General features: G+C 52.9%; 2 protein-coding genes and 2 long non-coding RNA genes across 5 annotated transcripts in view; all 4 read left to right on the forward strand.

Moving 5' to 3' along the window:
• Positions 1 to 27836: 27836 nt before the first annotated feature.
• Positions 27837 to 33639, forward strand: LRRC15 (leucine rich repeat containing 15). Its single transcript, XM_028843558.2, has one exon. The coding sequence runs from the start codon at positions 27989 to 27991 to the stop codon at positions 29732 to 29734; it is 1746 nt and encodes a 581-aa protein (XP_028699391.1). The 5' UTR covers positions 27837 to 27988; the 3' UTR covers positions 29735 to 33639.
• A 4847-nt stretch (positions 33640 to 38486) lies between these two features.
• CPN2 (carboxypeptidase N subunit 2) lies at positions 38487 to 49039 on the forward strand. 2 transcript variants are annotated; one of them, XM_015132528.3, is made up of 2 exons: positions 38487 to 38686; positions 46918 to 49039. In XM_015132528.3, the coding sequence occupies exon 2, from the start codon at positions 46918 to 46920 to the stop codon at positions 48553 to 48555; it is 1638 nt and encodes a 545-aa protein (XP_014988014.3). In that variant the 5' UTR covers positions 38487 to 38686; the 3' UTR covers positions 48556 to 49039. The 2 variants fall into 2 exon arrangements, with proteins under 2 accessions (XP_014988014.3, XP_014988013.3); XM_015132527.3 differs by having other exon boundaries at positions 38530 to 38686; positions 46915 to 49039.
• A 4672-nt stretch (positions 49040 to 53711) lies between these two features.
• On the forward strand, positions 53712 to 58445 carry LOC144338970 (uncharacterized). Its single transcript, XR_013413481.1, has 2 exons — positions 53712 to 56024; positions 57017 to 58445. It is a non-coding gene; the product is annotated as an uncharacterized LOC144338970 (long non-coding RNA).
• Positions 58446 to 61736: 3291 nt separating this feature from the next.
• LOC144338971 (uncharacterized) overlaps positions 61737 to 70176 on the forward strand; it is a 14496-nt gene continuing 6056 nt past the window's right edge. Inside the window, exon 1 of the long non-coding RNA XR_013413482.1 lies at positions 61737 to 61860. This is a non-coding gene — a long non-coding RNA (uncharacterized LOC144338971). The remainder of the gene's footprint in view (positions 61861 to 70176) is intronic.

The following is a 70176-nucleotide window of genomic DNA, read 5'->3' on the forward strand; positions in this document are numbered from 1 at the left end:
TGAAACCTTTGTTTTTATTAGATTATTTTTTTATTTTTTTGAGATGGAGTCTCACTCTGTCACCAGGCTGGAGTGCAGTGGCGAGATCTCCCCTCACTGCAACCTCCACCTCCTGGGTTCAAGCGATTCTCCTGCCTCAGCCTCTGGAGTAGCTGGAACTATAGGCGCCCACCACCATACCTGGCTAATTTTTGTGTTTTTAGTGGAGACGGGGTTTCGCCATGATGGCCAAGATGGTCTCAATCTCTTGACCTTGTGATCTGCCCGCCTCGGCCTCCCAAAGTGCTGGGATTACAGGTGTGAACCACCACACCCAACCTATTTTTACTTTTATTATTTTATTTTATTTTATTTTATTTTATTTTATTTTATTTTAGACAGGGTCCCACTCTGTTGCCCAGGCTGGAGTGCAGTGACGCCATCTTGGCTCACTGCAACCTCCGCCTCTTGGCTTCAGGTGGTTCTTATACCTCAACCTCCCCAGTAGCTGGGACTACAGCTATGTGCCACCACGCCCGGCTAATTTTTGTATTTTTAGTAGAGATGGAATTTTGCTATGTTGGCCAGGCTGGTCTCGAACTCCCGGCCTCAAGTGATCTGCCCGGCTCGGCCTCTCAAAGTGCTGGGATTATAGGTGTGAGCCACTAGAGCCAGCTGTTTTTATTTTTCGAGACAAGGCTCTACTACCCAGGCTGGAGTGCAGTGGCGTGATCACATCTCACTACAGACTCAACCTCCTAGGCTCAAGCACTTTCCTACCTGAGGCTCCGGAGTAGCTAGGAATACAGGCGTGTACCACTACATGCAGCTATATTTTTATTTTTTGTAGAAATGGGGTCTCCCCATGTTGCCCAGGCTGGTCTCAAACTTCTGGGCTCAAGAAATCTGCCCACCTTGGCCTCCCAAAGTGCCAGGATTACAGGTGTGAGCCACCACACCCAGCCGTGAACCTTTGTTAAACATCTAATACATACCTGGCATCACGAAGTCAGTTTTCTTAACCCTTCCAACCCCCGGGGGAGTTGGCATTATTATTTCACTTTACAGATGACAACACTGAGGTCCATGAAGGGGCAGTGACACATCTGAGGTTATGACTGGCAGAGCTGTCACATGAGCTCGTCTTCTGCCTTCTGGCCTAGAGCTCCTCACCCCTGCCCTCACTGCCCACTGTTTCTCCTGGCATGGACTGGATCAGCTGCCCAACCCAGGTCCTGCTGGTCAGGGTGATGCGAGTGCCAGGAGGACACTCATGTTCATGGTCATAGACCATCACGACCTCACAGGGGTTCTAGTCCTTTAAGCCTAGCAAGGGCTCCTTGAGAGTTAAGCATTATTTTTGGAGGTCTTGGATGACGAGACGGAGAAAAGCAGTGAGAATAGAAAGGAATATGGGAGAAAAATGGGTGGAGAGAGACATAGATGGGACAGAAGGAAGTGAGAGAAAGGAGATAGAAATGCAGGTGCAAGCCATGACTCTCAGTCACTGCAGGCCCAGCCCGGACCCAACAGGGACCATCCAGGGCCCACAGGAGGCATCCTTGTATGCTGGGAACTGCAGAATTGGTCTCAGCTCTGCCACTGACTCAGTTTCCCCATTCACACCAGGGTGTTCTGAGGGCCAAAGAAGGCAATAAATGTAAAAGTTCATTGTAAACTGGAGGTGCGTCCGAGCAGGGAGGCTTTCCTGGCACTGGTCCACCAGGAAGGCAGGGGTCTGCCCCATTGCTACACCCCAGAGCAGAACCTAGAACACTCCTGCCCAGCACAAAGGACACCCCGGAATGAGGAGGCTAACAGAGATGCAGAGAGGTAGCAGGGGTGCGGGAGGCCTTCCAGGCGAGCTCCCCTCACAGGCCCCACAGCCCACCTGACCTTCACTGCAGGGCCCATCTGAGGCGGGCCAGCACCCCAGCTTGCTCTCAGCAAGAAGGCAGAGGGTTGGGCCTTCTCCTCAGCTCTAAGCCCCTAGCAGTTTATGTTCCCAGTGACATCAAAAGAGAAATGGAAACTGTCAGTGTTTCTAAGGTTTTTGTCGCTTCAAGCTCATGTTCAAATTCATTCGCAGTTCAAATTAGTTTTAGTTGATTTGTAGCGAAGGAGTAGAGGAGATGGCGTCAGTGAAATTCCGCAGACCACCCAGCTTTGAGAAGGGTATTGCTCTGCTAAGTCATTGGCCTGGCCACCTGCCCAGGTGCCTTTAAGAAGAACACAGTCTATCCAAGGATGAGCCTCTGAGAACCTCTTGGATACAGCAGACCCCCTGCACACCATGATCCTCCCACTGCACGGTGCTTTACTGTGTCCACCTAAAGTCGCTCCTGGGCACTGTGAGGTTTACCAACATTTCCACTGATTATGAAAACATCAGGGCTCCATTTAAGGAAGATCCTCAGTTCAGAGCTGTCAACAGGACTGAATAGAGAAGATGGGTTTCGAGAAAAGTCGTGAGCCTCTCAGCACTAGAGGCAATCAGGGAGATGCCGGCTCTTTGTGGAAAAGTAAACAAAGAAAAGCAAACAATCAACAAACAAACAAACAAAGAAACCGCAAGCCCTGTTTTCTTGTATTGATGCTTTGGGCAAGTGTATTCTTCTTTATAAATCTCCTTTTCCTTTTTGTTTCTGCAGAAACCTCGGGCAAAGCCTTTAAAGGATCCTTTCAAATGACCACAGGCAGAGTTAGCTGTTCCCTGGGTGAGCAGAATAATGGCCCCCAAAATGTCCCCTTTCGAATCTCAGAGAACCTGTGAATATGTTACCTCAGATGGCAAAAGAGGCTTTGTTAGGAGTGATTAGGTTAAGGATCTTGAGACAGAAGCTGATCCTAGATGATCCCTCAGGTCCTCGTAAGGGACAGAAGGAGGCAGGAGGGTAGAGTCGGATTTGAAGATGGGACGCTGCTGGCTGTGAGGAAAGAGAAAGAGGCCTGTAAGCTAAGGAGTGTGCAGATTCCAGAAGCTGGAAAAGGCAAGGAAAGTGTTCACCCTGAGAGGTGCCGGCAGGAATGCAGCCCTGCTGACACCTGGACGTTAGCCCGGTGACGTCTGTTTCGGGTTTGTGATCCCTCATTTCGGCCACAATAGGAAATGAACCTTTGAGATTTTGGTGTCTCCATCACCGCCTCTAGCACATTCCACTGTAATTCTCTATGCGCTGATTTCCTAACTGGGTTCCCTGGGGTAAGAGCTGTGTATTAATTAGTCTTTCTCCCGTGGTGCTGGCACAGAACTGGGCATGGAGGAGGTGCTCGGGGTGAACGCTCTCCCAACGGGGCCAACATGTCACGCAGGAGCCGGCACCCAGACAACAACCCGGCCCACGGCCGCTTCAACACCTGCTGTGGTACTGCGGAGCGTCCCCTTTGGACCCCGCTACTCTTCAGAGAGCTCAGTATTCATCTTTCTTATTATAAAGGTTTTCGAAAATCAGGATTTGTCTCACATATTTAATTATTATGAGCCATAGGTGTTCATAATTTTTTGTCTCTGAGCAAGCGTGGCTTTCCTGTCTGGGTCCTTGAAGCTTGGGCCAGGGAGTCAAGACACGGGCTACAAGACACGGGCTAACAGGAAGGAGAAGGGGCATGGAGAGAAGCCACCTTCTTAGGTCCCTAGAGCTGGGAAGATTTAAAACACTGCCTTGACCAGGTGCAGTGGCTCACGCCTGTAATCCCAGCACTTTGGGAAGCCGAGGTGGGTGGATCATCTGAGGTCAGGAGTTTGAGACCAGCCTGGCCAACATGGTGAAACCTTGTCTCTACTAAAAATACAAAAATTAGCCAGGTGTGGTGGCGCACGCCTGTGGTTCCAGCTACTCGGGAGGATGAGGCAGGAGAATCGCTTGAACGCAGGAGGCGGGGGTTACAGTGAGCCGAGATCATGCCACTACACTCCAGCCTGAGCAACATAGTGAGACTCCATCTCAAAAAAAAATAACGATAATAAAATAAAATACTGCCTTCAACTCAAATGTTCTGTTCAATCCTGGGAGCCACCATTAAGCAAGCGGAGAGAGTTTAGTAGAAAATAACTAGGGTAGAGGGCAGAAAGAGAGGTGCTGGGGCGAAGAACTAGAACCCAGCCACATGGAAACTGGATAAAATACCCAGGGGTGTCCAGCCTGAAAAAGAGAGGATTCAGGGTTGCTGGTTACAGTGTTGAACCAGTTAAAGGGGTGATGCAAGGACGAGGGAGGAGACTTTGTCCTATGTGGTTTCAAAGGACAAAATGAGGACAAATTGGTAGGAAATACAGGGGATTAGATTTTGTCTGTGTCCAAGGAAGACCTTGGTCAGCACCCTCCAGGGTCGGAGTGGCCACCACGTGAGCCATGTGCTCCCACCCGGGGAGGAGCTCAGGCCGAGACCGAGCAACCACAGCCAGAAGGAGTTCCAGCTTTTGATGGAGACAGGCATGAGGCTGGAATATGCTCCTTCTACCTCACACGGTCTGCGGTCGGTCACCCCTGCCCTGGATTGCGCTGGGTGGGTGTGGGTGTAACCTGCTGCCCAGGCATTGGTCACATTGGCCGTGGCCTTGTGGAGCTGAGCTGCACTGGGAGGAAGAACCATCTGCAGGCATTGAGTTGGGTGGGTGCTGAATGCCCTGGGGTCAGTCCGAGTCCTCAAACAAACGTGTAATACCAGTCACCCTGGCAGCAGACTTCTTGCAGCTTGTTCCTCCAGGGGAGGAGCCTCTCCCTGGCCCACAGGTGCTTCTTCGGGTTTTATTTTCCCAGCTGTCTTTGGAAAAGCTCAGTTATAGTTTCACTAATAGTCCTTACAGGAGGGCTGGTCCCGGCCCACCTGACGGGTCCCAAGTGTGTGTCCGGTCCACCCCTTCCTTCCTCTTCCTCTGGACACCCACACCTCCCCCTTCCCAGGGCATCCCCTCCAGGCCTTCTGGCCTCTCCCTCCTTCCTGCCCTTCCTTTATTGCAACTTGATGGCTCCGGCGCCCGTTCCTTCCCTGAGAGGTGGCCCATTGGAGGGCCCTGCGAGGTGACTCTCCTCTGAGAGGTTGATAATGCTGTGCCGGGTCACCTGGTCCTCCACAGTGGAGAAGGAGGGACCTCACAGGTCACACTGGCCATATTCAGGCTTCAGATACAGGATTAGGGAAGATGGAAAAGTGGGAAGGCATTTCAAGATGAAAATCCTGTCATGTTTGAAAGTGGGGTTCAGATCATCCCTCTGCTACTGACCAGCCGTGTGACTTTGAGGGAGTCCTTTCCCCTCTTGGGCCTTAGTGTCCCCATCTAAAATGAGGGTCTGGACCAGAGGACCCTTCCGACTCTGACACTCCGATACCCAGAGTTGCGTCTCTCCCTACTCCTCACTTTCCTTCCCCATCCAGTCCGCCTCCATCCTTTCAAAGACACACCTTATTTGTCACCTGTCCCTTTGCCCTCCCCCAGGCTGCATCTGAATGGCTGGCCCTGCTAATCCCACTCCTAACACTCAAGCAGCTGTGGAAAGGGCCCTTTCCCGGAGCGGTGGAAGAGGGTGCAAGGGTCTGCCCCGGCATCCCTGTCTCCATGAGCGTCCCCACTGCCCTCACCACATTTTGCAGAAACGCACCTTGGCTGGTTGCTCTCATGGCTCCGTTGGAGGAGCTCTGACCTCAGGTACAATAGCACCTGCTGACCTCATGTGTAACCCTAAATGCTACAGGGAGAGACCATGTCCTGGGATAGCCTGCCTCGCGGTGCCTTATGGGTGCCCAGCGGGCCTTCGTCACGCAGAGCTTTACAAGTCACAAAGCACTTTCTCACTCTGGTTGTTCCGAGAGCGCCTAATCCCGGCCATCCACAGGGGCAAGAGTAGGGTTGCAATAACCCAGGGACCTCCCATTGTTGGGCTAGGAAAAGTGAGATTCTGTGAGGAGGTGCCAGAGAATGTGCCTTCCCAGTGTGGGCAAGAACGTGGCGCCCACAAAGCTGGGGAGACAGGATGAATGAGGACCCCCCAGTTGCTTCTCACAGCCTGACCCCGGCCAAGTTCTCTCTAAAGTCAGTTCCCTCAACTGCAAAGAAAAAAGGTTCATTTCCAGGCCGTTGACATCCATGTGTCCCCTACTACCACTCTGTGAACTCAAGAACCTTCTCTGCTTCCCTGGGGCCCTTGGACCACTCAGCTCTTGGGTTGTCCTGAGGCTGTGGCCGCAGGGAGACCAGAGCCCCCTGGGCAGCTCAGAGACTGGGTGTGAGGGCCAGTGAAGGAACAGATGCCCCTGCCTCGATGGCTCCCCGGACCTCCCTTAACAAGGAGGCCTGTGGGAGAAGTGGGGCTCATCACAGGAAACCAGGCCACACAGCGTCCCAAGGGTGTCCTCCTCCTCAACACAGCCCAGCACTCTGGACTCAGTTTATAGATTGCGTCATAAGAAGTCACTTAAATACCCAGCTGGAACCCGTCTGTCTCTGTCTCTTCCTTTCTTCCTGAGGAATTCCTGATTTTGCTCAGATTAACCAAGTGTTTCCTTTGTCGGGCATTTAAAGACTCTCTTTTTAGGCGGCGTGATTTCGTGAGAGGAGGTCAGCTGCAGTGTGCTGAGTCTGTATGTTCTGGAGAGGGGAAGCCCTGCCCCTCAACGCTTGGCTAAAAGGGCAGGGTCGGACTCAAATGGTCACCTGATGTTTAAAAGCTCAGGTGAGACGAATACTATTCAGGGAGAGATCCTGGAAAGAGACACGCAGCTCATCCACTCCTCCTGATGGCCTAAAATACGTCCTCAACCAAGCTGGACGTGGGGGCTGGGGTCACATGCTGGATAAAATCTGAGGCGACCCCGTGGAGCTCACGGCTCGGTTGTTAGGATGCCTGTCGCTGGGGACGTTTGGACCAAGTGACAAAGCGTCCACTGTGCAAGGACCCTGAGGAGAAATGCTCCTCCGGCCCCATCCCAGGGTTACCCCACCCCTCTCCCGCCCCTCGCCCCTGCATCTGGCCATGTAAATGTTTGGTATCTCCTTTTCCCCACTGCCTGCTGGAAAGCTTAGAGGCCAAGGTGTGGCCCACTTTGGGGAGTTGCCCTCCCCATGCCTCCATCTCTGGCTGTCTCACCTCGGTTTCTCCTGCAGGCTCAACCTCTTCTCCCAGCCTTTAAACACTGAGAGCCCGAAACCTCTGCCCCACCCTCCTTCTGAATCTCTGCTAGTCTGGGCAGTTTCCCGCTGGCCATTGCTTCAGTTGCCTTCTGGATCAGCATCCTGATTGGCTGCGAGGAACAGACTTGCCGCAGACGCTGGCCTAGCCTAGTTGGGGATGGCTGTGCTCATGTACCTGCCCACGAGCGAGTGTAGAGGCAGACCGTCCAGGGCGGTGTAGCGCCTCCACGGCGTCTACCATCTGTGGCCTGTGGCATTTGTCCCCACGGCTGCAGCTCCTCCCACCTCTGCATTCCAGGCAGGGAGAAGAGTCGGACAAAACTGCATGCTAGCCAACTCTATCCCTTTAAAAAAATAATAAGTGGATATTTTTATTGCCTAGCATCCATATAGACAAGTGCATAAATCACGTGTGCTGCTGGCTGCAGGATCACAAAATGAATTTTGAGCTGTTCGCTTTTAGCCTCTTCCCTGACTCCCTTTTAGTCTCTCACTATTGCCTTTCTTCCTTCTTTGCTTCCTACTTTTATATTTTATTTGTTTATTTATCTATTTTTGAGACAGAGTCTCATTGTGTCGCCCGGGCTGGAGCGCAGTGGCGGATCTGGAGTGCAGTGGCGCGATCTTGGCTCACTGCAACTTTCACCTCCCGGGTTCAAGCGATTCTCCTGCCTCAGCCTCTGGAGTAGCTGGAACTACAGGCGTGTGCCACTGTATCAAGCTAATTTTGGTATTTTCAGTAGAGATGGGGTTTCACCATGTTGGTCAGGCCGGTCTCAAACTCCTGACCTCAAGTGATCCACCCGGGTCAGCCTCCCAAAGTGTTGGGATTACAGACATGAGCCACTGCGCCCGGCCGCTTCCTACTTTTAATTTATTCTATCTTGTTATTATTATTTTTTAAATTGCCTTAAATCCTTTCTGCAGTCGGGAGGGGTAAGAATAAATTCACAAATAGGTAAACGAGTGGATGGGTGAATCCATTGTCCTCTGACATGACCAGGAAGCTGATTCGGACAGTCCCCAGTCCTGAGGACCACAGCTCCGTTCCAGACAGGAGGAAAGGCCTCCGAGGAGAGATGGGATGGGCTGGTCAGAGCAGGGTAAGCCTGGGGGATCGTCCACATCAGCCTGGACACCAGCTCGCACCTCCTCATCATCTGTCATCGGGTCTGCATCCACACTGCCAGCCACTTGTTCATTCCATGTGCTCGGTTTTAAGAAGCACAGCCATAATACTCCTGTCTTCAGAGTCCTCTGCTGTGAGGAGCAAGCTCATCTTGCCCTTAATTTGCCAGGAAGGAAATGGCTTGTGCTGGGGAGAACAAGGTCTGTCATTCCAAGGACTCAGGTGGCGGCTCCGACAGCGGAACCTAGGCTCGTTAGCATTGGTTGGGCGGCTGTCGGGGCTGGGCACATCAGTGCTATATTGACATACGTGTGGTGGGCAGTGCAACAAGAGGGTCGGAAATGAGCCAAGGAGGACGCAAGCATGAACTGGGAACAAGTGTTGCCTGGCCGTCTCCGTTCCTCACGTCCTCTCTTCTCTCCTTCCTTCTTTCCCTTCTTTCCTCCCTCCCTCCTTCCTTCTTGTCCTTCTTTACCAGATGAGATGGGGTAAAAGATATATTTTTTTCATAGACTGATAGCTGTTGTAAGTGGTTATCTCATGTGATGTCCCCGCTGTATGGACAGGACGCCGATTCCCAAAGGCAGAAGTGACTTTCTCACGTGATGTCCCCGCTGTATGGACGGGACGCCGATTCCCAAAGGCAGAAGTGACTTGCTAAGGTCCATGTTCTGGGTCTCTAGCCTTCCATGTCTTTCTTGAACCTGTTCATCGGGCTATTGGCACTTCTCTGTTCCTTCTTGGATTGCTCCCTGAGAGGAATCTGGGATGGGGGAGGTGACGAGGAAAGCAAGTTACTCAATGAGGCGGAGGAATGGGGCTCCCTGGATTGAGTCCACGTGCCCCTGTGTTTCTGTGTAACCTTCAGTCATGCAGGGCATTCAAAACAGAGCTGTTCCTTCATGTAATAATCAAGGAAAACACAATTGCTCTTACAGCTCCCGACCTTTAATTACACGTGGTGACGCGCTGGCAGCTGCTCCAGCCATGAGGACTGTGAGGTTGTTTGTTTTATCATTTCAAAGGCTACTCTGCTTTATTGTGGCATAAAATTTGGAAGTCTCTTATTAAAATGTACAATTAAATGCGACTTGAATAAATTGCTTTAGGCCAAAGAGAACTTTTCCCTTCTGCTTCCCGCACCCAGCCCTGTCCCCCTGCCACCCCCACCTGTTAGCTGCCTGCTTTCAAGCTCTCTGAACCTCTCTGAAAAGGAGGAATGAGGGGGTTCTTTGAAAAACAACCTTAGAAAGACAGGTGGCAAGCTTATGGGTTGGGCTCAGGCTGCCCTCAAGGCTGGACTGAGCCCGCGCACCCCTGTGTTTCTGTGTAACCTTCAGTCACGCAGAGCATTCAAATCAGAGCTTTGAATGAGAAGCACTGGCGGCTTCTCAGATCTGTGAGGCCAGGCGGGCTGGTCTCTTTTTTCTTTTTTGAGACGGGGTCTTGGTCTTTCGCCCAGGATGGAGTGCAGTGGTGTGATCCTGGCTCAGTGCAACCTCTGACTCCCAGGTTCAAGAGATTCTCCTGCCTCAGCCTCCCAAATAGCTGGGACTATTGGTGTGTGCCACCACACCCGGCCGATTTTTGTATTTTTAGAAGAGAAGATGTTTCAGCATGTTGACCAGGCTGGTCTCGAACTCCTGACCTCAGGTGATCCACCCACCGTGGCCTCCCAAAATGCAGGGGTTACAGGGGTGAGCCACAGCCCCTGGCCCTGGTCTCTTGATAAAATAAACGAAACCCTCGCACTCACTCCCCTTGCTGATTCCCAGTCAGCCGTTGAAAGAAGTCCACGTGGCTCACCCAGCACTCGAGGGCCTGGTGATCAGCTCCCTGCGAGAGCTCAGTGTCCCGCCACAGCCTCCCTTCCTGCCTCCAGGCCTTTGCTGAGCCCTGCTCTGCAGCTGGACGGCCCACCCACCCCTTCGGCCCTTTCAGAATCCCATTCACCCTCGAAAGCTCTGCACCTACACCCTGCGCCTCTGCTTAGTCAGTCCTGGCGGGCAAATCTTTCCCTCCTCTGGAGCTTCAGGACACGTTGCTTAACTCTATGTTTAATTTTGTGAGGACGGGCTTTACTTTGGGGTGCTTTATGCTCCTTGTGTGTCTTAGTACCCCATGACTGGGCTCTGGGGGAGGAGGCTGAAGCTGGTTCCTGTTATCTCTGCAGACCTCGCGTGGAGTGCCCACCTGGAGCCCAGCCAATGGCCAGCAAGATCTGCTGGGACTTTGCTCCCTCTAGACTGTGAGTCTAGCCCCTCCCTGGAGTCCTACCAGTATGGCTGACCCCATGGCTGAAAAGGGCACATCGCTAGGGGGCTAATTCCAGGCAGTGGAGGCTCCTCTTGGGAGACACTGCAGGGGCTGGCATGGAGGATGAGCTCTTTAACATAGAATTCGGCCGGGTGCGGTGGCTCACACCTGTAATCCCAGCACTTTGGGAGGCCGAGGTAGGCAGATCATTTGAGGTCAGGAGTTCGAGACCAGCCTGGCCAACACGGTGAAACGCTGTCTCTACTAAAAATAACAAAAATTGGCCGGGCGCGGTGGCTCAAGCCTGTAATCCCAGCACTTTGGGAGGCCGAGGTAGGCAGATCATTTGAGGACAGGAGTTCAAGACCAGCCTGGCCAACACGGTGAAATGCTGTCTCTACTAAAAATAACAAAAATTGGCCGGGCATGGTGGTGGGTGCCTGTAATATCAGCTGTCTGGGAGGCTGAGGCAGGAGAATTGCTTGAACCTGGGAGATGGAGGTTGCAGTGAACTGAGATCATGCCACTGCACTCCAGCCTGGGCAACAAGAGCGAAACTCTGTCTCAAAAATAAAATAAAATAAAACAAAATAAAATAAAATAGAGAGAATCCAAGGAATGTTTTTTCCATTATAAAACTTGTCAGCTGCAGAAAAATGTGAAAAAAAGAAAAAATTATAGAGGACGGAAGGAAAGATGGCTCATATTCCTGTCCCCTCAGCACATGCCTGCAGGGTGAGGAGGGCTGAGTTCATCCCAGAGCAGCGAGGTGAGCTACGTGACCTGTTCTGTCCACACTGAACCAGGGACCAGCTTGCTTAGATTGGGTTTCTGTAGTCTTTTTAAAAAATATACAATGTTTTCAGAAAGGACTAATTTTTAATGTCATAGAATATTTCACCAGCAAAATGGTGGTCCTCAACTTTCTCCAGCATGATTTCATTTGATGCTTGATTTGTGTGTGTGTGGTAAAATCTACAAAACATAAAATGAATCAATTTTTCCAAATTTTTATTGTGGTAAAATACACATCAAATTACCTTTTTTTTTTTCTTTTCTTTTTAGACAGAGTCTTGCTCTATCGGCCAGGCTGGAGTGCAGTGGCATGATCTCGGCTCACTGCAACCTCCGCCTCCCGGGCTCAAGCAATTCTCCTGCCTCAGCCTCCTGAGTAGCTGGGATTATAGGCACGTGCCACCAGTCCTGCCTAATTTTTGTAGTTTTAGTAGAGACGGGGTTTCACCATGTTGCCAGGCTGGTCTCGAACTCCTGACCTCAGGTAATATGCCTGCCTCGGCCTCCCAAAGTGCTGGGATTACAGGTATAAGCCACCGCGCCCAGTCAAATTTACTATTTTAATCATTTTCAGTGCACAGTTCCATGGCATTAGTAAGTCATATTTTGTGCAACCATCACCATCCGTCTTCAAAACTTTTTTATCTTTCCAAACTGAAACTCTGTCCCTAATTAAATACTAACTCCCCATCCCCCACTCCTCTCCCAGCTCCTGGAAACCACCATTCTAGTTTCTGTCTCACTATTTTATGTACTTCTTATCAAAGGAATCATAAAGTGTTGTCCTTTTGTGGCTCTCTTATTTAACTTAGCACAATGTCTAAGGAAGAATTTTCTTCCTTTTTATTTTTATTTTTTTAAAGACAGGGTCTCACTCTGTCACCAGGCTGGAGTGCAGTGGTGTGATCTCGGCTCACTGCAACCTCTGCCTCCCGGGTTCAAGCGATTCTCGTGCCTCAGCCTCCCAAGTAGCTGGGATTACAGGCTCCTGCCACCACACTTGGCTCATATTTTTGTATTTTTAGTAGAGACGGGGTTTCACCATCTTGACCAGGCTGGTCTCGATCTCCTGACCTCAGGTGATCCACCCACTTTGGCCTCCCAAAGTGCTGGGATCGCAGGCGTGAGCCACCGCGCCCGGCCTTTCCTTCTTTGTTGAAGTTGAATAATATTCTGTTGTATGGCTGAACCGCATTGTGCTTATCCGTATGCCTCTGCCGGTGGACACGGGGCTGCTTCTACCTTTTAGCTATTGTGGATAGTACTGCTGTGAACACAGATGTACACATATCTGTTCGAGTCCCTCCTTTCAGTTCTTTGGAGTACATGCCCAGAAGTGGAATGATGGGATCCCGTGGTCATCTATGGTTAACTTTTCAATGAACTGCCACACTGTTTTTCACAGTGGCTGTACCATTTTACACCCCCGCCCACAGCGCACAAGGGTCCCAGTGTTCCACATCCTTGACAACACATGTTATTGTCTGTTTTTTGTGCAGCAGCCCAAATGACTGTGATGTTGAGCATCTTTGCATGCGCTCATTGGCCATTTGTATATCTTCTCTGGAGAAATGTCTGTTCAGATCCTTGGCCCAGTTTTAAAAGCGGCTGTTGGTCAGAGGGTTGCTTCTTCATGTGTGAACTCCTCTCTCCCCCACCCACTGCTCCCAGGCTCGACACTGTGACCAAACAGCCTCCTCGGGATACTCATGACTCCGAACACATCATTGTCTTGAGGAAGGGATGCTGGGGGCCAAGTGCCGTCTTACGAAACTTGCCTTTGGAGAAACACCACTAATTACCGGGTTTGGCAGGACGTGAGTCTGGGAGTTGTCACTGGGGATTTTAAGAAGGTGACTGTTTGCTTCTTTGTCCCATGATTATTATTCTATATATTTTTAGTGTTTCTGGCTTCATTCTTCCTGTATGAGGATGGTGTGTAGTACTTTATAGACACCAAATGTTACCCCTTTGGGATAAGTAGGAATAAGTCATTTCCTCAAAGACTGCTTTTTTCCTGCTTACAAAGCGGCAACAACCCTGTAAACAGGGAAAGATGGGAGTGGGAGGGGCATTCCCACTTACAGGGCATCCGTGATCAAGCCCTGAGCTGGGCATTTCACACACGATTCTCCTTCTAATCCTTTCATCAGTCAAGTGGGGCAGGTTGTTATCTGAGCTCACACATGGGGACAAGGAGGCTCAGAGTGGCAGGTCAGGGATGGACAGGGCTGGGATTTGGAAACCATCAGGGAACCTGAGCTCCTTCTGTGACAGGAAAAGCCCTTTTGCTCCTGCTGAGTGCTAGGCAGGCGTTAGGGGCCTGTTTCAAGAAGAAATAGCCTCCCCTCCCCCTCCCCTCCCCCTCCCCTCCCCCTCCCCTCCCCCTCCCCTTCCCTCCTCTCTTCTCTCCTTTCCTCTCCTTTTCTTTCCCTCCTTCTCCACTTGACATTGACTCCACTAGACATGTCGCTCAGTCTATAAACATGTTTCATTCTTTACCATTAAAAAATTCTGTGTGGTGTACATCCTCCGTATGATATATAATGGTGGATACATGTCATTACACACTTGCCAAAGCTCATCGAATGACAGCACCAATCCCACATGGGCCTTACGCTGGAGGCTGATGGTTCATGTGTTTGAGCCCCTCAGAGTGGGTTCACTTCTGTACACCAGCAGCTGGCTCAGGGCCTGCCGCTTACCGGATGCTGTTATGGAGTGAATGCGGGGCTCCCCGGCAACCCATCAGGACGGTTGTGGGGAGGGCCTGTGTGGGGCAGTTCCAAGGGTGCAGCAGAGGAGAAGGCTTTGGAATGGATGGGCCTCACATGGGCAAGGGCAGGCACTGTGGGGCCCAAAGGGTGGAGGAGAGCCCAGTGTGGAGGGCCCAGGGAGGCAGGTTTCAGTTTAAGAAAAAGATGTAAAAAATAGAACCTTATCGAGACCAGCCTGGGCAACATGGCCAAACCCCGTCTCTACTAAAAATACAAAAAAGTTAGCCAGGCCTGGTGGTGTGTGCCTGTAATCCCAGCTACTCGGATGAGGCAGGATAATCGCTTGAGCCTGGGAGGCAGAGGCTGCAGTGAGCCTAGATTGCACCACTGCACTCCAGCCTGGGAGATAAAGCAAGAGTCCATCTCAAAAAAAAAAGAACCTTGTTTTTATATTTCAAATAGTTGTTCTAATTACTTACCGGATGTAATTCAGCAATGCATGTTTGTTTTAATGAAACATAAAACAACACATAGTTACAAACACCCTTGTTTATCACTGCTCCCTGCCCCCACTGCTGTGACAATTTTGTATGTGTCCTTCTAGATCTTTCTCTATGCATTTATATATAGATACAGAAAAAGACACCGTATGTGTGTGTATATATGTGTGATACAAACACACACGGACAGACACACACCATATAGCGGGGTGAAATTACTGTCACCTGCATTGTTCTTTCTTGTTCCTCTTAAGCTGTCAGGGAAAGTTTTCTATAAAACTGAAATATATCCACAGAGACTCAGGTGGCCGAATGCTCCAACACAGTCCTGTTACGAGAGGCTGTCTGCGTGCCAAAAGGGATCCCTGTGTGTCTTTGAGATGCGCTGCTCTGAGGAACAACCTAAAATTCCTCCTTCAGAGAACAGCCAGGACCCTGGGAATGAGCTGGGGACCACTGGCTGCCCCTTGGCAACTTGGGGCTCTCATGGCCTTTTCTGCTTCCTGAAGGGAGAGCAGATGGAGGGGCACCTGGGTAGGAGAGAGGTGGGAGGGAACCAGGAGGAGAAGAGAGCCCTGGATGGCCATCTGAGGCTGACTCTGAGGGCACCGAGGGCCATTCAGTGGGAAAGCTGATGTTTCGTACCATCTTCTGGCTTTTTGTGTGATCATGATTGACAAATAGAAAGACTATTCTCCTAAATCTCCCATGTGTTAAGGTATAACTGAGGAGTTGTACATTTACGTCTTTTTTTCTTAAGCCAGTAAGTGCAATTGTATTATATATATTAATCTGTGACTTGCTTTTATGCTTCATACATCTGATATGTTTTTCTTCTGCAATTAAAGATGTATCTGTCTCATCTTTTAAAACTGGCTGTTTGGTATGGATTTTCCTGATGCGCGCAGTCACTGTCCTGCAGCCAGACATCTGAGTTGTTCACGGTGATCCGTGGCTACCAGCCGTACTGCCTGGAGCATGCTTGAACGTATCGCTTTGTGCACATGCACCATCGTGTCTGCGTATGTGAGGGTTTACACATTTTGAGTTTCTTTTTCTTTTCTTTTTTGTAGAGATGGGGTCTCACTCTGCTGTCCAGCCTGGTCTCAAACTCCTGGCTTCAAGGGATCCTCTCGCCTCAGCCTCCCCAGTCACTGGGATTACAGGCGTGAGCCACCATGCCTGGCTTTTTGAATTTTGATAGCTATTGGTCTACCAGTTTATATTCCCATCAGCTGAGTGTGAGACTGCCATCATCCTTACCAGCCCGAGGCATTCTCCATCTTTTTTATTCTGCCAGGGGACGTAACGGTGTGGCCACAGCGTCCCCACCCCTGAGGGGAAGTGAGCAGGGCTCATAACGCCAGCTGTGGAGGGTGCTGCGGAGGGGTCTGCCCCACCGAGGTGAGGCTGGGTCTCATGGCCTCCAGTGCCCGATTCTGTGTTTGTTTACTACAATAGAGACACACTCGAGGGCGGGAGAGAGCAGAGTTCCCTGAAGCCCTGGGGCAACCCTGGCTCTTCTGGTTCTCTCGGGGGGCTGGAAAATGAGCCCTGAGGTTATAGGGCCTGCGGCTGGTAAATCAGGCTTTTCCTTTCAATAATAATAGATGTCCTCTCCCCTCATTAGTGGAACAGAACGGCTGTTCTGGGGGCTGAGGGGGTGCTGCCTTGCTTCCTCTGTAGGAGAAGGTGCTTCTCCGGGGAAGAGAGGGCTCCATGTGGGGAAACCCGGAGTCCTGCAGCCCGATCTCCACAGTACCCCGGCCTGGGGGACTGCGCCGTCCTGCATGGCCTGGTTACTGCGTGGAAACCCATGTGCTGTCACGAGAGCCAGAGAGCGTCCTCTGTGAAGGCTGGACGCCCCCCGCAGCACACTTCCTACAGCATGGCGCCACCTGGGCCTCTCCCTCCTCCGACACTCCTGGTGGCTCCCTACTGCCTCGAGAGGACGTTACTCTTCCGGAGTATCCCAGTCCTCGGTGAGGCCCTGCCACACAGCCTGGGCTCCAGCACATTCTCCTGCTCACTCTGACCGGATGGTTTTTCTTTACCCTCTCCCCTCACCTTCCAGAGTCTGCTCATCTTTTTTTGAGACAGACTCTCGCTGTGTCCCCAGGCTGGAGTGCAGTGGCGCGATCTTGGCTCACTGCAACCTCCGCCTCCCGGGTCTAAGCCATTCTCCTCCCTCAGCCTCCCGAGTAGCTGGGACCACAGGCACACGCCACCACGCCCGGCTAATTCTTTGTATTTTTAGTAGAGACGGGGTTTCACAGTGTTAGCCAGGACGGTCTCGATCTCCTGACCTCGTGATCCACCCGCCTCGGCCTCCCAAAGTGCTGGGATTACAGGTGTGAGGCACCATGCCCGGCTGAGCCCTGAGGAAGGGTCCGTCAGTGACCCCACTCCTCCCATCTTCTCCCAGCCCCGCTCTGCGTCAGTCTGAACTTCCATCCGTGGGGGTTATGTACCCGAGGACAGAAGCCAGTGGTGTGCAGATAGCATGGATCCCACAGGCTGGGCTTGGACTCTGGCTCTGTCACTTAGCATGTGGCTGCGGGGAAATTAGTTAACAGGCCTGGGCCTCAGTTTTTCTGTCTGTGAAATGGGGGTCATTACTGCCACTCACAGGACTATTTGGCGGATCAGTAGTTTTCAACCATGAGTGTGTGGTGCCTGTGTGTGTGTGTGTGTGTGCGTGTGTAAACTCTCCCTTCCTGGGGACATTTGGCAATATCTAGAGACATTCTGTTTGTTACTTTTGGATCGGGAGATACTGCTGGCATCTAGAGGGCAGAGGCCAGGGATGCCATTGTGCCTCCTATGACGCATAGAACAGCTCCTGCAATGAAGAATTATCTGCCTCCAAATGTCACGTGGTGAGGCTGAGATAGCTGGTGGAGGTGAAATGATGGACAGCTGCAGTGAGGTACCCAAGGGGTCTCTGGTTCCCAGCAGGTGCTTCCCAAATAGCCATCTTTAAATGTAGCCGATTCATCCCTGTGTTGTCCACCACTCCCAGCACAGTGCCTGACACAGAGAAGCTGGGTGCTAGGATTAGTGAGAACGGAAGAGGAAAAAGAGGGATATTCTTATTCGTGCAGATTTGATGGAAAGAAAGTTAAAGTGGCCAGGTGCAGTGGCTCATGTCCGTAATCCCAGGACTTTGGGAGGACGAGGCGGGCGGATCACAAGGTCAGGAGATCGAGACCATCCTGGCCAACATGGAGAAACCCTGTCTGTACTAAAAATACAAAACTAGCTGGGCCTGTACACTGGTGGTGCGCGCCTGTAATCCCAGCTACTCAGGAGGCTGAGGCAGGAGAATCACTTGAACCCGGGAGGCGAAGGCTGCAGTGAGCCAAGATCGGGCCACTGCACTCCAGCCTGGGTGACAGAGTGAGACTCTGTCTCAAAAACAAAGAAAAAGTTAAAGTACCTGATTTGGGAAGGTGGAGGGACCAGGGCTGTAAGAGGACAGGTGTTCTCCAGGTGGGAGCAAGGCTGGTGGGTGAAAGGATGGAGCCGCAAGCTGTGTGGAGCCACTCCAAGCAGTGCCTGCCCCTCCTGGGCTCCTGTTATTTAATGGACAGACACTTTTTGTTTCTGACTCTGAATCACGGTGCCACGGTGAGGAGGAATGTGGCATGATTCAGGCTGTAGGCCTTGACCATGGCAAGCCACCCAAGCAACTATTTCAGTAATAACACTATGCACTTTTATATCTTCCTTTCATCGCAGATCTCAAAGCACAGCGCAAATATTAATTAAGCCTCTTGGCACTCCATGAGGCACTGTGTGTAAATATCACTCTCCCCACTTAACTGAGAGGGTAAACTGAGCCAGGCGAGGGCAGGCCGGCTTCAGCCTGGGGCAGCGCAGGCCTTGTTGAGGCTCCGTCTCGGAGGAGAAGCTGGGGTTTGGAAGCCTCCCCACCCCTCCAACTACGACTCCTGTATCCTCTTCCCCAGGCCCTTTTGGGGATACCACAAATAGAAACAGCGTTGTCCCCACTGGGGAAGGGGGCAGACAGACGCAGCAGGGTGTGGGCTGTAATGCACAGGTGAGGGGCATAGGGAAGCTCCGCAGGCCCAGATAGGCCCCTTGACTGCCCGTCCCCAAGCCAGAGATGTGTGTGCCTGCACCTCTCAGGGCAGCAGTAGTGGCACAGACCCCAGCATCGCAAGGAAATCAGAAATGCTGTTTTTAAAGGGGACACAGTGGTCATAATTATATTTTTCCTTGGAATCTAAAATAAATGCTTCTTCCAAAATGCTAACAACAGGTGAATCATGTTAATTGTCTGTAAATTTAAAGCCAAATAAAAAGTTTAAAATAAAAAAGAAATAGAAGAATACATGAGTTTTCTAGAACCACAGGGAGAAGCACTTGCCAATACTTCCAGGAGCAAAGAAACTCCCTTGAATCCTGCCCCATGCCTCTCTCGGGGTCCTTGTCCGTGTCTCCTTGGGCGGGGCAGGGCAGCAGCGGTCCACAGTCACTTAGGGAGGGGGCTACGGGGTCGTTGTAAACTCCCCTCTCACAGCAGCCAAAGCAGTGAAACACTGGGGAAAAGAAAGAAAGAGGAAAACGTGTCCTGAGCTTTTAAACACAGCTGAAGCAAACCCCTTACATTGAGGGATGCCAGCTGTGTGTCCCCTGTAGTGCCAGCCCAGGACATCCAGGCGCTGCACCGTGGCCCACAGTCCCCCCTCCCAGGGCCGACACTGCCCTCTGCAGTGACTCACGCCCGGGATAGTTTAAATACCGGGACAGCTCAGGCAAGCCACACTCATGCTGCAGCCTTGAGCCGTCCCTCGTCCTCCTCTCAGGCTCCCTCTTGTCCACGGCCGGCGGGCGCCGAGCTGCTGGTAAGTAGGCGAGCCACCCCCTCCCTCCTCTCTGCTTAGAGGACCCGGCCAGCCCCTTCCCATTTCTGCTGGGCCTGCTCCCCTGGGAGACCCCAGAAGGGGCAGGGCTGCCATGTGCCTGGGGATGCTCTCGGGACAGGGCCAGGAGAAGCCTGCGCTTGGAGGGGTGCAAGCCTGTCTCCCTCACTGCCCGGACACCAGGACCACCAGCCGCTCTGCTGAGGCCTCAACAGTCTCTTGGCCCCTTGCCCTGAGCAGCTCATGATGTCGTCCTGGGGTGCTGAGATGTCTGAGACCAGCAAGTTGGGCTGAAAGTGGACGAAATTATCACCCGCTTGTCACTGGATTGACCTTTCTGGAATCTAGATCCACTGGGGGAAGAACTTTTCTTTTTAAGGCTCGGATTATTTGAGCCTGGGCTGTCTTTCCTGGCACTTACCCTGGTGGCCCCCAGTGGTCTGCCCCGCATTTGGGTCTGTCCAAGATTTTCCTTCATGGGGGTTTCCCAGGCAAGAGAGCTGTCTTCTTTACATAGACGCATAATTCCTGCAGGTGTGACTTCAGCAGATGTGCCGGTCCCTGGTTTGCAGTTCCAGTTTGGAATTCAGACATGGGCTCAGCGTTGTTCAGGCTCTAACCGTGTGGCTTAGGGGACACTATGCCGGCAGTTTCCCCTCTCTCCCGCTGGAAGGGCCGGCCTCTGTGGAACCTGGCGGCTTTGAGCAGGGAGTCAGAGCAGGAGATGCGTTTGTGATGAGGGGCGTGTGGATTTGAAATTGTGATGGCTGCACCTTGACCTGTGTCTCTGCTCAAATGGAGAGGCAGGACCTGGGCCAAGAAACCAACTGTGGAAAACCAGAACTTTCAAGACTCTCCCACCCCTGCCAAAGTGCGAGAAGCATTCCACCTCCCGGGCCAGGGCGTCACCTCGGTGCAGCTGCACTCTCTGGGATGACACGTGTGCTCCAGCGGCAGGTGCCGGGTGCCTGTCTGCCACGTGCCAGCTTCTCCTTTGAGGTTATCTGGGATACATCACTTTATCTCGGGCAGCTCTCAAATGTGCTGGTGCACTGGCTCCTTAATTTAGAAGTTCTCTAATGGCTGGCACTTCCTTCGTCCTGCATAGATTGAACATCTGGGGTAAATTCAGGGCCAGACAGTCCAATTTGTCTGTGGCCTTGAGTCAGCTGGGCGGGCTCAGCAGTGATGAGGCAGGCATGTGAGAGGGGTCAGGGCCAGGGGAAAGTTCTGGATAGATTCCGCAGAAAGTCAGGTCATGGAAGCTTCTTCCCAGGGCTAGGGAACACTCCCTTAGCTTGCTCAGTAAATGGAGGGGGTGGTGAGGCGAGGGAAGGAGTAGATCCAGCCATGGAGAAATAAGAAGAGCTGGGGGAGAAACTGCCCCAACTCAGTCCTGCCGGTAAGCAGACTGTGATCACACATGGCAATTTGCTGCCCTGAATCCTGACCACGAAAGAGTCACTGCTGCTTCAGATTTCATGCCTTCTCTTGGCTTCGGGACACAGAAATTAGAATCTGCTTCCGATGCCTTTTTTGGATCAGGGGCTGATCCATTTCTCTCTACTTTGGGATCCCAGGTGCCCACCTGAGAAGGGGGCTGTTTCTAGACCGTGGCTAGTCTCATAAGAGCCCTTTTGGGGCAGTTCTCCGTGTTCTGCTGGGCGATTTGTCAGTGTCTCCTGCCACCCTTGCCAGGCTAATGACAGTCCTGCTCTGGCCTCTGTAGGAAGCCAAACCTGGGAGGATCCCCAACAGAAAGGCTGAAAAGGAATTGCGCTTTTTAACCGATTTTCTTTTTTAAAACAATAAGCAACATTTTGGCTTTGAAGGGCTGTGAGAGACGAGAGATGGGGTTCCCCACTTGATCAAGGTGAGGGTGAGGGTGTGGCCAGTCTGGCTTCGGAGTTCAAGGATGCTTTCTGTTTGGGGTGGAATATTCCCAAATCAGGGGCCTGTAACCTCGGCCCCAGGTCCTGCCTTTACATTTGAGCAGAGACACAGGGAAAGGTGCAGCTGTCCCAATTTCAAATCCACACACCCCTCATCACAAATCCATCTGCAGCCCTGACTCCATCTCCAGCCTTGTTGTTGAGATTACAGGGGTCAACCCCTTCTGGTGACCCCCCGTCCCTTCCCTCCCTTCCCTACAGTCCTCCAGGAGACCCAGGTGGAATTGAACAAACACTGGCATCAGAGCAGCCTTAAAGAAGGCATCCCTGAACCCACGCAGCCTGGTGGTCGCTAGAAGCACTTGCCCTTGGCGAATCATGCTGGGCAGGGGGAAGGTGGATTGTATGAACCTCAGTTGATTTAAGCTGGGGGGTGCAAAACCACCTCCTCCCCAGTCCCGCCCTGCCAGGCATGTGGTTGACACGGTCCCGAATCCCAGTGATGAGGCTCAGGGGTTCGCCAAGCTCTGTAGTTAGGGGCCCTGATCGGGTGCCAGGCATGTGGTTGACACGGTCCCGAATCCCGGTGATGAGGCTCAGGGGTTCGCCAAGCTCTGTAGTTAGGGGCCCTGATCGGGTGCCAGGCATGTGGTTGACACGGTCCCGAATCCCGGTGATGAGGCTCAGGGGTTCGCCAAGCTCTGTAGTTAGGGGCCCTGATCGGGTGCCAGGCATGTGGTTGACACGGTCCCGAATCCCGGTGATGAGGCTCAGGGGTTCGCCAAGCTCTGTAGTTAGGGGCCCTGATCGGGTGTCAGAAGTCTCTAACGGACCGTGTGACCTTGAGCAAGTCCCCTCCTCCCTGGGGACGCCCTCAGCTTTCCCAGCTATAAAGTGAGCAGACGGTTTGACTAGGTGCACTCAGCTCTTGCACCTCTGATCCTCCAGGCTGTAAGTACCATTTCTGGAAGCAGCTTCTATTGCCAGGTTCAACTCAGCACAAACCACGTTCCCGATGGGGATGCAGAAGGGGCTGCTGAGAGAAGTATTGGTAGAGGCTGGGGCCAGGCCTGTGGCAGGACCTGCGGCCTCCCCCGTGCTGGGCCCTCTTGTTCTCAGCGGTCAGCGACGAAAGGTCCAAGCCTGGGTACTCGGCTAGTCTAGACCTCACGTGGTGTTTCTGAGCATGTTCTGTGGACTCCTGCATTGGAGTCATTTGGGAAGTTTGTAAAACATGCAGCATCCTGGGCCCCACTGAGATCTAGGGATCAGGATCTCTGTGGGCGGAGTCTCTAGAGATTCTGATTTTACCCAACAACAAAAATAACGATCGCCACAAAGATTTATTGGATCCTCACTTTGTGCCAAGAACTCACCCAAGCGCTTCACATGCATTAACTCATTTAATCCTCACAGCAGCAACGCTATGAGGTCAGTTCTGTTAAACAAGCCAGGCGATTTTATGTGCTGCCCCAGGAGAGGGGACGTTTGGTGACATGGGGAGGTCTGGAGGCACCGAGGCCTGAGCTTCAGGCCAAGCGTCTCAGGCAGACCTACTGGCCTGAGCCCCCATGAGTGCGTGATTGAGGACAGCACCCGCTGTGGGCAGTGGGGACAGATCCCGGCTGCTCCAAGCCTGACATCTTCCTCGGGAGCCCTCAGGCTGGTTGGGTGACATCTCTCCGTAGACGAGGCCACGACTGGGTAGCCAGGGAGAGACAGCCGCTCTCTGGGTCTCAGTTTCCCCGGGTGCACTGGGAGAGGGCAGGACCAGAAGCTCCCGGAGGCCCCTCCCAGTCCCTGGGTTCCAGGCAACAGGTATTGGCTGCGTGCAGACATGCTGATTACTGAGTGGGATTGCCCTGGCTGGGAAACTTGGAGGCAGGTGGACCTGAAAAGATGGGCACGGGTTCCTCAGGCCTCAGCATGAAGCTGGAGCCAGGCCGGGCGGCCCTGCTGGAGGTCCAGCAGGTCCTCTGCGAAAAAGAAGCGAGGAGCATGACGGGCTTCAGGCCAAATTTCCTTCCTGCCTCACATCAGAAGATAGCAGAGCTCCAAGGGCCCTTGGAAGTCTTTACTGACGGGGAAATTGAGGCCTGGCGAATTGCCCGAGGCTCACACTTCAACTTAGTGTCAACCAGAGTAGAATGTTGGTGTTCCAGGCTCCCTCCAAAAGTTATGCTCTGTGGCATTAAAATAAGAAGGAGTCTCCTTCCAGGGAACCTCGTGTTCAGGGAATGTGAACGATGGTATTAAACTAAAAACGTCCCAACCCACCAACCAACCAAGCCCAGGGCTTCGAGGCTAATTATGTGTTTGCTCATGAGTCACGGTGCTTCTGCTGAGACCCGAAGCCGGAGCGCCCTGGTTCGCGCGCTTCTGCTCACGGGGAGGGACTGCATCAGAGCGCCCAGGTGAGCTGTCAGGTTGTCCTTCGGTTTGTCTGCTCGGCTTGCTGACTTCATGGGCCACTGATAGACGCCAGGCTATTCCCCTTTCCCGGGAGCTGGACAGGGGCTGGACTGAGTCACTGAAGTGATTGAGGACGCTCTCGGCTGCCTGGAGAAGTTATAATTAGGGCAGCTTTGTGGCCCTTTAACCGCCATCTGTCACAGCTGCCAAGCGGCTCCAGGCAGCGTGGGCTATTAGGCCTCCATGTGCTGGGCTCCTGGAGGCTGCGGCCACCGCGCGAGCTGGCACTACGCGCTGAGAATCCAAGGGCCCAGCTGTCCGTCCCGGTTCTGTGGCCCCTCCCTCCCCTGCGGGCTTTGCAGCTGGGTTTGAGGGGAGCTCTTTGGAGGTCCTGTGGAGCCCTGGGCGCCAGCCACAGCAGTCAAAAGTGCTGGAAAACAGGAAACTGCTGCATGTGGTGCTGGGGTGGGCTTTGCAGATGTGAGGATTTATAAAGAGGAAAATCTGCAAATTCTTGCAATATTTGTCATGCTGAGTGTGGTCCATTTTAGACAGTGGTGGCCCTGTTCCCGTAGGGAATTATCTCTGCAGTCCTCCCAGGTCAAGAGGCACCTTCCCCTGGCACAAGCCCTTCCTGGACTGGCTTGATGCCCCTCCCCAGCTGGGGGGTGTAGACTCAGAGAAAGCCACATAAAGATGGGTCCTCAGAGGGTGCCTCGTCCTACACTGCCATTCATAGATGGGAAACTCAAGATTGCCCTGGGCTGGCCAGGTGACGTACACTTAATTTAGTCTCTGACACTTGGGCTGTGACACCATTTTGAAGCACGTTGGGTATATGAGTGTATATTAAATATAAGCGCCAGCTAGCTTGTCTCCAGGAGCAATTCAAGCTCCACCTTTTGTACATCAGCCCAGGCAGTAAATATCTCACATACACTTCCACCAAAGAGATGGGCAAACACCCACTGTCCACACAGACCCCTAAGAGCACAGGCACCGTTGTCTTGGTGGACAGATTGTTTTCTCATGCCCTGGAACTCAGCCTTAGAATCCTAAGATCTTAGGAATGGACAGGACACCAGTTGTCTTCCAGTCGAATACCCTACCAGGCGTGGGAATCTTCTCCACAGCTTGCTTACCAAGTGGTTGCTTTAGCCTCTGCTGGATGGCTTCCAGTGACAGAGCTTACTCCCTCTGTGAGGTTGCCCATTTTGACTCTGGATAGGCTGTCTTCCGCGGTGAACTGAAATCTGCTACTCCGTGACTTCTGCACCCGTTTGACCTCTGGAGCCACACTGAGCTGGCTGCTTTCTGTATCCCGTGGCAGCCCTTCAGGGATGCTAGAAAAGTGACTATGGCTCCTCCCAGCATCTCTTCCTCTGGTTACGGATTCATCCACAGCTCCTTCACTTTAATTTTAATTTAATTTTTTTCTCACCATGTCTTAGGGTGCTGACACAGTTCCTTCAATGGATGCTCAGATGTTCTGCTTTCTAGACCCCCTCACCATCCTCTAGAATTCTTCAGGAAGTCAGTTTGTCATTAGCCTTTTGAAGTTCAGAGTGGAACTGAGCCCAGCACTATAGGTGTGGCCGTGTCAGGGCAGTGTAGGGTGAGACCATCACCTCCTTTTTTCCACATGTAATACTTCTATTAATCCAGTCTCAGACCACACTAGCTTTTGTGCGCAGCCTCCTTCCTTTGTTATCGTTAGTAAAAAGTCCTAAGTCTTCTCCTAGGGTGAATATTGAGCCACTTTTTTTGTGTGTGCACTCTCTTTAGGCAGCTCATTTTCTGTTGTCAGCTTCTGGACCTGACATTTATCGATACAAATTAATTTTTTTAGATGTGTCCCTAGCGTAATCTGGCCCCATTCCTTTGCATCTAGATGCCATTGGACAGGTATTCTTTTTCCTTTCTTATTTCCATTGTTCTATATACTTAGTCAAGTTCTTAAAGGAAAAGTATAACAGGTCAGGGCTTGCATAGGCTGTGAACAAATAAAAAAATTAAGGTCTCAGCTGGGCACGGTGGCTCACGCCTGTAATCCCAGCACTTTGGGAGGCCGAGACGGGTGGATCATGAGGTCAGGAGATTGAGACCAGCCTGACCAACATGGTGAAACCCTGTCTTTACTAAAAATACAAAAGTTAGCCAGGTGTGGTGATAGGCGCCTGTAATCCCAGCTACTCAGGAGGCTGAGGCAGGAGAATGGCTTGAACCTGGGGGGTGGAGGTGGCAGTGAGCAGAGATTGCGCCATTGCACTCCAGTCTGGGGGACAGAGCAAGACTCTGTCTCAAAAAAAAAAAAAAAAAAAAAAATCAAGGTCTGTGTGGTTGGGGAATGGGCTTAGGTTTTTATCTCAGAGTAAACTTGTTGGGGAAGGGCAGGGAAGGGATGCGTGGGGCTGAGGCCAAATTGGGAAGCCTGAGTTACTCTGAGACGTGGGCCAGGCTCCAGACCCCATGAATTCAGAGCCACAAACAGACCAGAGAAATACCTTCTTTACCCAACCATTGACGGCTTCTATGCCATCATTTGAAATTCCTTTCTCTGACTCAAGAATTTTGCTCATGGAAAGGGAGGCATAGCACTAACACTCAAAGTGCTTCCCTAGGGGTCTGGAGACCTGGCTTTAAGCTCAGAGGCCTTTCCTTGCTTCTTGCATCCCCATAAAGTGATGGAAATGAGTGGCCGGCAGTGACTGCTGAATCTTCCGGGAGTTTGGATCTTTGAACCTTTGGTGGAAGTTGGAGATACTTTCACATGTACACAGAAATTCTTAGTCCCTTGACTACGAATGCCAAGACCAGAAGCACTTTGAGGCCCTCCTGACTTTAAGAGTCTATAGGGTCCATGCTGTGGACAAGCATGGAACAACGACACGCATTTGCACAGCACTGGCCGGGATGGCCCTGCGTCCTTTCCCCGTTCGTTCCTCATAACAGCCCCAAGAGCGGGGCAGGAGTTACCATCCCCTCTTCACACACGAGGGAGCTGAAGCTTGCAGGCCTCAAGCTTCATTCAAGGTGAAACTACTGGTGATCCTTAAATATTCATATAGGGACTAGCACCCATGTCCCATATCTCTACATTTTACACACACACACGCGCGCACATACACACAGAGTTACATATGTCATTGTCATCAGTGATTTCAAACACCAACATTTCCATGAACTTGCCTCCATTTTCAGAACATCACCACGTCTGACCTACCATCTTTTAGCTCAAATTACACCTCAGTAGGTTTTCTGGAACTTACTCAAGGACTCCCCAGTGTTTCTTGTGGAAACTGGGACTTATACCCACAAGACTGGCTTCAGGCATCAGCTAAGCCACAGCAGCCTCTCCCAGCAAGGCAAGACGTGGTACAGACATGTCATTTCTTTTTCCTGGGAGGGTGGTTTGAATTCGACCTAGACGAATCACAGGTGAAAGGGCTAACAGAGGGCTAAGTGGTGGTTGGTGGTCATGGGCTGGGCAGGGCAGGCCCAGGCGAGGGTGAGGAAGAGCTGCTTCCACTGTAGCCTTTCAGGCAGATCCTAGCTCTGTGGTCCTAACTCTGCTGCTGCACCTCCCGGCAGGCCACTGTCTTTGTGGCCTCATCATCTTCCCCCAGGTTCAGCCCTATTTATTTGTTCCCATTGTCTCCGTGTTCCTCCTGACAAGGCTGTGTTTAACCAGCACATTCAGATGATGTGAGGGATACAGAGATGAATAAGATACAGTTCCTGCCCTAAGAACCTATAGGTAAGTAGGTAAGATACAGTTCCTGCCCTAAGGAACCTGTGGGTAAGATACAGTTCCTGCCCTAAGAAACCTGTAGGGATGAAAGATGAATTCCATGTCCATGGAAAGCATATTGGCTGGGGAAGGAGACAGACAGGGACACAGTGAATGCCATCCAAGGCCACCGTGGCATGGCAATGATGGAGACTGGGAAGATAACTTCATGGAAGGGTAACTGATTGACTCACGGAATCTGGGAAGTGTCCTAAAGGTGATTGCACTGGAGCTGGACTTGGAAGCATGGGACAATTTTGTATAAGGACAAGGTGCACTCCAGGTAGGGAGAATTGCCTGGGCAAAGACATGGAAGCAGAAAGGCAGGGGCAGAGGTGCAGAGGCTTGCTGGCCGGAGCAGATGGAGCATGAATTCAGCATGTGATGATGGGGTTCAAAGCCAAGCCAGCGTTGGCACTGCAAGTTGATGTTGGCTTAAAACTTGCCAGTATTGGTTAGGGGACCCTGACTAACGTGTGCTCTCTCCCCCTGCAGAGGCTATGCCACTGAAGCATTATCTCCTTTTGCTGGTGGGCTGCCAAGCCTGGGGTGCAGGGTTGGCCTACTATGGCTGCCCTAGTGAGTGTACCTGCTCCAGGGCCTCCCAGGTGGAGTGCACCGGGGCACGCATTGTGGCCGTACCCACCCCTCTGCCCTGGAACGCCATGAGCCTGCAGATCCTCAACACACACATCACTGAACTCAGTGAGTCCCCGTTCCTCAATATCTCAGCCCTCATCGCCCTGAGGATTGAGAAGAATGAACTGTCACACATCATGCCCGGGGCCTTCCGAAACCTGGGCTCGCTGCGCTATCTCAGCCTCGCCAACAACAAGCTGCAGGTTCTGCCCATCGGCCTCTTCCAGGGCCTGGACAGCCTCGAGTCACTCCTTCTGTCCAGTAACCAGCTGGTGCAGATCCAGCCGGCCCACTTCTCCCAGTGCAGCAACCTCAAGGAGCTGCAGCTGCATGGCAACCACCTGGAATACATACCCGACGGAGCCTTCGACCACCTGGTGGGACTCACGAAGCTCAATCTGGGCAAGAATAGCCTCACCCACATCTCACCCAGGGTCTTCCAGCACCTGGGCAACCTCCAGGTCCTCCGGCTCTATGAGAACAGGCTCACGGATATCCCCATGGGCACTTTTGATGGGCTTGTCAACCTGCAGGAACTGGCTCTGCAGCAGAACCAGATCGGGCTGCTCTCCCCTGGTCTCTTCCACAACAACCACAACCTCCAGAGACTCTACCTGTCCAACAACCACATCTCCCAGCTGCCGCCCAGCATCTTCATGCAGCTGCCCCAGCTCAACCGTCTTACCCTCTTCGGGAATTCCCTGAAGGAGCTCTCTCCAGGGATCTTCGGGCCCATGCCCAACCTGCGGGAGCTTTGGCTCTATGACAACCATATCACTTCTCTACCCGACAACGTCTTCAGCAACCTCCGCCAGTTGCAGGTCCTGATTCTTAGCCGCAACCAGATCAGCTTCATCTCCCCGGGTGCCTTCAACGGGCTCACGGAGCTTCGGGAGCTGTCCCTCCACACCAACGCATTGCAGGACCTGGACGGGAACGTCTTCCGCATGTTGGCCAACCTGCAGAATATCTCCCTGCAGAACAACCGCCTCAGACAGCTCCCAGGGAATATCTTTGCCAACGTCAATGGCCTCATGACCATCCAGCTGCAGAACAACCAGCTGGAGAACTTGCCCCTCGGCATCTTCGATCACCTGGGGAAACTGTGTGAGCTGCGGCTGTACGACAATCCCTGGAGGTGTGACTCAGACATCCTTCCACTCCGCAACTGGCTCCTGCTCAACCAGCCTAGGTTAGGGACGGACACTGTACCTGTGTGTTTCAGCCCAGCCAACGTCCGAGGCCAGTCCCTCATTATCATCAATGTCAACGTTGCTGTTCCGAGTGTCCATGTCCCCGAGGTGCCTAGTTATCCAGAAACGTCATGGTACCCAGACACATCAAGTTATCCTGACACCACATCCATCTCTTCTACCACTGAGCTAACCAGCCCTGTGGAAGATTACACCGATCTGACTACCATTCAGGTCACTGACGACCGCAGCGTTTGGGGCATGACCCAGGCCCAGAGCGGGCTGGCCATTGCTGCCATTGTCATTGGCATTGTTGCCCTGGCCTGCTCCCTGGCTGCCTGCATCGGCTGTTGCTGCTGCAAGAAGAGAAGCCAAGCCGTCCTGATGCAGATGAAGGCACCCAACGAGTGTTAAAGAGGCAGGCTGGAGCAGGGCTGGGGAATGATGGGACTGGAGGACCTGAGAACTTCATCTTTCTGCCTCCACCCCTGGGTCCACGGAGCTTTCCCGTGATTATTCTTTCTGGCCCTAGAGAAAGGTGTGCCTACCTCTTCCTGACCGGCCTGATTCTCCCGTAGAGAAGCAGGTCGCGCCGGACCTTCGTACAATCAGGAAGATAGATCCAACTGGCCATGGCAAAAGCCCTGGGGATTTCTGATTCATACCCCTGGGCTTCCTTCAGGAGGGCTCCTCCTCCAAATCCTCCCCACCTGTCCTCCAAGAACAGCCTTCCCTGCGCCCAGGCCCCTTCCTGGCCTCGTAGACTCAGTTAGTCCACAGCCTGCTCACTTCGTGGGAATAGTTCTCCGCCGAGATAGCCCCTCTCGCCTAACTATTATGTAAGTTGATTTCCCTTCTTTTGTTCCTCTTGTTTGTGCTATGGCTTGACCCAGCATGTCCCCTCAAATGAAAGTTCTCCCCTTGATTTTCTGCTCCTGAAGGCAGGGTGAGTTCTCTCCTCAAAGAAGACTTCAAACCATTTAACTGGTTTCTTACGAGCCGTCAAGCAGCCTGGGTTTGGAGATGCTGTGAAAGAGAGAAGGAAAATCATGGCGCTCAGTTCCTGGAGACAGAGCCGTCATCAGCATCTCACTTGTGATTTTTATCTGGAAAAGGAAGGAAGACCCCAACACAGCAAGCTCAGCCTTTTAGAGAAGGATCTTTCCAAACTGCAAACTTCGCTTTGAAAACTTTAGCCCTTTAAGGAATGAAATCATGTAGGATTTTGGAATTCTAAAAACATTAAAATCAGCTTATTGGTACAGGATAGAGAAAGAAATCTGGTGCCTGGGGGTCCTTGTGTTCACCCCTAGAGTTCTGTTTTAAAAATTTTAATTGAAGCGTATGTGCAGAAAAGTGGGTACAGCTTGGTGGATTTCCACAAACTGAACATACCTGTGTAATCAGCATTCAGACCCAGACACAGAGCATCACCAATATCCCCCATCCTGGGCTTTTCCCAGAGGAGACCGGGGCTTCTGGAGATGGGCTTACCTAGGACCTGCTCCCCGTGAGCCAGGACGGTCCCCCCACAGCCAGCCTGTGCAAAGGCCCAGTGGCCAGGGGTGGAGGAGAGTATGTGGGTGTGGACAGGATGGGAGACTCCGGCCTGCACAGGAGATCTGATTAAATCTGGAGACCCTGAAACCTGGGGCACCCTGGCTGGCCAGGTCAGAAGCATCCTGACTGCAGAGGTCCGTGCAGCCACACCCCCTTCCCTGCCAGCAAGCTGTCTGCGGCTCGTCGGAGGCCCCTCCGCCTGGAGCCTTTTATGGGCATGACATGCCTGTATCTGTTTTTAATTTTCATTCTTCACTTAGGGGAAGTGAAATAGCTCAGAGATGAGATCCTTTAATTGAAAACCAAGTGTAACGGAATCCAGTGTCTTTCTAATATGGTAAAATTCTCCGTCAGCATCACAGTCAGCTGTCAGCTAAACTTCAGCATCTCACTTACAGCAGGCAACACGGGGGTACAACGACGGGTCACACTGGGTCTGGGGGCTCCCTGGAGCTCCTCTTGCATGTGGTCTGGTTAGGAGTTGAGTTGTTTGCTCCCGGGTTAGTCTCCTCCTCGAGTCACAGTCACACGAATGCCTGCTTTCTCTGGCCTTCCTGCTACAAACATATTCACATGGCGCTCAAGAAGTTAGGCTCATGGCAACATGTGGCTTTCTCCGGACAACTGGCCCAGTTTACAGTGAAATGGAGAATTTCGGGTCTCCATGTCTGCCCAGGAAAGAACTTCGGCTGACTCCGCGGGGACTTGGAAATCCACCACCAATCCTGACGGGCTCTGATTAGTTCCCTGCTCTGCAAGACACTGTGACATCCCCCAGGATCGGAGCACAGCGCTGGCCACGTTTCCCTTCCAGTTCCTGCACAAAAAACGTCCAGAGGGATGTTTGCAAACTCTAGTGCACTTTGTAGCTTTTCACTCTCTGTCCCAGGGAATCTAGGAGAGATGAGGCCGGTCAGAGACAAGACATGTCATCTCCCCATGGCAAATCTGGGTCCCCAGGGCATTTCCAAACTATTGGTAGTACCTGGAGGACGTGCACCAAGCCTTGCCAGGGCCAACAGGAAGTGAGCCCAGAGCATGGCACATGAGCGTCACCCGCTGATGGTGGCCTGCTGTGCCTGGTGCCAACAGGGGCAGCCCGGCCCGCACCCCTCCAGACGGGAAGCATGGGTTTGCCCACATTCCTCGTCTCCAGACCTGTTGGGGGCTCCTGTGAGTGGCCCCCACATGTCTCTGTGCATAGGCACAAGTGGGCCAGGGCTGGAGAGACGTGGGAGGCCTCCTCGCCCAGTGGGCCCTGCCAATCTTAACCCAGAACCCCTGGTATTCCTGGCAGTAGCCATGACATTGGAACACCTTCCTCTCCAGCCCAGAGGCTGACCCGAGGGCCGCTGTCCTCAGAGGACACCACCCAGGAGCACCATAGGTGAGGGGTGAGGGCCCCTTTATGTGAACCTCTTGCCTCTTCCTTTCTCCCATCAGAGTAGTTGGATGGAGCCATTGGGCCTCCTTTTCTTCAGTGGGCCCTTCACCCTCTCTGCGCCATGTTGCCTGGCTGGGGAACTACAAGAAAAGCTGAGTGGAGTCTCCTTTCCAACAGGCTGATGCATTTGCTCAATTCTCAGGGCTGGAATGAGCCGGCTGGTCCCCCAGAAAGCTGGAGTAGGGTACAGAGTTCAGTGCACTTTCCCCCTCTGTTTCCAGCTCCTTGACAGTCCCACGCCCATCTGGATTGGGAGCTGGGAGTCAGTGTTGGAGAAAAGACAACAAAAGCCAACGAGAACCACTATTTTTTAAGAGGGCTTACTGTGCACAGCTACCCTTCAAAGCACTGGGTGTGGATTCTCTCTCTAGCCCTCAGCACCCTGTGGTAGGAGTGCCACCTCTACCAGCTTGTGATGGGGCACAGAGGCACTTGCTCTTCTGCATGGTACTCAATACGCTGGGAGTTGTATTTATCTCTCCGAACTTTGTACAAGGGCTCATGGCTTGTCTTGGCTCGTCATTAAACCAAAGAAAATGGAAGCCATTCCCCTGTTGCTCTCCAAAGTCTTGGTCATCGGAACCTCACTTGGCACCATATAGATCAAAAGCTTTGTAACTACAGGAAAAAATAAACTCACCCACCCCTTAAAGAATAGAATAGCTGGCCCCTCTCATGGGAATTGGGCTGTATGTATATTGTTCTTCCTCCTTAGAATTTAGAGATACGAGAGCTCTTAGAACTTTTCATGGATACAATTTCCACAACCTTTCAGATGCCAGCGTAAAGCTGTTGGGAAAGAATTTCCAAACTCAGGAAGTTTACAGAGAACAGACAGCTAGAGATAACTCGGGAACCAGAGTTGGTCGACAGATGTTAGATGTATCCTAGCTTTTAGCTACAAACCACTCAAAAGATTCTGTCCCCAGATCCCACAGTCAGAACTGGTTCTGGGTGGTTGGGAAGGCAGTGGTGGGCTGGGAAGGAAGCCACTGCTGTGGTTCAGAGGGGCTGGGCTGGCAAGCCACTTCCGGGTAAAACTCCTTCCGCCCCAGGTTTCTTCTTCTCTTAAGGAGAGATTGTTCTCACCAACCCTCTGCCTTCATGCTGCCTTCAAAAGTAGATCATGTTTGCCTTGCTTAGAGAATTACTGCAAATCAGCCCCAGTGCTTGGCGATGCATTTAGAGATTTCTAGGCCCTCAGGGTTTTGTAGAGTGTGAGCCCTGGTGGGCAGGGTTGGGGGTCTGTCTTCTGCTGGATGCTGCTTGTAATACATTTGGTGTACAGAATCAACAATAAATAATTTACATGGGCTGTGTGTGCTCTCTATGTGTCTTGGGTAGGGGGTCTCACACCTGTGGATTCTGCTCTTGCTATGTTTGTGTGAGGTTGAGCTGGACAGATCCTCACAGAAAGCAGATTCTGGGCTGAGAATAGGCCTTTGGAAAGTGAGTGGGAGGCCAGGCACGGTGGCTCACACCTGTAATCCCAGCACGTTGGGAGGCCAAGGTGGGTGGATCACCTGAGGTCAGGAGTTCAAGACCAGCTTGGCCAACATGGCAAAACCCCATCTCTAGTAAAAATACAAAAATTAGCTGGGCATAGTGGTGTGTGCCTGTAATCCCAGCTACTCGGGAGGCTGAGGCAAGATAATGGCTTGAACCTGGGAGGCAGAGCCGAGATGGCGCCACTGCACTCCATCCTGGGAGACAGTGCGAGACTCCATCTCCAAAAAAAAAAAAAAAAAAGAAAGAAAGAAAGAAAAGAAAATGAGTAGGGACCAAAAAGAAAATAACAAATGGTATCTATAGGCCACTGTGACTGGAAAAGACCTGAAGAATAAGTTCAACCCATTTTATAGATGAGGAAAAGGAGCTCAAGACAGGAAATGAATGTCCTATAGTCACCCAGTAAGCCAGTGGCTGAGCCAGCCCTGCAACCCAGGCCTCAGGCTCCCAGGCTAGTTCTTTTATGCCACCAGGAAGGCACTGACGTTCAGTCAGCATTTGTTCAAAGCACACGCGTGTATGCACACACACACATGCACGCAGGCAGGTGGCAGGACTAGCTTGCACACCTCTGGACTCCGATAAGTACTTAGCACCAGGCTCAGGAAGTTCCAGGCTCTCAAGCGACACTGTCTGAAGGAAGGTGACTCCCTCCAAGTGTCCAGGCATCCCCAGAACTCCCTCAGGCCTCTGGGTTCCAGGGGTGCCACAGCTGCTGGTGCAGGCCCAGCAGGTAAGAGAGGGGTGATCTGCTGTCCCTGTCCCTTTATCCCACGATTATACCCAGGAAAAGGGCTTCCAATCATATTTACCTGGACTCTTCTAGCGCCTTAGATCCCTTCTGCCAGGTGGAAGCCTGTCTTAGGAGATGAAGCCCAACAGGGGTCAGTCATGTTCACCATATTACGGGGCTCGGCCCCTTCGATGAGCGGGGGGGTGGGGCTCGGTCCTTCCCTAGCCACTGAACTTTAGTACACTCGAACAGCTTTCTGGAATTTTGGATAATGGGGAAAGGAGTTAGAATCTCCATCCCTTCTCTTTCAGAAAATTCTTGGAATTGTTTTATTTGTTTGTTTGAGGCAGAGTCTCGTTCTGTTGCCAGGATGGAGGGCAGTGGCGCGATCTCGGCTCACTGCAACCTCCGCCTCCTGGGTTCAACCGATTCTCCTGCCTCAGCATCCCTAGTTGCTGGAACTACAGGCATGCACCACGACGCCCAGCTAATTTTTGTATTTTTAGTAGAGACAGGGTTTCACCACGTTGGCCAGGATGGTCTCGATCGCCTGACCTCGTGATCTGCCCGGCCTCCCAAAGTGTTGGGATTACAAGCGTGAGCCACCTCGCTTGGCCAATCCTTGGAATTTTTAATGCAAGTCCCCTTCCACAGATGTTTCACCCTACACACACACACACACATGCTCTCTCTCTCTGTCTGTCTCTCTCTCTCTCCTACCTCCCCAGGCCTTCTGCCACACCCATTCCGCAGACCAGAATGCAGAGGCTTGTAGAGATTAAATCACTTGTCTAAGGACTGACGAGTTAGTTGAAGAGTCAGAATTCAAACCCAGATCTGTCCAATGCCATATTTCTCTTGTTCACCAGGCCACGCTGACCAATGGACAAACGGTGTTGCTGGAGGTGAGTGTGGATGGCTTGAGAACCTTGAGTATAGGGCAGTGCCAGGCTCTTCCCAGACCTGCTTGTGAGTGCCCCCACGCAAGCCATTTTTCCCAGCCACTGTCCCGCCCTTGCCAGCCTGGGGGCCACCGAGGGGGAGCTGGGCACAGGGGGAGCTTTGTTCACCGCCTTTCTCCATCCGAGAGGCTCCTGCTCTCCTCTGCCAGGTGCATTTGTGGTATATTGCCACTGAAACACACTTCCTTGCCACACCCAATTAGACCTTTGCAGTTTGGCTGATGCAATCAGCTCACGTGCAAAAGAAACATTATTTTGCACTCATAAAAAGTGTGAGATAAAAATACCATGCAATGAGTGAAAAAGCCATCAGTCTACTTTAAATGGTAGACTCCTGGCACTGAAACGATGTTAGATTTGCTCGTCCAGGTCACTTCACCCTGCACACCTTCACACACACACTCCTACGCTCTCACCACACACCCACACACCCTCACTCTCACACTCAATGCACACACACACCCACTCACCACACACCCACACACCCTCACTCTCACACTCAATGTACACACACACCCACTCACCACACACCACACACATACCCTGACACATACCTCCTGCACACACACACACACCCACTCGCCACACACCACACACCCATACACACTGCACACACACCCACTCACCACACACCACACACACCCACACACCCTCACTCTCACATTCAGTGCATACTCACACCCACTCACCACACACCACACACACACCCCAACACACACACCTACTGCACACTCACACACCCACTCACCACACACACCACACACCCACACACCCTCACACTCAGTGCATACTCACACACCCACTCACCACACACCCTCACACACTCACTGCAGACTTACACACACTATGCTCTCACCACACACCCCCACATACCCTCACACTCACAGTGCACACTCACACACCCACTCACCACACACATATACCCCGATGCACTCACACTCACCTACTGCACTCACACACACACCCACTCACCACACACTCACACACCCTCACACACTCAGTGCATACTCACACACCCACTCACCACACGCACCACATACCTACACACTGCACATTCACACACCCACCACACACCCCACACACACACTGCACACTCACACACATCCACTCACCACACATCACACCCACACACACTGTGCACACTCACTCACCACACACATATACCCTGACACACTCACCTACTGCACACACACCCACTCACCACACACACCACACACCCCATACCCTCACACTCACTGCACACTCACACCCACTCCTATGCTCACTACACACCCACACACACTCAGTGCACACTCACACACCCACTCACCACACACACACCCTGACACACACCTACACACTCACACACACCCACCACACACCACACACTCACACATATATGCTGACACATTCACACCTACTGCACACACACCCACTCACCACACACCCACACTCACTGCACACTCATACCCACTCACCGCATACACCCTGACACACTCACCTACTGCATGCACACGCATTCACCACACCCCCCACACACTGCACACTAACTGCACACGCACACACACACCACACACCACACACACCACATGCACTCATACACCCAACACACTCATCCCTCACCTATCCACACTCACCATACACACACTGACTCGCACATACGGCCAAACACACACATTCACCACACAGTTACATATACAACCCCCCCACCACACACGCACACATACACCCCACACACCACACACACCATCCCCACACACTCATCACACACACCCACACACATTCATCACGCCCACACACACCACTCACAATCACACACATTCACCACACACCCACCCCCACTCATCACACATTTTCTCACACACTCTCATACTACACACACACACATACCCACTCACATTCACCACACACACCCCTATACCCATTCACACACCCACTCACACACCCACTCACACATACACCCACTTACACACACACCCCACACCTACACACATGCACTCACCACACACCCCTACACCCACACACACATACACCCCTATACCCACTCACACACACACCCACTTACCCACTTACACATCCCCCACACCCACACATGCATTCACTACACACCGCTACACTCCCACACACATACACCCCTATACCCACTCACACACACACCCACTTACACACACACCCCCACACCCACACACATGCATTCACTACACACCCCGACACCCCCACACACATACACCCCTACACCCACTCACACACACCCACTCACACACTTACACACACACCCCCCACACCCACACACATGCACTCACCATACACCCCTACACCCACACCCACACACCCCTACACCCACTCACATACACCCACTTACACACACACCCCACACCCACACACACGCTCACCACACCCCTACACCCACACACACATACACTCCTACACCCACTCACACACCTACTCACACACCCACTTCACACACACCCACACGCACGCACTCACCACACACACACTTCGCGTGTCCTGCAGCCCTGGTTCCACACCTCCAGAGACGGGAAACTCCCTCCCTTCCAAAGCCGCATCTTTCATCCTCCGACAGCCCTGAGTGTGTGAGCGCTCCTCTCCACATTGGGCCCCAATTCATCTCCCTATAGCTTTTCACCCTTCTAACTCAGGAAGGGTTTAGAGAATTCATTCATTAAACAAACACAAGACAAAGCAACAAATCCACAGCCCTCTTGGAATGCCTCCGGGCGCTGAGAGCAGAGCAGGGCCCCGAGGCTGAGGGCAGGCTCCCAGTGCTTCTGCCTCTGCCCACAGGGGTGGGTGTGAACGTGGACCCCATCCCAGGCCTCACCAACCCAGCCGCCTGCGGGTGTCTCTAGGGCTTGCTGTGTCCCTGGGGTCCTGAAGGTACCAACCCTGCGACCTCGGTGGGATTTTGGCCCCGCGAGGGCTCTGTAGGTGGGAGGAGTTCAGGGTCGTTTTGTAATCTTCAGAGGCCTTGCCAAGGCCGTCTCCCGTCCTGTGACCCTGGTGACATTCTGGGACGCTGGGGCCACGTGAGGGGAGGAACCACTGCCTGGAACTTTGATCAGCGCTGGGGTTGGATTGAGCTGACCACAGGCCACACCAGACTCCTCTCTGCTCCTCAGGAAGACAGGGCAGCCCGGCGCCACCCGCTCGGCCTCACGGTAGGCTCTTGGGCTCGCTAAAGGGCTCCTGGGTCTGCAGGGACACGGGGGCAGGAACGGGAACTTGCGGTCTCCCCGTTTCAGAGCGTTCCCCAGCTCCAGGCAGGCTGCCGTTCCAGGGGGCCCCTGCCCTGGGAGGAGAAGTCCCCTAGGTGCTCGGCCAGGGCCCTGCTGGGAAGAGGCAGGAGGCAGGTGGGGCGGGGGCGGGGGTTGTGAGATGAGAACCAGCCGGTCCCGGCCTGCAGGGAGCTAGTAGTGAGTAGAAGATAAGCAGGGTGACCAGATGTCCAGGTTGGCCTGGTTCTGCCTAGTTTATACTTGTCATCTTGGCATAACAATAATAAATAGTATTACTGATTATTTATTAATATTATATTAATACTAAATATTATTAATTAATATAATTATTGTTGTTTTTCGAGATGAGGTCTTGTTATGTTGCTCAGGCTGGTCTTGAACTCCTGGCTTCAAGCGATCCTACCACCCAGCCTGCTGAGTAGCTGGGATTACAGCGCATACCACGGCACCCAGCTCAGGCCCGAGGATGACTAGCTCCTCGTTTCCCTCCCAGAAGCCTGCTGGCTCATATGATAAAGTTTATGGTCATATAAACCTGCAGGGAGCCACCTTTTATTGAATATTCAGTATTTGCCAGGCACTGTGTTAAGGGCTTTGTATTTACTCTCTTATTTAGCCTGTCTATTATCCAGTGGAGTGCTAATTTTAACCCTGAGGGCAGAGGTGATAATTAACGGTGGAAAACCTGAGGCTTAGAGTGTTGGAGTGATTTGCCCAAGCCCACATGGCTCGTAGGTGATGGCATCAGAATCTGATCCCAGTTTGTGGCACTGGCGGAGCTGACGTGTTTTCCCCTGCCACTAAGCAGGATGAGAGTCAGGCCTGAGATGCGAAGTCACTGACAGCCACCAAACACATTCCCTTCAATTCAGCACACAGAGCCTGGCTGCCTTCTCAGTGCCCAGCCCTGAGCCGGGTGCTGGGGTGCAGAGCTGCTTGCAGAGACGCCACAGCAAGCCTGCAGTACCACGGGCTCACTCGGATGGGTGCAACTGAATAGAAAACAGCGGAAGAGCGCAACATTCAACACAGTACAAGAGGGATCTGAGGACCCAAGAAAGGGTCGGGCGCGGTGGCTCACGCCTCTAATCCCAGCACTTTGGGAGACCAAGGCGGGTGGATCACCTGAGGTCAGGAGTTTGAGACCAGCCTGGCCAACATGGGGAAACCCCATCTCTACTAAAAATACAAAAATTAGCCAGATGTGGTGGCAGGTGCCTGTAATCCCAACTACTCGGGAGGCTGAGGCTGGAGAATCGCTTGAACCTGGGAGGCGGAGGTTGCAGTGAGCCGAGATGGCATCACTGCACTCTAGCCTGGGCGACAAGAGTGAAACTCTATCTCAAAAAAAAAAAAGAAGAAGATAGTCAAGGAAGGCTTCATGGGGGAAGTGTGACGTCCACTGGCCTGAGAGGGTGGGTATAAATTGGGAGGGTCGCACAGTGTCCAGTTCACAACCGCCTCTTAGTTCAACCTGTCAGCTGTCGTCTCTTCCAGAAGCTAACACGGCTGATAGACAAGCTCCCCTGGGCCTTTGCAACATCACTTTCAGGAAGGAAAGAGTCAAGTAAGCCCCTACTATGTGTGTGGAACTCTGCTGTGCATTTTACACATTTATCTCGATATTTAGAATAAAATAGGTTTCAACCTTACCGCAAAAGTGATATGTTTCTTTCGTAAAAATGTGGAACATACATTTTTAGGCAGAAGGAAAAAATAAAAATCATCCACGATTCGCTTTTTCAGAAGTAATGACCACAATTTTTTTTCCTTTGAGACAGAGTTTCATTCTTGTTGCCCAGGCTGGAGTGCAGTGGTGCGATCTCGGCTTACTGCAACCTCTGCCTCCCGGTTTCTAGCGATTCTCCTGCCTCAGCCTCCTGAGTAGCTGGGATTACATGCGTGTGCCACCATGCCCAGTTAATTTTTGTATTTTTGGTAGAGACGGGGTTTCACCATGTTGTCCAGGCTGGTCTTGAACTCCTGATCTCAGGTGATCTGCCCGCCTTGGCCTCCCAAAATGCTGGGATCACAGGTGTGAACCACAGTGCCAGACCCCACCACAAATATTTGGTGCATAAGCTTCTATTGTGTTTTCTGTGCACAAATACACCTTAAACATGGAAAACTAGCATTCCGAGACTTCATATATTTCACTTAAGATATTGCAAACATCTTGTCAATAAATACACATCTGTAATAAATTTTCTTTTTGTTTAAAATTTTATTTTTTATTCTATTTTTTTTGAGACAAGGTCTCCCCCTGTTTCCCAGGCTGGAGTGCGGTAGAGCAATCACCACTTACTGCAGCCTCGACCTCCCGGGCTCGAGCCATCCTCCCACCTCAGCCTCTCAAGTAGCTGAGACTACAAGCATGCACCACTGTGCTTGGCTAATTTTTATAATTTTTTTGTAGAGCTGAGCTGTTACCACGTTGCCCAGGCTGATTTCAAACTCCTGGCCTCAAGCGATCCTCCTGCCTCCGCCGCCCAAAGTGCTGGGATGACAGGCAGGAGCCACTGAACCCAGCCTATAATATAGTTTTAAAGATAGCGGAGAAGGTTTCCATTATCTCCGTGTAGCATGATTCATGTAACCAATCCCTCATGTTGGACATTTAGGTTGTTTCTATTTTGTTGCTGTGGCCCGATGCCTGTTACCTCATTTAAGAGCCACAATAGCCCTAACAATGCTATGATTGAGGTATTATGATGGTTATTGTTATCGTGGTCGTTCTGGGTTTACAGACGCCGAGGCTGGGGCTCTGAGAGGTGGCTTCACTCCCTGGGACACAACTGGGCCGCAGATGGGGTGGGCTGGCCAGGGCAGGAGCAGAGGCTGGGACCCGGCGCAAGCCCGACCGCCTCAGCCATTGGACTTAGGTTGCTGGACTGAGAAGAGAGGGGACCAGGTTTGGGCAGCGGCAGGTCTCAGCCATTGGACTTATGTTGCTGGATTGAGAAGAGCGGGGACCAGGTTTGGGCAGCGGCAGGTCTCAGCCATTGGACTTATGTTGCTGGATTGAGAAGAGCGGGGACCAGGTTTGGGCAGCGGCAGGTCTCAGCCATTGGACTTATGTTGCTGGATTGAGAAGAGAGGGGACCAGGTTTGGGCAGTGGCAGGTCTTCTTAGAGGACCAGATGAGGCAGCCAGGGACTCTGGACGAGTCTCAGAAGCCCCTCTTTGTGCTTCCAGCTGAGCTGGAGCCCAAGTGGCCAAATCCAGGCCCGCTGGCGAGGCAGACATCCGTGGAGCCAGCGTCGGGTAGCAGTCCCTGGGTGTCTGGGGCCAGGGTTCTAGGCCCCATTCTAGGTCCCATCCGCCTCTGGAAGAAGTGAGGCTTAGCTCTGTGGTGGATGACAGACTGGCTGGAGGCATGCACAGAGATGTACCCTCCCAAGAGCAATCTGAGGAGAGGAAGGAGCTCGTTTGCACCCAGCCAAACCCTCCCTCTCCCCCCAAAAAAACCATTTAAAAAGCCAGACTTCTTGGCTTGCCGAAAGTGTGGAACATTTTTGTGGGCATTTGCTGGTCTTATTCCCAGACGAGGAGCAGAAAGCCTCTGGCTGCCGCCCCGCTGTGGCCCTTGGGACCAGCCTCCATGGTTCCCAGGGAGGGGCGCTTCCGTCTCCAGAGCTCCCCAGTGACCTGCTTTCTTGAGGGCAGGCTGGGGAAGCGGCCCAAGTCCAAAGCCTCCCAGCCAGAGCCCTCAGAATCTGTGCTCCCCTAAACCTTCTAGCTCTTCCCCTTGGCTGGAGGAAAGCGCTAGGAGGAGTGCTGTGGAGCGGTGTCTCACTGGCCCACAGGGGGGTGGTTGGATGGTCTCATGGGTTTCTGCCTAGCGAACCCGTGACTGCTTCAGCACAGAGCTGGGGCTGCACTGCTCGGAATATCGGGGTCACTAACGTTGCCGAGCACTTGCCGTGTGCCAGGGCCTGAGCTTGGAGCTTTTCATGCATTTTCTCATTCCATCCTCACAACATCCCCACCAGGAAAGTAGTACTGTGCTCACTGTTTTGAAGAGGAGGAAAGTGAAACACAGAGAGGTTAAGCCATGCAGTCAAAGCCACAGAGCTAAGCTGGAGGGGAGTTAGGATTGAACCCAGGCTGTCTGACTCGTCGCCACTCCAGAGTGAGGTGAGGGGGCTCGGGCGGGGCGTGGACCGTCTGCAAACTGTCAGTGTTCTGCGCCCTCACTGTGAAATCGTCCCTGCCTCCCCGCCTCCTGCCCCAGTAGACCCAGGCAAGAGGGGTCTTGCCCTGAACTTAGAGGGCCCTGTTCTGGCCCTCCTCCCCCCATGATACCACCCCCAGGGGTGCCGGCGGCACATGCCCATCTGGAGGCTGTGCCCCCATTTTAAACCACGGTCTGGGTACCCAGAACCCCAGTCTGTGTGGGCTGCCTCCCTGGGTCCGTCTTCCCTAGGTTGACCATGCCCCAGAAGTGCACAGTCTTCGGCCTGTGGGGTGCCGAGGGGCGATGTGTGTGGGGTCTCCACTCACAGTGCAGGAGAGTCGGGGGGAAGAGAAGGGAACAGACAATGGGTGGAGTTCCTGGTAGACGACGTTCTCCCTGGGACCTGCAGGTACGAGGAGCGGGCCTGCCCACCCCACCCACTCCACTGCCCTGGGACAGCCTGGTGGTGTCATGGCAAGGACCCCGCAGAGCCCGGGCTGTCGGGACTGGCCCTGGCCCCTCGCTTCTGTGTGTGTGCCCTGGGGCCAGTCGCTGTAGCTCTGGGGGCCCCAGTCTCCCTGTCCTGGGCACTTCTAGGTTTGTGCTGAGGATCAAGATGTATGTGCGGGAGCTTTGGGAACCGGCAGGCGGGAACTGACCCCTCAGCCAAGCCCCCGCATCACGGAGCTGCCTCTCCCTCTGCCTGCGTCTCCCCAGCCGTAGCTGATTTGCCTGCACTTGACTTTCTGTGCCACCAGTGCCATGGTTTTGGTTCAAGGCTTGAATCCTAGAGCTCCTTCCTTTGTTGGAAATGTGGGAAGCACATTCTTTCTAAATGACAGTGGATTAAAAGTGAGAGGCGCAGACCCAGGGAGGCCTGGGAGCACTCAGCTTGCTCAGCAGAGAGGTACACTCCCCCCAGCGGGCTTGAGCGTCCCACGGTGCAACTCCGGCTTTGGCCTGTTTTCCTGGCAGGAGTGATGAACAAAACCAGGAGATCTGGGCGCCACAAGCCAAGCCCTGCTGTGAAGAGCCCGGGGCCTTGCCTCACTCTCCCTGCGAGGAGGCCGGATGGTCTCGGGACCTGCAAGCCCCAGCATTATCTGGCCCATCGTTCCAGGGGAGTACTTTCTGGAAATAGCCTTTGAGAAACAATGACCAATGGGGCTAGCAAGGGAGGGAGACTGGCACCATGATGATATTACTGCATGTTAAAAATCAGAACTCACCAGGCACAGTGGTGTACGCCTGTAGTCCCAGCCACTCTGGAGGCTGAGGCAGGAGGATCACTTCCATCCAGGGGATTGAGGCTGCAGTGAGCTATGATCGTGCCACTGCATTCCAGCCTGGATAACAGAGTGAAGTTCTGCCTCAAAAAATAACAAAATTAAACACAATTGCTCCCCTCTTACTCTCGGGAGGAATCGAGGCGGCTCTGGCAGCCTGGCTGGGGGTCGCTCATTCTGGGGTTGCCCATCCCAGGGGAGGTGGCTCTGCCTCCCACGCTGCTCTTCCCAGCCTTGGAGAGCTCCATTCAACAAAACCTGCCTGAGCCCAGAGGAAGTCACTGCTGCTCTGGGCATAGACAGACGAGTACACGGAACAGACTGCCATGAAAACCCATCATTTTGGTGCCTATACTGAGTGTTAAAGTGGAGACACGTTCTCCAGGTCCTCCTTCCTAGGGTCCAGGGCGGCTTCTTTCAGGACCCCTAGGGGCTTTGCGTAGGTGCCTCAGGGGCAGGCCAGGTGCTAGTGGCAGCTGTGTGCCTGTGTGGTGTGTGTCGGGGGACAGTGGCTACCCCAATCCTCTTCAGCCAGGTCCACTGCTTTCTGTTTCTAGTCTCATGCTAGCTCTGTAGCTGGGGTCTAGGGACACAGAGCCAGGAGGCACACGCTTGCCTGAGGCTTGTTCCATTCCCTCACATGTCCTAAGTGGCAAGGACATTTTCCTTTTCCTGGAAGAGGTGATTGCAGAAGTCAGATTGTATTTATTTATTGATGAGATGGAGTCCAGCGCCCAGGCTGGAGTGCAGTGGCACGATCTCGGCTCACTGCAACCTCTGCCACCCGGGTTCAAGTGATTCTCCTGCCTCAGCCTCCTGAGTAGCTGGGATTACAGATGTGTGCCACCACATCTGGCTAATTTTTGTAGTTTTTAGTAGAGACGGAGTTTCACCATCTTGGCCAGGCTGGTCTGGAACTCCTGACCTCATGATCCACCTGCCTTGGACTTTCAAAGTGCTGGGACTAGAGGTGGAGCTCTCCAGCCGCTCACACCAGGCGGGTGTACGCCCAGCCGCAGGAGTCAGATTCTAATCCCAGGCCAGCGGTTATTACTGGTAGAGACTTTCCTTACCGCCTCCCCAAGCTCACTTAGCTATGCATGCCTTAGAGCAGCCTAAAGGAAGGTGTGCATTTTCTCAGGGAGAAGTTGTTCCTTCTCTACTGATGCGGCAGAACATTCCTGGAAGGACTGAGAGTCACTGAGTGACTGAGTGGGAGAGTAAAGGGGGCTCCCCTAAGCACTGGGTCCGAAGCCTATGAGTTTAATGGGAGACCTTCAGCCAGAAGCAGAATCTCCAGGTGGAGGAGGCACCAGCAGAGGGCAGCAGAGAGACAGCCAGCGAAGAGGGCTTGGTACCCAGATTCTGCAACTGGGGAACCCCTTTCGCAGACCCCTTTTACTGAGAAGAAGTTAATTAAGAAAAATTAGGAGTATGTTGTGAAAGGGCTTCTTTCTTTTTTTAATTGTTGGTACATTCAAGTGTATTCCGTCTAAAGAGCATTTTGTTTTTAATTTTTTTTTTTTGGTGTTCAAATAACGTTTTCTATAATAAGGTAGCTTGCAACCTTTAACGATAGTTAATGAGGTTGATTAATTACTCACTCTATGCCAGATCCTGATGTAAAACTGTTACCTATATGTACTCACTTAATCCCTAACAATTACCCTCATGTGGTAGGGACTATTATAATCCCCATTGTACAGATAAGGAAACTGAAGCACTGATGGATTAAGCAACAAGCCCAAGGTCACGTAGCTGGAAAGCGATGGACCTAAGATTTGAACTCATGGAATTAAGAGCACTCCAAGCCATGTGAATAAGTGCTGTGCGTGGGAACAGGGGCGGCCTGGAGGGCACACACCCTCTAACAGGGCAGGGGCCACGAAGCCCCAGCTGGTCTTGCTACGTGGAAAGGTGGACCCACTGTCCCCAGTTCACTCTGAAACCTAGACCTTTACCGTGACGTTTTCCAATTTTTACGTGTTGGCTACTGATTCGTATATGAAAAATGTCACTGAGGAATAAAGAAAATGTATTTGTGAGGTGCATCACCAATCTGTGACCTGTGAGTAGATGCTAGAAAATATACTGTTTTTTAAATTTTTTTAAAAAAACAGTAAAGAAAATCTAAAGAATTTTGGAGCATTTTAAAGAAATCTACTGTTCTGTAGAATCCCCAGGTCTGGGGTCCTTCTGTCCACATGACGTTGGAAAGCTCCTCGGGCCCCGCCGTGGAGGAGTGGGCACAGGTGGGCAGGGGGAGCGCATTTCAGCAGCAGTTCGAGGAGCCATCTCGTCTCTGTGGCTGCCCTCCCCCTCCACCAACTGTGCAAAGAGCAGGTGCCGGGATCTCCGCATCATTTGGCTCTGATGTGTGCTGAGATATGGAAACTCAGGAAGAGTTATGGTCTAGGAACTTCCAACTCAGGAATAATCTGTCCATATCCTATATATTATCTTTGAAAATGCCACAATGCCCATGGTCTCCTTTTATGCCTCTCTTCCATGCCTTTTTGTCTCTTTTCCGCTTCTTTCCCCAATCTGGAAAGAACACAGGAAGCCCCAAAGCCCTGCGTCTTTGTCCTGCTGCATGTTCGAGCTCGCGGTCCAGTGCCCTGGTCACTGTGCCATGCTGTGTGATGATCAAGTTTCCCTTCCTGTTTTCTCTCCATCCTCGAATCTAGAAGATGCTCCCTGGAGCCTGGCTGCTCTGGGCCTCCCTCCTGCTCCTGGCCAGGCCTGCCCAGCCCTGCCCCGTGGGTTGCGACTGCTTTGTCCGGGAGGTGTTCTGCTCAGACGAGGAGCTGGCCGCCATCCCGCCGGACATCCCGCCACACACCACAAACATCGTCTTTGTGGAGACCTCGTTCACTACGGTGGAAACCAGAGCCTTTGGCAGCAACCCCAACTTGACCAAGGTGGTCTTCCTCAACACTCAGCTCTGCCAGTTTAGGCCGGATGCCTTCGGGGGGCTGCCCAGGCTGGAGGACCTGGAGATCACAGGCAGCAGCTTCTTGAACCTCAGCGCCAACACCTTCTCCAACCTGACCTCGCTGGGCAAGCTCACCCTCAACTTCAATATGCTGGAGGCTCTGCTCGAGGGCCTCTTCCAGGACATGGCTGCCCTGGAGTCCCTCCACCTGCAGGGGAACCGGCTCCAGGCCCTGCCCAGGAGGCTCTTCCAGCCTCTGACCCATCTGAAGACACTCAACCTGGCTCAGAACCTCCTGGCCCAGCTCCCAGAGGAGCTGTTCCACCCACTCACCAGCCTGCAGACCCTGAAGCTGAGCAACAACGCGCTCTCTGGCCTCCCCCAGGGCGTGTTCGCCAGACTGGGCAGCCTGCAGGAGCTCTTCCTGGACAGCAACAAGATCTCGGAGCTGCCCCCTCGGGTGTTCTCCCAACTCTTCCGCCTGGAGAGGCTGTGGCTGCAGCACAATGCCATCACGCACCTGCCACTCTCCATCTTCGCCTCCCTGGGGAATCTGACCTTTCTGAGCTTGCAGGGGAACATGCTTCGGGTCCTGCCTGCCGGCCTCTTTGCCCACACCCCACACCTGGTCGGCCTGTCTCTGACCCATAACCAGCTGGAGACGCTCGCTGAGGGCGCCTTTGCCCACCTGTCCAACCTGCGTTCCCTCATGCTCTCATACAATGCCATTGCCCACCTCCCAGCTGGCATCTTCAGAGACCTGGAGGAGCTGGTCAAGCTCTACCTGAGCAGCAACAACCTGACAGCCCTGCACCCAGCCCTCTTCCAGAACCTGTCCAAGCTGGAGCTGCTCAGCCTCTCCAAGAACCAGCTGACCACACTTCCGGAGGGCATCTTCGACACCAACTACAACCTGTTCAACCTGGCCCTGCACGGCAACCCCTGGCAGTGTGACTGCCACCTGGCCTACCTCTTCAACTGGCTGCAGCAGTACACCGACCGGCTCCTGAACATCCAGACCTACTGCGCCGGCCCTGCCTACCTCAAAGGCCAGGTGGTGCCCGCCTTGAATGAGAAGCAGCTGGTGTGTCCCGTCACCCGGGACCGCCTGGGCTTCCAGGTCACGTGGCTGGACGACAACAAGGCAGGGGGCAGCTGGGATCTGGCTGTGTCGGAAAGGGCAGCCCGGAGCCAGTGCACCTACAGCAACCCCGAGGGCACCGTGGTGCTCGCCTGTGACCAGGCCCGGTGTCGCTGGCTGAACGTCCAGCTATCTCCTCGGCAGGGCTCCCTGGGACTGCTGTACAATGCTAGTCAGGAGTGGGACCTGAGGTCGAGCTGCGGTTCTCTGCGGCTCACTGTGTCTATCGAGGCTCGGGCAGCCGGGCCCTAGTAGCAGGGCATACAGGAGCTGGGGAAGGCGGCCTCTGGGGCCTGACCAGGCAACAGGTGGGGGCAGAGAGGAGCTGAGTCTCCGAAGCCTTGGCTTTTCACATGCAAGGGACAGGGTTGCACCCCCAAGATGAGGGAGTGGAGTCTGGTCTGCTCCACTAATCAGGGTCTCCTCCTCCCCCTCTTCCTTCATTGCTTCTCCCGGAGTGTGCGGCCTAACAAGGCCATCCTTATGCTTTGCAAAGCACCCTCGAAGGCTGCACCACGGCCTGGAGGATAAAATATCCTCAGCCCTGTTGCTTCCCCATTCTGTAACACCCACCCGCTCTCGCCCACACCTTGAGGTCTACTCACTGCATCCCAGAGATACAAAGTGGAGGCCACTGCCTTCTGATCTGGCTCACAAGCCCAATGTCTGTTTCAGTGTCTCTCCCTGAAATTGTGTTTTAAATTGGTATAGAGAAATAAAGGATGTGACAGACGCAGAGATGGTCAGAAAGCATAGGGGCAGGGTTCTGACTGGTGTGTGGGTGACCCTGTGGCCAGCACCCACCTCCACGCTGCGCCCAGGAGAAACTGAGATAAAACGAAGCCCCGGGAAGGGAAACGGCAGATGCTCGGCTTGTGACACAGAGCCCCCAGAGCGGAGGGTGGGTTCGCCTGCTCAGCACACAGGACGGCTGCTGCTGAGGAGGAGGAAAAGGTTTGAGGTGTAGGGGCAGCCTGGGCCGGCCGGGCGGCAGCTTCATTCTCACAGCAGCTGAGTACAAGCGGCTCACTCACTAGCGTTGTTCTCACTTGTTTTTTCATTTTTTTTCTTTTTTGAGATGGAGTTTCGCTCTTGTTGCCCAGGCTGGAGTGCAGTGGTGCGATCTTGGCTCACTGCAGCCTCCACCTCCCATGTTCAAGCAGTTCTCCTGCCTCCGCCTCCCGAGTAGCTGGGATTACAGGCACCAGCCACCACACCCGGCTAATATTTGTAGTTTCAGTAGAGACGGTGTTTCATCACCATATTGGTCAGGCTGGTCTCAAACTCCTGACCTCAGATAATCCACATGCCTCAGCCTCTCAAAGTGTTGGGATTACAGGCGTGAGCCACCGCACCCGGCCTCTTACCCAGCTCGGCCACCCCTGCAACCCTCCTGGGCCACCTCCTGCAGCTTCATCTCAGGGATCGCTGCCCTCCCATGCCCTGGGCAGCCTCCCATGCACCCCTGTGTGGATGCCTCTTCTTTGGCAATGAGCCCAGCTCTCCTCTGTGCTCGGCTCTTTTCAGGCCCAGGCTGATACCCCCTGCACAGAGCCCCATGTCCTCCTGTTGACCACAGATACGTCTAACAAGGCTCTGTCCCCTACTCCCCCTGATTCTCATCAGCGCATTGACCAGCCCAGGAGCTGGGCGTGTTCTCCACTCACTCCTCCCCTTCAGTCCTCAGAGCCAAGGAGTCCCCGAATGCTCAGGCTTCCAGCCTCTGAGCCTCCCTCTAGCTGCTCCTCCCCTTCTGCTCCCAGATGCTTTGTAGCCCTGGGCTGAGCCACTGCACAGCCTTCTGCCTGGCTTCCGGCTGTATTGTGGCTGGCCTGGGAAAAAGGCTCGGGCAGGGAGGGAGAAGGGAACCAGACGTACAGCAGGCCCCCAGGAGCTCCTGGCCACCGGGAGAAATCAGCCACATGGGATGAAAACACAAGGCAGAAAGGTCAGCACAGGCCAGTGTTGGGAAGTTCAGAGGAGGTGAAGCAGCGGGAAGCACTGGCCACGAGAAAGGCTGCATTGGATCTTGGGCCTTAAGAAGGGCTCCGGGGAGAGCTGGAAACTTGTGCAAGAAGAGCCTGAGCTAAGGGATGAGGAAGGGCAAGGACGAGGGATCAGGGCTGTGGAAGGGGGACGAGGAGGAAGACATAAGGCTGGAAGCCCAGACGGAGCTGATTCTGCAGGGCCCTGGGGTGGAGGGAGGAGTGTGCGTGTTGATGAAGGGGGCCCCAGGCAGTTACTGAAGGTCATGCAGAAGAGGGGGCAAGACTCCCAAATTCACTTGGTTTAAGAATGACCTTGCCCAGACCCTTCCAAGACTGGGGATCTTGGCCGTGGGCTCTGGCTCCCGCCTGGATGTGTTGCCACTCTCTGGGAAAGTGACTCCATGTCTAGCACGTAGCAGGAGCTTCGGAAATCCCCATCGCCCGAACTCCTGTCTGAGCAACAGACACGTACTGTCCGCTGGCAGGGATAAAGGGATAGGAAAATCCAGCAGATATTTCTCTCAATTAAATTTTCCCCTCAAAACATAACCCTGCGTTAAATTACAACATCAGAATTTTTCTCTGCCAAATGATGTTGGGGAAACAGCATGGCCAACAGCCAGCTCAGGCCGAGGAGAGATGGGCGAAGAAGCAGCTCCCGACGTGCCCTGCTCCCCAGGGCGCCTCATGCCCCGTCTCCTGGTGATGTGTCTGGTCTGGCCCAGCATTAACGTTTTCCATGGGTTCTGGACTAGAACTCAGCACACGCAGATCCCACACCGCTTTGCTTTTCTTTTTTTTTTGAGACAGAGTTTCACTCTTGTTGCCCAGGCTGGAGTGCAATGGCGTGATCTTGGCTCACCGCAACCTCCACCTCCCGGGTCCCGGGACAAGCGGTTCTCCTGCCTCAGCCTCCTGAGTAGCTGGGATTACAGGCACATGCCACCACACTCAGCTATTTTTTTTTTTTGTATTTTTAGTAGAGACAGGGTTCCCATGTTGGCCAGGATGATCTCGAACTCCTGACCTCGTGATCCGCCCGCCTCAGCCTCCCAAAGTGCTAAGATTACAGGCGTGAACCACCGCGCCCGGCACCCACACCTCTTTTCTTCACATTCTTCAGCCTTTGGCAAATTGCAGCTCCTCTCTGGGTCCCAGTTTCCTCCTCTATATAAGAAGGAGATTGGCTCTCAATGCTGGTTGAACCCTTGGGGAGGCTTTTAAAAACCGGTAATGACAAAAAGCAAAACGCCGGTGCCTGGGGCCCATTTTCTGAGATTCTGATTCAATTAGCCAGAATCTCTGGTGGTCGTGTGACCAGAAAAAGGTCTCAATCCAGACCCCGAAAGAGGGTTCTTGGATCTCACGCAGGAAGGAGTTCAAGGCAAGTCACTGAGTGCAGTGAGAAGAGACATTTTATTGAAAGCTACTCCCTTACAGGGCAGGGCGTCTTCAGAAGGCAAGCAGAGGAACGCGTTGCCTTTAAGTTTTTCTTATATAGGGGCCTTGTCTATGAAAGACTAAACTCAGCTGTGACTACATGTGGATGGCTGATACCACATGACAACATTTATTATTTTATTGATTTAAAGGAAACGATCCTTGACATTCAGCATATGTAAGGACATCAAAGCATAACTATAATTTTCCTGAAAGCTTTTATTGCTATGGGTGTTGACGAAAAGAGTCAAACTCTGTGAAATATTTTAAGAGATTTATTCTGAGCCAAATATGAGTGACCATGGCTCATGACACAGCCCTCAGGAGGTCCCGAGAATGTGCCCAAGGGGGTCTGGTGCAGCTTGGTTTCATACATTTTAGGGAGGCAGGAGACATCAGGTCAGACACATTTAAGAAATACATTGGTTTGGTTCAGAAAGGCAGGACAACCCGAAGCCAGTGGGGGGCTTCCAGGCTGTAGGTAAATTTAAACATTTTCTGGTTGACAATTGGTTGAGTTTAGCTGAAGACCTGGGATCAATGGAAAGGAATGTTCAGGTGAGAATAATGATTGTGGAGACCAAGTTTTATAGCGCAGAGGAAGCCCTCAGCGGACTTCAGAGAGAGAGAGAGCAGGTTATAAAATGTTTCTTATCTGACCTAAAAGGGTGCCTGGCTCTTAGTTGATGATCTCCTGGATCTGGAAAGAAAGGAAGGAAAACAAATGGGAAAGGGATTCTCTATAGGACATGGATTTTCCCACAAGAGACTCTGCAGGGCAATTTCAAGGCAGGGCAAGGAAATATATTTTGGGGGTTAAATATTTTTTCCTGATTATGCCATAATCAGATTAAAAAGTAAGTCACGATATACAGGGTCAAATAAAACCCATCTGATGAGAATTTATGATTTGTAAGGCGCAACTCCCCAGACCCCTTAGGTAGGAATTTGGGGAAGATGAAAAATCAGAGCTTAGTCCTCATGGGTACTGGGACACCTGGACACTCTGTGGTTGTAGGAGTTTGTCCTTGCGTCTTTGCAGGCCATTGTCGAGCTGCTTCCTTAGCTGTAAACATCTCAGGACCATGGGTCGTGATTGGCAAGGAATGTGCCTTGCTAGCTTCAAGATGGAGTTGATTTTCAGGTGATCTTACTCTCTCTCTTTTAGGCTCTTGCTTGTCTAACACTGGGGTTACCCAGATATCGTTTTGTTTAAGTCTCCCCCAGCGATTCTAACACATGGCCAGGGTTGAAAATTTAGGGCAGAATTTTGTCTCAGGCACTGTCCAGGGCTAGGTTCAGTGTAATTTGCACTGGGCAATGCTAGCCTCCTCACACCCACCTGGTGTCTGCTCTGGGTGGATTCATGAATGAAACAAGTGACAAACATCACGTATAAAAATATTGCATGGATTTTGTTTTTCTTTCTGGTTGATGCTTTTAATTTTTTTTTTTTTTGAGATGGAGTCTCGTTCTGTCACCCAGGCTGGAGTGCAGTGGCACGATCTTGGCTCACTGCAACCTCCACCTCCCTGGTTCAAGCAATTCCCCTGCTTCAGCCTCCCGAGTAGCTGGGATTACAGGCACACACCACCACGCCGGGCTAATTTTTATTTTTTATTTTTTTGTATTTTTAGTAGAGATGGGGTTTTGCCATGTTGGCCAGGCTGGTCATGGACTGGCCTCAGGCAATCCGCTCGCCTCGGCCTCCCAAAGTGCTGGGATTCCAGGCATGAGCCACCACACCCGGCCAATGTTTTTAATTTTATCAGCATTGGTGTTCTCATAAATCTTGCATTTTTGAAGAAACAGCAGCTGCGGGTGCACTCTGCCTTGCTTTTTTTTTTTTTTTCTTTTTTTAGATGGAGTCTCCCTCTGTGGCCAGGCTGGAGTGCAGTGGCGCAATCTTGGCTCACTGCAACCTCTGCCTCCAGGGTTCAAGCGATTCTCCTGCCTCAGCCTCCCAAGTAGCTGGGACTACAGGCACGTGCCACCATGCCCAGCTAATTTTTGTATTTTTAGTAGAGACCAGGTTTCAACATATTGGCCAGGATAATCTTGATCTCTTGACCACGTGATCCGTCCGCCTCGGCCTCCCAAAGTGCTGGGATTACAGGCCTGAGCCACCGCGCCCGGCCTGCCTGTTTCTTACAGTAAAGGATGGCTAAGTCATTCCAAAGCTCTTCCTTCCAGCAGGCAGGACTCCCTTCCAGCAAGCTGTGAATGTTGTACCTTCTTTAGTGATGTCGTGCTACTTGCCAGCCATGCAACCCTGGGCAAGTTACTCAGCTGTCTGTGGCTCAGCGTCCTCACCACACTTTTATCACATAGCACCCACCTCATAGTGTTATTGGTGACGATAAAATCAATGCATCTATACAAACTACCCACAACAGTGACACATGGTACGTTCTCCAAAATTGTTATCTTGCATTATTATTTTTGTTAGTATTGTTCTAGAGAGAACTGTGGGTGTGGGTGCGGACGGGGTAGGCAAGTACCGGCCAATTGTTTTACCTGTTCCCGTTGATCTGTTTCCGGAAGAACGTTAAAACCGCTGTTTATATATCAGAATCGCATTGTTTGGGAGGACTGGAAATGCAATTGACACAATTGTTCAGTGCTAACAGTGGATAGTGGAAAACAGGACGGTGCCCTCAAAGATTAGACAGTCTGGCGCGATGCGAGTCCAAGGACGAATGCTTTCCGGCACCCTCAGCCTGCTTGCACCACGCGCGCACCTGCAAGCATTTTAAGCCTGCGCCTGCAAGGGTCCCGAGCCCGGGCTCGGAGCGCCCCCTTGTGGTCTCACGGAAGAACGCGCCCCGGGCCGACGTGGAGGGCGAGCGAGGGGTTCGCCCAGCTCCGCTCGCAGGCGCTGCGCGGTGCCTTATTCCGGGAAAGTCAGAACCGGGTCCCCCAGAAGGGACACGGGCACATTGGCTCGGTGATCCGGGGGCTACTTGCCGGCGTGCATGCCGAGCCATCACAACTTCTGTCTCCTGCACGCCTGAAAAAGCGCCAGGTTCGCTTAGTGCGGTTCACCGAGGAGCGGCCGGGCGGAGGCGAGTCCGCCCGCCACCCGGTGGGGCTGCGAAGCGTTGGGGCGCTCCGGATGGTTCCCGCGCTGCCACGTCCTGCACAGTGACTCGTCCCGCGCCCTCCGCGACTTCCAGGCGTCCCCTGCGACCTCCAGAGGCCGATGTGGTGCGGACCCCATGCGCGAGGGTCTCAGCGGGGAGCCTCCTGCTGCCACCTGCAGCCACGTGGACGCGCGGTTCAGGACCGCACCTGGCAACGCGCACCGTGGGAAGACTGGGCTTTGTTTTCTTTGGGATTTTATCAAGAGTTGTTCAGCACTTTGGGAATCTTTTTTCCCTAGGCCATACTTAGCCCTGATTTCAAACTGTCAAACACGGACAAAAATTCATCCTTTACTCATTGTGAGTGAAAGCGACTTCCAGTCTGCCAGTGAGGTCTTGGCCAAACATTCCACATGGAAGCGAATTCTTTTATTACAAGTTATCTTTGACTTCGAGTTAATATTACAGATAGAAGGTTTTATTTTTAAATTCTCTGCGAGGTTTGATGATATTATCTGTGAAGTTTTTCTTCAGGAGACTAAAGCAGGTGTTACAAATGATTTGCCATGAAATCATTAGGTCTGTGGGGGTGGGGTTCAGAGTTCAAAGTAGCAGAAGGAGCAAAACCGCATGGACTTCATCAAAGGAGGCCTGCCGGTGTTTTCGGGCCCTGTTTTCCTCCTGGGGTGGAGGCTATGGGTGTGAGGCTCCCTTTCCCACCGTGGCGTGAGAGATCCTTTAGCAGAGAAGCTTTGTAAAGGGGAGTAGAGATTCCAGTTGCATTTGGAGGGAGAGGACAGATTCGTGTATTAGTCTGTTCTCCAGAGAAAAAGAACCAACAAGAGATGATGGGATGACGGATAGATAGGAATTGGCTCTTGCAATTGCAGAGGCTGAGCGATCTCAGGTTCTGTAAGCTGGAGACCCAGGGAAACTGGTGGTGTAATTTCATCCAAGGCCCAAGTCCTGAGAACCAGGGGAACTGATGATATAAGTCCTAGTGCAAAGGCAGGAGATGAGATGTCCCAGCTCCAGCAGTGAGGCAGGAAGACGCGGGGCAGTTCCTCCTTCCTCTGCCTTTTTGTTCACTCAGGTCCTCAGTGGATTGGATGGTGCCTGCCCTGGCTGGGGAGCGGAGCTGCTGTGCTGAGTCCACCATTCCAAATGTGAACGTCATCGGGAAACGCCCTCAGAGACACACCTGGGAACGGTGTGTCATCAGGGTACCCTGTGGCTTACTCAGGTTGACACCTAAAATTGACCCTCACAGTTAGGAAGCCTGATGTGTGGCTCCTGCTCTGCCTCACTTGCGATCTGTGCCTGTGAACAAGCCACTCCCCCGCTCTCCAGGCCTCAAAATCTTTACTGGGTAACTAGGAGCTGAAAGCCTGGGTGGACGTGTGGATGTCCCACCTCCTGCTCCAGTCATCTGAGGTGTGCCACCTCTCTGGCAGGCACCCACCCCCTCACTTGGCCTGAAGGATGGTGGGCACCTCCCCAGGGTGGGGCCCAGCCAGAGCCCAAACTCTCAGCACTCTGGGGGCAGCAGAACCCCTTGGCCGCCACTCAGGGCAGACTGCAGCCATCTAGCCTGGCCCCTCAAGAACCTTCTCTGCTCTCTCCTTGCCCGCTGGTTGTGCTCAGTGATGATGAACTCAGTCCCTCTCTGTGCAGCCCAGCCATCCCTGGGCAGGCCTCCCTGTAACACTCCCGCTGGCCCTGGGCAAGCGGACACCCCTGTCCCCAGACAGCCCTTCGGAAGTGGAAGCAGTCTTCATGATGCCCAGGCAGTCCTCCCGGCCCAGGCAGTCCTCCCAGCCCAGGCAGTCCTCCCGGCCCAGGCAGTCCTCCCAGCCCAGGCAGTCCTCCTGGCCCAGGCAGTCCTCCCAGCCCAGGCAGTCCTCCCGGCCCCAGGCAGTCCTCCCCGCCCCAGTCTAAACATCGCCAGGAGCCGCTTCTCACAAGTAGTTGCTCACACAATGCAGAGCCTTCCCTTCCACCATCTGTGAGCCGTAGACGCTGGGATTGCGGGCCATCGTGAAGGATGTGCTTCCTTGCAGGGCTGGGGATCTGGGGCTGAGGTCTCACCGTAGCTGGGAAGCCTTTTTCCTGGCAGTTTTCATCCATTGCTGAATCCAGGGATCTTTCTATTTTTTTTTCTTTTGACTCTGTGGCTGGCCTGCCTGTGTCCTTTGATTCCAGTCCTGTAGGATGGATTATTCCAGCAACAGCCTTTGCAAGATTTCTTCGCCACGCTGGCTGTCATGGAAATTTGAAAGACTCTGGAGTCGGCCTTCAGAGAACTATTTCCTGGTCATGGACATTCCTATGATTGGATGGGGAGCTTAATACTCCTGCAAGGTTGAAAAAAATGGCCTGTGCAGGCTCTGGCTAAGCCCTTTGAAGCAGACGTTCTACTAATCCGGAAGGCCTGTTGTGCTCAGGGGTCTCTGGAGATGGGCTACCAAGGGGCTCGGACACCACCTTGCCCGCTGTCTTCAGAATGACAGGTGAATCCAAGGAAGAGACCATTTGATAACCTTGAGAGCTGCTGAAACTTCCTAAGCAATACTGACATTTCTTTCCTGCCCAAGGGACGAGGGTAGCAGCCGACCCTGGTACACTTGGCTGAAAGAGACCAGAATTAGATACTACCCCTCAGGATTCTGGACAACCTGTGTACCTGGTAGAACCGAGCATTCAGGGCAATGGGAACTTTTCCCAGAAATGCCTTGAATTGGAAATGATGACTTTGGAAAGCAATCTCCCTGGGAAGCTTCCCTCTTATGTCTTCTTTGGGCCAGTCTGGCACACAGGGGAAACTCAGTTCAATGAACTGGCCCAGGCCAGTTCTGCAAGCCTGCTCTTCCGGGAGCAGGGCCCAGCTGGAACAGATCCAAGCTTCTGCCAGGCACCCCTCCACCAAGAGGCTGAGTAGTTTTCATACCCAGATTTCAGTTCTTCCTTGGAGAATCATGGGTTTGGGAAACTCACATATTTCAGCGTGGAGGCCAATTACATCGCCTCTTTAAAGGATGATGCATTTTCTTCTTTTGCAAACTTTTTTGGAATCTCTCCCTGGGGCCATCAAGTGGTAAGCTTGTCTCAGGGCCTTTTGCATCCCCAGCCAAGCTCTCATCCACGAGATTCCTTCTCAGGTGACCTCAGAGGATTCCCACGTGGGTGAAGTTGTCATCATCTCACTGCCACTCTGTGCAACAGCTGAAATTCGCTGAAGGGCCCTGCTTTGCTTACAGCCAACCCTGCTGAGGCTTCGCCACCCTCAGGAGCATCGAGTGTCATTGAGGCCACTGAGCTCCATGACCACACTCTCAACCCGCCAACCTCTCTGCAGCCAACGACACTCAGCCTGCAGCCACACCCCCATCAACCTCCTGTGTGCACGCCAGCCCTCCATGACAGCGTTTCACATCCCCAGGTCCTTTCCGGCCACCGCGACCCTCAAGCTGCAGCCCTCCTCTCACCTGCAACCATGTCCAGAATGCCAGTCTGTGGGGTCTTCTTGCCACGGTTCCAGTGAAATACAGGTAATCCCCCCCTGGAGACTTCAACTTACGATTTTCTGACTTTATGCTAGATTTATTGGGGTATTAAATGCATTTTTGACTTACATTTTGGACTAACAATGAGTTGATCAGGATGTAACCCCATCATAGGCCTGTAAACCTCCCTTTGCCTGGACTTCGAGTTCCTCTCCAACAGGGAGCCCACAGCCACGATGCACGCTGAGCCCATCCAAGAAAGAAACGCCCATTCACTACCCCTCCTGGGGAGGTGCCCACAGCCAAAAACATTGGAAAGGTTTTTCCAACAACAAATTCCCACGTGCTTTCGCCCGCCCCAGTTGTCAGCAGCACAGAAAACACTTGGGAGGCAGCGTCAGTGACCCTGTCATTACGATCAACACACCTGCTGGGGTTTGCTCTTGCACCTGTCCCCAGCACTCAGCTGCTCTGTGGCCTTCGCCAGCTGTGCCCATCAGCCAGGCACCAGAGGCTGCCCCTGAGCCCCACAGATCAGGGGAGGGAGCAAGCCCCAGCACAGAACTCTTTCTACACAAGGAGTCCCAGGGAGTCCTCCCAGGACCAAACGGACACGTACCTCCTGCTGCCTGCAAGAGGGGACATGCAACTTCTCCAGAGAGGAGAGGGGACATCTGGGGGGGACTTGGGGACTGAATGGGAGGGGATTTGTATTCAATCCCTGGACTGATTTTATTTTTGCTCTGAAATATATAAGCCACCTTTTTTTTTTTTTTTTTTTTTGGTGTGTGATGTTGTTTTCACATCTCTGCAGCTGGCACACTTGTGAAGTCTCCTGGAGTCTTAAAAACTGGATGTAAAAGTTGGAAATCGGTGTATGCTAATAAATGGCAAGGCACGGCGCTAGGGCATTTGAAGTAAGTATTATTAGACCCACTGCATTCACCCACAAACACATCCCATAGCTAAATTAAAATATAAGAACGAACTCAATACGATGTTTGACTATGCAGCCTCTACCCTCTCCTTAATAGAGCTCTAAGCCAGGGACATAAAAATATCTCCTGAGCAGCCAAAATCAATTTCCAATGTATGAAATGAAAGCTCACACATCTGCTCCAAGGAACATTCCTCCTTTCAGAATCTGTTCGCCTTCACGACAGACACAGGCCATCAAGTTTGGTCATGTGATTTCCAGGCGATAGCAGATTAAAGACAAAAATGATCAGTTGGGAGGAAGGTAGCGGTCCTGCTGGAGGAAGCCTTGTTAACAACAGAGAAAGTGATAGAAAAATGGCAAAATCGGACATGAACCCCCAAAGAACAGCTGGGCCATTTCACGGAAGGTACCTTGTAACTTCTGAGGGCAGCACGCTACAGCAGCACAGGTAAGAGCTGAGGGAAGTAGTGATGACCCCAGCTACCTTGGAAAAGGTCACAGCGGGTATAATACTGTCTCAGTTTGCATTCCCGTGAAAGTAGAGCTTGGTGCAAGGACTTGGATGCAGTTCAGTTGGACTGTGGTCCCAGGGAGCAGGACCATGAGATGGGGAAGGGGGAAAACTAGTAGAGAAACGTGCTGGCTGTGGTGGCTGCTGCGGGGCCTTCCTGGGAAGCATCTGGAAGGTCTCCAGGGCTGCCTTCCTGAAGCACAGGAGGCTCGCATGCCTCCACCGGCTCCCATCGCCAGCTTCCACTCCCCACGCTTCCGCGCTCAGGCAAAGGGGCATCGGGGACCACCACCGGGTAGACAGCAGAGAGCTGGGCCGGGAGGTGGGAGCCGGGGCGGAACCGCGCTGCACAGTGGCTGCTGAAAAGAGCCGGGGTGAACGCATCCGCTGCCAGTACCCTCTGTTCAAAGCAGCAGCAGCACCTCTCCCACGCTGAGCTACACTCGGCCACTCTAATTCCACTCACTCTTCACTCTAATTCCACTCAAAGGAGTGGAAGTGCTGAAGTTTTATCACTGGACAGGCAAGTCCTCACGTGTCCAGAGGTGACCCAGTCCAGACTAACGTCCACAGAGGGTTAGTGAACGAGGCTGTCTTGGCCACGCTGGGACAGGTGCACTCTGCGGACGCGCGCGTGAGGGCGCCGTGCCAGTGACCCGCACGAGTGTGAGCTGTTTGAAGGGGAGGCACCGGAGGACTTTTCATTCCTGCTGGCTTCAGCCACACCATTGTGTGGTTGTGTGTGGTGTGTGTGGTTGTGTGTGTGGTGTGTGTGGTTGTGTGTGTGGTTGTGTGTGTGGTGTGTGTGGTTTTGTGTGTGGTGTGTGGTCTTGTGTGTGGTTGTGTGTGTGGTGTGGTTGTATGTGATTGTGTGTGGTGTATGTGGTTGTATATGTGTGGTGTGTGTGGTTGTGTGTGCTGTGTGTGGTTGTGTGTGGTGTGTATGGTTGTGTGTGTGGTGTGTGGTTTGTATGTGGTTGTGTGGTTGTGTGGTGTGTGCTGTGTGGTGTGTATGGTTGTGTGATTGTGTGTGTAGTGTACGTGGTTGTGTGGTTGTGTGTGGTTGTGTGGTTGTGTGGTGTGTGTTGTGTGTGTGATGCATGGTTGTGTGTGGTTGTGTGTGTGATGTGTGGTGTGTGTGGTTGTGTTGTGTGGTTTTGTGGTTGTGTGTGTGGTTGTGTGGTTGTGTATGGTGTGTGGTTATGTGTGGTGTGTGGTTATGTGTGGTGTGTGGTTATGTGTGGTTGTGTGTGTGGTGTTTGTGGTTGTGTGTGGTTTGTGTGTGGTTGTGTGTGTGATTGTGGTTGTGTGTTGTGTGTGTGGTTGTGTGTGTGGATGTGTGGTTGTGTGTGGTGTGTGGTTGTGTGTGGTGTGTGGTTATGTGTGGTTATGTGTGGTTTGTGTGGTATGTGTAGGTGTGTGTGGTGTTTGTGGTTGTGTATGGTGTGTGGTTATGTGTGGTGTGTGGTTATGTGTGGTTGTGTGTGGTTGTGTGTGGTGTTTGTGGTTGTGTGTTGTGTGTGGTTGTGTGTGTGTGGTTGTGTGTGATTGTGTGTGGTTGTGTGTTGTGTGTGTGGTTGTGTGTGTGGATGTGTGGTTGTGTGTGGTGTGTGGTTGTGTGTGGTGTGTGGTTATGTGTGGTTATGTGTGGTTTGTGTGGTATGTGTAGGTGTGTGTGGTGTTTGTGGTTGTGTGTTGTGTATGGTTGTGTGTGTGTGGTTGTGTGTGTGTGGTTGTGTGTGGTTGTGTGTTGTGTGTGTGGTTGTGTGTGTGGATGTGTAAGTGCAGCGTCTTCTCCAGCTCTCTTTAGGGCAAGGCTCCTCCTCTGCTCCGACCTTTTCCTTTAACCACCTGCGCTGATGATGTTATCATCAGAGTCATTCGGTTTGTTCCACAAACGTTTTCTGGTGTTTAGGTCAGGCTCCCCGGAGGCAGTTGTTGGGATGAGGGCCCAGACGCAGGTGATTTATTGAAAGGAGATGACCCCAGGAGGAACTGGTAAGGGAGCCGGGAGTGCGCAGCCCAGGTGTGCTGGGGGAAGCCTAGCTGGTGTGGTTTCCCTGGAAGAATCAGCCCTAGCCAGATCCCGCAGGTAAGTTCTGCAGTATAAATTATTTCTGAGTTTGCCCCAACTCAGGCAAGGGAGCTGGGCGTTTAGACCCCTCCCCAGTTAGCCACAGCTAAAGGCTGCTCCCCACTTCCCTGCAATGGCCCGAGGACAGGGCCCCAAAGCAAGTCACAGGCGCCTGGGTTAGCCATGGAAGCCCCCCGGGGCCGGGGAAGGGCCGGGCGCAGGAAGGGGTCTGGTGGGGGCTTGCAGGAGCACCACCAGGGTCCACCACAGGTCCCCTCTGTGTGGCCCTGCACTGGGGTGCGGCTTCCCAGTGTGTGCCCTCTGTCCCCTCAGGGAAGGACTGGATTTGGTTACTTCTGCCCCAGATGCACCGTCCTCTGGACGAGTGGGCCCCCCATCTGACCCTGTGACCTTCGGAAGTCACTGCCTCTTTGGAGTTCAGTTCCCCATACGTGAGGGGGTTTGACTCTGGAAGACCCCTGCCTCCTGCCACCCTGTGGCCACAGAAGCTTCACTTGATGGGGTGGGGTACTGATAAAGAGCGCAATGCTTAGTGACCATTTGGTGAGCCTTTAGATAGTTTGTATCCAGAGAGATGTGATGAAAATCCTATTAGAAGGCTGATGAGATCATGGAATTCTCTCATTAGTTGGTAGAGTGGGAGCACGTGAGCATTTTACCGAAATTCAATCCCAAGAGTTCAGGAGAGCTTGTGAGTGAGGAAGTGTGTGTGTGCATGTGAATATGTGTGGTGTGGAAGTATGTGTGTGGTGTGGTGTGTGAGTGTGCGTGTGGTGTGTGTGTGGTGTGTGTATGTGTGTGGTGTGTGTGTGCTGTGTGTGGGGTGTGTGTGGTGTGTATGTGGTGTACGTGTGTGGTGTGTGTATGGGGTGTGTGTGGTGTGTGTGTAGTGTGTGTGGTGTGTGTGGGGTGTGGGGTGTGTTGTGTATGTGGTGTATGTGTGTGGTGTGTGTATGTGGTGTATGTGATGTGTAGTGTGTATGTGGTGTGTGTGTGTGTAGTCTGTGTGTAGGGTGTGTGGGTGTATGGTGTGTGTGGTGTGTATGTGGGGTGTGTGTAGTATATGTGGTGTGTCGGGGGTGTGGGTGTGTACCTGTGTGGTGTGTGGTGTGTGTATATGGCATGTGGTGTGTGTGTGGTGTGTGTATGTGGTGTGTGTGGCGTGTATGTGTCTGGTGTGTGTAGTGTGTATGTGGTGTGTGTTTGTGGTCTGTGTGTCGGGTGTGTGTGTGGTGTGTGTGTAGTGTGCCTGTGTATGTGGTGTGTGTGTGGTGTGTGTGTATGTGGTGTGTGGGTGTGGGTGTCTGGTGTGTGTAGTGTGTGTGTGTATGTGATGTGTGTGTGTATGTGATGTGTGTGTATGGTGTGTCTGTGGTGTATGTGGCGTGTGGTGTATGTGTAGTGTGCGCGTATGTGGTGTGTGGGTGGTGTGTATGTGGTGTGTGTGTATGGTGTGTGTGTAGTGTGTGTATGTGGTGTGCGTGTGTGGTCTGTGTGTGTGGTGTGTGTGGTGTGTGTGTGTGGTCTGTGTGATGTGCGTGTGTGGTCTGTGCGTCGGGTGTGTGAGCGTATGGTGTGTGTGTGTGATATGCGTATGTGGTGTGTGTGTGTGTGATCTGTGTCGGGTGTGTGGGCGTGTGGTGTGTGTATGTGGTGTATGTGGTGTGTGTGGTGTATGTGGTGTGTGTATGTGGTGTGTGCGTGTCTGGTGTGTGTGTAGGGTGTGTGTGTAGGGTGTGTGTGTATGTGGTGTGCGTGTGTGGTCTGTGTGTGGTGTGTGTGTGTGGTGTCTGTGGTCTGTGTGTGTGGTGTGTGTATGTGGTCTGTGTGGTCTGTGCGTCGGGTGTGTGGGCGTATGGTGTGTGTGTGTGGTGTGTGTGTAGGGTGTGTGTGGTCTGTGTGTGTGGTGTGTGTATGTGGTCTGTGTGATCTGTGTGTCGGGTGTGTGGGCGTATGGTGTGTGTGTGTGGTGTGTGTATGTGGCGTGTGGGTGTATGTGTGGTGTGTGTATGTGGTCTGTGTGATCTGTGTGTCGGGTGTGTGGGCGTATGGTGTGTGTGTGTGGTGTGTGTGGTGTGTATATGTGGTCTGTGTGATCTGTGCGTCGGGCGTGTGGGCGTATGGTGTGTGTGTGTGGTGTGTGTAGGGTGTGTGTATGGTGTGTGTGGTCTGTGTGTGGTGTGTGTATGTGGTCTGTGTGATCTGTGTGTCGGGTGTGTGGGCGTATGGTGTGTGTGTGTGTGGTGTGTGTATGTGGTGTGTGGGTGTATGTGTGGTGGTCTGTGATTTTGGGTGGATGTTTTAGGGTCGTGGGAGTTAAAGCCTCAGAACCAAGGGTGTGGACAGAAGGTCCCTGCCGCTGAGGGCGGGACAAAAGGAGTGTAAGCAGAAGAGCTGCCTTATATGTCGGCTTTTGCCCACTCACATTGCAAAGAACACAAGACCAGCCTGGGCACAGGGTGAGTCGCTGCTGTATGGCGGAGGGCAGCAGTTGCTGTGTGGCATCGTTTCTGGTATGGAATCCACCATGACCGGATCAACAACGGGGATGGAGCTCGGCTTTCTGGAGCCGTCTTGGTCTTGAAAGGGGTGGGGTTTTGAGGTTTTGAGTGATGTGAGTTGTTTTCAGCCTCTCTCCAGCATCCAGAGAGGACATTGGCAGGACACCGGGACCTTGTGAGGCAGCGTGCTCCTGGCTGACCCACTCCATGCCTGGGAAGGGACACTGCGCCCCAAAGAACGCTTGGGACCTAGGTCGGGTCACCACCGAAGCCTGAACGCCAAGCAGTCGTTAGGCGAGGGGGGTCGTTTGGGGGAGGCCCGGGTGGCCTGCTGCAGCTTCGCCGCTGTTATTTATGGCCTCGCTGAGGCGTCAGTGACTGGGTTGACAGCTCGCTGTAAGCTGACCTGGCTGGCGCACTGCCTGCAGCCTTCTGCCTGCCCATCCCTCGGCGTGAGGACTGTCAGCTTCGGAGACAGTGACCAGACGCAGGAGGTGTGGAAGGACAGGTTCCAGAATCCTCACCCCGAGACCTCTTTATCCGGAGAGAGGCGTGTGTGCGTGTGTGGACACATGCGTGTACCCCCTCCTATTTATATAAGCAGACATTTGTGACAGAGACACAGCACAGTTAACTTGATTCTGACTTTTGGTACGGGGGAAGTGAACACAAATAATCCCAAATAATAAGTAATTCCGAAGTAGTTCTTGGGGGATGTAATTGGCTCAGGAAATGGACATTGAAGGGATTTTGTTTTTGTCTTTGTGTTTGTTTTTGCTCTGTGTGTGTGTGTGTGTGTGTGTGTGTGTGTTTCTTTTTTATTCTTTTTTGAGGTGGAATCTCACTCTGTCACCAGGCTGGAGTGTAGTGGTGCGATCTCGGCTCACTGTAACCTCCGCCTCCCGGATTCAAGTGATTCTCCTGCCTCAGCTCCCGAGTAGCTGGGACTACAGACACGCGCCACCCCACGCCCGGCTAATTTTTGTATTTTTAGTAGAGATGGGGTTTCACCATGTTGGCCAGGATGGTCTCAATCTGTTGACCTCGTGATCTGCCTGCCTTGGCCTCCCAAAGTGCTGGGATTACAGGCGTGAGCCACTGCGCCCAGCCGTGTGTGTGGTTCTTCAGGCAACAGAAGCACCAGTCTCACCCTCTTTCATTTACCTGAGTGTTCGTGTGCTGTGCTTACCTCACCCTGTGGGTTCAGGGACCCAGACATGTCCTGGGTGCTCGGGGCTAAGCTGAGCTGGTCAAATGTCTGTGGATGCTTCGGTCCACCCATGCGGACTGAACACGCTGTGGGACCCACCCCCGGGGATCGTAGCAGCCCCACTGTCAGTGGCCAGGGGGAGTGAGGGTCAGTGGGGTGGGACCGGAAGTCCAGGCCACAGGCTGGGAGCCGTTGCTTCCTTTTATAGCCCGGGCTTTGTCCTCACTGCCTGGTCTGCCTCAGTGGATGGTGTGGCGATCAAGTGCAATGAGGCAGGGGAGTGCTGTGAAGGCCTTGAGGGCCCCTGGTGAGGTCTGGAGGGGTGTGAAATCCCTCTGCCTCGAGGGCCTTCCCGGAGGCAGTGCAGGCCCAGGAGGTGGGGGCAGCAGTGCAGATTCGGGGTCTGGGGGCTTTGGGCAGGCAACTCCCTGCAGGGTCGATCTGGGGGCCCTGCAGAGTCCCAGGAGGGTGGAAGTGGGAGGTGGAGGAAGTGGTGCCCCACAGGATGACAGCTGCCTGTTGGTTTGAGGAAGCTCTGGGGTCAGTTTCAGAGGTAGAAATGAGTACGACTCGGTGGTTTTGTGAGGTCATCGCAGCTGAAGGGGCATCACGCTGCTGTGCCCCGCACTCCCTTTCGTTGGCTTACTCCACTGACAAGCTTCTGTAAGCCCCGCGGGGGACCCCGGCCTCATGCGACCAGTTCATAAACTTCAAAGGTTTAGACGAGCACATTCTCACCAATACATCATGCATTTTAAAAATATGTATATATATCTTGGCCAGGTGCGGTGGCTCACGCCTGTAATCCCAGCACTTTGGGAGGCCGAGACAGGTGGATCACGAGGTCAGGAGATCAAGACCATCCTGGCTAACATGGTGAAACCCTGTCTCTACTAAAAATACAAAAAAATTAGCCAGGCGTGGTGCCACGTGCCTGTAGTTCCAGCTAGTCGGGAGGCTGAGGCAGGAGAATCGTTTGAACCCGGGATGCAGAGGTTGCAGTGAGCACTCCAGCCTGAGCAACAGAGTGAGACTCCATCTCAAAAAAAAAAAAAAAAAAAAAGTGATTCCTCAAGGATCTAGAACTAGAAATAAAGCAATAAAGAAAAAAAACCAAAAAACAAAACAAAACAAAAAAAAACCCCAAAACACCAAAAAACAACACCAAAAAACATATATCTTGTATTAATGCTGTGGCTCAAATATTTCTATCACCTGAGAGCCTCCCTCTTATTTTTTGGGTTTCATGAGATAAACCTTCGTTGAGTGCTCTTCGAGGGCCCGTGTGCCTGTCCCAGGGTTGTGCAGACGGCAGCCCCTGCCCCAGGTGCTCGCTGTGCGGTCAGAGAGGCAGAGCTGTCAGCAGCAGGAGCAGCCCGGGAGGAAATGCTGTGATGGAGAGAAGCACGGGGTCCTTGACTCCCGAGGGAGACTTTTGTCACCCGCTGCACACAAAATCACCCTAAACCAGAAAGCCGTAACACAACAGGATCGTTTATTCTCTCAGGTTGCTGTGGATCTGGATGCAGAGGGCACAGTGGGGGCAGTGTGTCTCCGAGCCATCACATACAGCCACAACCCCAAGACTCGAGGCCGGCCACTGGAATGACTTCAAGGGCGCCTGCCCACTCTCACGCCTGGTCAATGCTGGGGTCGGCTACGTGGTTTCTTCCGGTGGCCTGGGCTTCCTCGTAGCATGGAGGCTGGGTTCCAGGCCGGGAAAGGAGGAGGCCTAGGGTCAGGGGAATGCACACCCCACCTCTCTGTGGGAGAAAAGTTGCACCATGGGGGTGGGATATGGGAGCATAGGCAAGGGACCCTCTTGGGAAAATACAACCCACTGTGCCCATCTAGGAGACGGGCGAGGCAGTCAGGGAAGGCTTTCTGGAGGAGGTGATGGATGCTAGGACTGAATCTGAAAGACTGGAGAAAGTAAGATGTGTGGGAATGGGGAAGGAGATTCCAGGTGGAGGGGTGGCGTCAACTGCAGGCCTGGGTGTTGAGGAAGCACAGAGTTTGGGCGACTACAAGAGGTTCCCTGATGTGGAGGAGACGGGGTGGTGACGACGAGGAAATCGAAGCCCAGAGCGCATCATTCACTTGCTCAAAGTCACCCAGCTTTGCCGTCAGAACTGGGGTGATGCTGTGGGTGTGACAGCGTCTCCAGGCCAGCTCTGTTTCCCCCACACTATCCTCTCCCCTCCCTGAGGCCTGGCACATCACTGAGCCATCTGATACCACCTTGCCATGCCCCACCCAGGAGGCTCAGCTCCGGGACATGACTCAGGCATTAATCAGCTTTTGCCTGGGTTGAGAAAACAGGAGACAGAGAGCTACGATCATGCCTGCCACATCTACCTCTCCAGCCATCCTGCTCTGTATGCTGCTGCAAACCAGACATTCCTTCCTGGAGGGACCTCTCGCTTCTCATCTTCAAATCAGGATGCACAGTCTCCTCTCCGCAGCTGCTTCCTCTGGTGTCCCTGTGCTCACGTCGGCCCGCTGCTCCCACACACATGTCCATTCTTCTCGGGTGGGCTTCTATCTCAGGTTACATTCCCCAGGTCCCTTGCTCCAAGTAGGTTTGGCCAATAGCAGGTGATGAGAGGGTAGGCGGAGGGGAGACGCCAGAGCATTTCTTCCCCCTGGGTCTCTGCTGTAGGAAGCATCTCTAGCAGGGCTTGTGTCTCCCCGGAGCCAGTTCCCACTGCGCAGGTCTGCTCTGGCTTCCGCTGGGTGTGCAGCTCCTGGTCTCCGGGCTCCACCTGCTTCCCTTTTCTGTCCCTTTTGCTCCAGATGGTGCGGCACCGTCCTCCCATTGCTCACCTCGGGGCTGCTCACCATCTCGTTTGCCTTCTCAGTTTTTATACCACCACTGCAACCAGTCCCCTGGATTACACTCTCTCTGCTGGAAATACCAGCGTGGCTTGTGCTGGGCTGGGCCCCTGGCTGATACGTTTCCTTCCAGGAGGATAGCACCGGGTCAGAGTGTTCAGAGTGGTTGACTTCCCTCCCTCTACCCAATTAGTCACTGAGTCAGAAGACTGAGCCTCGGGAATGTCTCTGGGCCCATCCCACCTCTCCTCCCTGGCAGCGGCCTCGGGCGAGTCCTGCCCTGGCCAACCCCAGCAGCCTCCCACCAGGGCCAGCCCAGCAGCCTACCCTCCCACGGCTGCTCAAGCCCACCAGGCCATGCTTCCGACGAGGCTCTGTAACTTTGCAAATCAAGCATGCACTGTAGGGTCAGCCTTTCCACTCCGCTCCCAAGCTCCCTTCCAGCCCTGTGCCGTCCTCCCGCTGTACACCCCACACCCCATCATCAGGCTACCGGTCACTTCCCGAACACACCCTGCACGCTGGTCTGCCTTCTGTCTGCTTTCCCTTGTCAGTTTTTATACCACCTATACCTATGCAGCCAGTCCCCTGGATTAAACTCCCTGTGTCTGCAATACTAGTGGGGTTCCTGTTGGGTTGGGCCCCTGGCTGATACACTTCCTTCTAGGAGGATGGCACCAGGTCCTCTGCCCGCTCATTCATGCTGTTCCCTCTGCCTGAGCTGCCTTTTTTTTTTTTTTTTTTTTGAGATAGAGTCTCACTCTGTTGCCTGGGCTGGAGTGCAGTGGCTTGATCTCAGCTCCCTGCAACCTCTGCGTCCCAGGTTAAAGCAATTCTCTTGCCTCAGCCTCTGAGTAACTGGGATTACAGGTGCCCACCACCATGCTCAACTAATTTTTGTATTTTTAGTAGAGATGGGGTTTCACCCTGTTGGCACGGCTGGTTTCAAACTCCTGACCTCAAGTGATCCGCCAGCCTCAGCCTCCCAAGGTGCTGGGATTACAGGTGTGAGCCACCATGCCCGGCTGGCCCTCTCTTTCTTCCTAGTAAAAAGTCTATTGATTCTTTTGATTCTTTCAGACCTACAGCAATTGCTGCATCCTCTAGATGAAACATATCACTACCCATTCTGCCTTCCTTGGCCCTCCGTCCCTGCCTCTGTGAGGGCCCTTCCCACAGGTGACATAATGTCTCCAGGACTGGGACCCTGTCTCAGTCCTCGTGTACCCAGATTCCTAGCGCCGAGGCCAGCCCTCACACAGGAACTCAGGAAATGTTGACTGGAGTGGAAAGTGCTCCTTGAAATCACCTCACCCCCGACCCCAGTCCCTTGGAGATGGGATGTGCTCCCAGGCCCCTTTTCTGTTTGAACAGCCAACCAGAGAATGAGGGGCCTCCCTCGTCCTAACCCCAGGGCTGTGCATTTCTGTGGCATTCTCAATGATCCTGGTTAATGTTTAATTCCAGTTTCTTTGTTTTCTGTAAAGTTGATAACAGTGCGGTGTAGCAGAGGATGGAAAAGAGCAAGACCCACAAGAGGAAAACAAATACCCACCCCACTTTTACTTAATAATTAAAAGTCATTTCCCAGAGCTCTTGGGGAATGAATGGAAATGAATTCAGAATGTTAAAATCCAGCCCTGCAAAATGATATAACCATATAAAGAGCATTTGTGATACTTCCATCACAGACCCCCAGGGCTCGGTTTTGCACACCAGCCACATGCTGGCCTCTACAAACATTCAGTCTTCCTGAAACTGCCATCA

This window comes from Macaca mulatta, chromosome 2, assembly GCF_049350105.2.
Source record: "Macaca mulatta isolate MMU2019108-1 chromosome 2, T2T-MMU8v2.0, whole genome shotgun sequence".
In the NCBI taxonomy this organism is placed as follows: domain Eukaryota; kingdom Metazoa; phylum Chordata; class Mammalia; order Primates; family Cercopithecidae; genus Macaca; species Macaca mulatta.

Bases quoted from the DNA above. Each gene is read 5' to 3' on its own strand.
- LRRC15 (XM_028843558.2), top strand. From the start codon at position 27,989: ATGCCACTGAAGCATTATCTCCTTTTGCTGGTGGGCTGCCAAGCCTGG.
- CPN2 (XM_015132528.3), top strand. From the start codon at position 46,918: ATGCTCCCTGGAGCCTGGCTGCTCTGGGCCTCCCTCCTGCTCCTGGCC.